The 72,089-nt window shown below is 48.5% G+C and overlaps 2 protein-coding genes across 2 annotated transcripts; one reads left to right on the top strand and one right to left on the bottom strand.

Moving 5' to 3' along the window:
* The first annotated feature begins 10,234 nt into the window (after nt 1-10,234).
* LOC122372933 (heterogeneous nuclear ribonucleoprotein A1-like) lies at nt 10,235-11,879 on the top strand. The gene is made up of 3 exons (XM_043350615.1): nt 10,235-10,355; nt 10,984-11,188; nt 11,506-11,879. Exons 2-3 carry the CDS (start codon nt 10,994-10,996, stop codon nt 11,629-11,631), a joined length of 321 nt encoding a protein of 106 aa, XP_043206550.1. The 5' UTR covers nt 10,235-10,355; nt 10,984-10,993; the 3' UTR covers nt 11,632-11,879.
* A 3,270-nt stretch (nt 11,880-15,149) lies between these two features.
* Nucleotides 15,150-68,812, bottom strand: LOC122372931. The gene is made up of 19 exons (XM_043350613.1): nt 67,037-68,812; nt 62,242-62,346; nt 59,514-59,592; nt 50,835-50,938; nt 43,232-43,417; nt 39,868-39,981; nt 38,255-38,446; nt 34,054-34,273; nt 32,885-33,017; nt 31,840-31,953; nt 31,327-31,421; nt 27,194-27,311; nt 26,619-26,785; nt 25,273-25,464; nt 24,449-24,587; nt 23,560-23,673; nt 23,063-23,200; nt 16,755-16,888; nt 15,150-16,363 (listed from the first exon to the last, which is right to left on the bottom strand). The coding sequence occupies exons 1-19, from the start codon at nt 68,001-68,003 to the stop codon at nt 15,508-15,510; spliced, it is 4,167 nt and encodes a 1,388-aa protein (XP_043206548.1). The 5' UTR covers nt 68,004-68,812; the 3' UTR covers nt 15,150-15,507.
* Nucleotides 68,813-72,089: the final 3,277 nt, after the last annotated feature.

Genomic DNA, 72,089 nt, shown 5'->3' with positions numbered 1-72,089 from the left:
CAACGCCATGCATATTAAGCAACGGCAATTGACCACTAAATGCTTGGGCTGTGACACTTGCATGCTTATACTAGAGGCGTACCCGGGTTTCTCCCTCCAAGTCCCACAATTTACGCCTGTAAGTCCACAAAGATGTAAACAGACCATCAGCAACTTTGTTTTCGTCTATCGAGGCCAGCCACAACCGCAACGCCGACTTACATGCCCAAAATAGAACAGACTCTCGTGACCGCACCTGCCACCGGCATGGTTGCTGCTCAACGCCGGATCACTTTTGCAAGAATCGCTTTATATTTTTTATTGTATTCCGTGCTGGCACATCAGGGGTCGATCGATCAAGAATTTCCTGTTACAGACTGCCCGACATGTTCTGTTTTTGTTTTGACGGTATTTTCTCAGACGAAACCATGTTCAGCAGAGATCATATTGATATTTCATGACTTCGTCCGGGATTTCCAAAGGGGTGCTGAAACAGGTCTCCAGTTGCCAGTGGATATTTTTCAGAATCGATACACGTTTCTCCAAGCGGCTGGATGATTTGCGGGTAGCTTGCACAACACAGATGTGCACAGAGGGGAAGCTGTCGATGTTGCAACTAGTTACTGTCAAAAAATAACAGCTTGGTGTAGGACTATTGAGATAGGTAGCAACAAGTTTGAAGTTTCCTAGTTAACCCGCGCCCTGCTGGGGGTGTTTGGACACCCCCCTTGTGGTTTTTCGCAAATATCTCAAAAACGGCGGCGCTGCGCGCCGCCGTTTTTGGTACACCTTATCATACATCAATTCTACACAAGTTGTAAAAATCTCAGACCAAGGTCATTCAAGGTCAGGTCACCAGGTCACTTGAAGTGACCTCACCTCATAAAAACTTTCAATGTCTGTCATAGCTACACCGAGTGACCGATCGCTTTGAAACTTTCAGCGATTGCTACGAGCATTAGCATGTACAAAATGTTTATCTCAGAATTTTGATATCGATGACCTAAGGTCAGGTCAATTTTGCGACCTCCCCATTATAAGTCAATGGGAGAAAATTGAAATGCGCTTCTTTTGGACGAAAGACATTATAAACACTCCCAAACACTGAATTACAAGTGGTTTAGACACACTGAACATGAAAATGGTGTCTGTGACCCTTGTTTATGCCCTGAGGTCATCTTAGGTCACGAATGGTGTCTAACAGTTTTTTCGCAAATAACTTTTGATAGAGGCATGCTAGAGCAATGAAAACGCCTTAGATGTGTTCAGCTCAACGATACGGATCGACTGATTTGCAACATGACCCTTTCCGGTCAGGTCATGACCTTGACCTGAGGTCAAATTTTCAAGTTGACCTTTAAAGGTCAACTTATAGTTCATTCGATGCATCTTGACGAGAGGAACACAATGCCGGTAAAAGTAAGCTCGTACAAGGCTTGGGTCAAAAGCTATTGCAGAAAAACTGTTTCCGAAAAAAATCGGCTATTTTTGCAGTTTTTGCCCCCTGCAGGCAAAACCGTTGACGTTAAGTTAAATCTGAGGAATTATTCAGAAAGGGCTTTAATAGGGCTATCGAATGCGCTTTTCCGCGGCGCTGTAGCTCTATTGGTTCTCGAGTTATGCGTTGGCTTCTTGGAAATTTTCGACATTCGACCTGGAAATCGGCGAAATTTTGCCTTCAATGACCTCTGGAGTCTGGTGACCTAACCTTTGACCTCACCAAAAAATTGACTAAAGTGATTTCCTCATTATTTTTTACGCTCTTTCGAACGCCACCTTCCGCGTATCGCTACGTGGCCCAGGAGCCGAGTTACAGGGGGGGGGGGGTGTTCAAACACCCCCCCCCCCCAGCAGGGCGTGGAAATCCAGGACCCCCAGCCGGGCGCGGGTTAATTAAACGCCACGTGACACTTCCAATAGTACTGAACTGAATCTAGCACTTACAGTGCACTGAAAACAATTTAACCCAAGGCCGGCGAGTAAACCGGTGTTTCGCGGGTACCCCTATCCGCAACCATTTTTAACCACCCTCCCAGGAGTAGTGCTAGATCCCATTGCGGTGTAGTCGTCCCTGCTCTAAGCGGACATGTTCGCTGAGAGCGGTTAAATCCGCTCAGAGCACGTACGACTACACCGCAATGGGATCTAGCACTACTCCTGGGAGGGTGGTTAAAAATGGTTGCGGATAGGGGTACCCGTGAAACACCGGTTTATTCGCCGGCCTTGGGTTAAATTGTTTTCAGTGTGGGAGTGGCGACGAATCACTATTCCCTCCATGCTCTTGGCTAACAATTTTACGTCTTTGCTAGAAATGCATCACTGAGCTTAGTGTACGGTTGAAAATGTTCAAATCACATACACTTTTCAAATGTCATCCGAAAACATATTTTGAGCGTGTTCACATTTTATTACGCATTACAGCCTAGATTTCAGGCAAGGATGACAATATAGGGACAACAAGAAGACAAAACACACTCCGCTCACTGGCACCCGATCTGAAGTGACACATGACATTCGGAAATGAATAAAGTAGCCAAAGAAATGGCCCAGTTAGCGTCCGAACTGGTTGCTGGTGGCCCGGTTGTTGGCGAACTGATTGCTTCCAAAGAGCCCTGTGCTCTGTCCCACGTTGCTGCCAGCGCTGTTCAAAGAAACGCCACCTCCAAACGCCGAGCCCTGAGTGGAAACATAGGAAGAACGCGGTAATATCAGCTCATTGACATTGATACTTGTACGTTCTGATGTCGTACAAAACAAACGATTAAATAAATAGTTAGGCAGTGACTAAAAACATTATCACAAAGCATGTTTACTCATGCTAGAAACAAGTAATCTCTGCAAGAAACAAATAGCATTGAAAGGGTTTGACCAGGATACAACAAAACTTTACTGTAAAATTGACAAACACTCAGCTTACCCCAGCATTCGCAAAGCTGTTCTGGATCTGGCTGGTACCGAAGAGGCCAGAGGTCTGTCCCTGAGTGGAGCCCGCGTTGCCGAACCCGGTGGCTCCTCCGACCGGACGCCGCCGCAGGAACCGGCGGTTTCCGAAGCTCTGAGCGCTGGCGGTGGCTACCAGAGCCAGACAGAGGAGAACCACGGCGACCTTCATGACTGCGGACCTGGGAAACCACAGAGGAACTTAGTGGTGGATTTAAATGTACGGTTACAAAGTGAAAACACAAAGTTATAATGAGGGAACATACAAATGAAAAAGTTAAATTAATTCTTATTTCATTTGTAAAGTCATCGTATTGTTGACTGTGCCAGTGTGCCTATAAAGTTACTTTTTGTATTACACCTAAATCTGTGCATTTTGGTATCCAAAACTTATTATAATTACAATATATTTTTATTGTAAAAAACGCTTGATACTCTGTTCAGCCCAAACAAGACAAACTTAGATTTCACGAGCTGTGGTAGTCACTCTTTTTCCACCGTTGGATTTTCAATCATTTAGGCTAAACCTGGATGAGATGTTTTACCTTTTAGTTCATTTACCTTGGTTGGGAGGCTCCTGAACTCTGCTGATGTTACTTCCTGAATGATGCCTGACCGAGTGCCAGCTTGCGTTATATACATGAAGCCTCACTACTCCCACTAGTGACAATGCAAAACCGGTTTTCGGCTCGCGTCTATTAGACTGCCGTCATGCACAATGCGTAAGCTGAAACGGTTCCGTATTTCCCCATGCAGTCGTACTGAGAGGTAGTCGGGAAACTGTTCCGAGTACGGGCATCGACCGCAGCGCGTATTTTAGCTGTGCTACGCGGAAGGTCTTTATATGGAATTTCGGTGGAATTTCGGTTGTCATAGGAAGACACTGCCTGGAGCTTAGTGCCTTTGCCCCAAACGCGAACTACTATTTTTTTAAGAACTACACCGCCACCCAGTAGAAGGTGACCAGGAGTGCCCCCGCCCTCAACCCAGCGACTCACAGAACCGCACATACCGTAACACAAGATACAATAAAGAGAAAAAGTCGCGGCGCTCCCAGCTAAGAGACCGAAATGAAAAAAAGCAAAAGGAGGCTGGAGTGATTGTTAATGCTACATAAGAGAAGGCAAAAGTAGTCTCTGCTGAATTCAATAGATGACTGTCCCCCATCTACACCCAAGAAAGAACTCATCCCTGCCATTGCATACAGGTGCTGCCGTTTTTTTTTTTTTAGATATCTAAAAAAACAGCAGTGGTGTTCGACTCATCCCCAGTCCGGCGCGGGTTGAGAATAGGTTACAAAACACAAAATATTCGTATTTAACAAAGGAAGTGCTGTAGCAAATTTTGACCTTCAGAGAAGTCGGGTATATCTCATCAAGATGCGAGCTTACCTGGCATAATCTTGCACCTCAGCATGCTTCCAATGAAGAGAAGTTTTAAAACGTACATTCAATGGACCCATAGTTATACTGAACCACCATTTTTGAGTGACACGATGACATCTGACAACCAGAAAGAGGTCACAGGTTACAGACTATTGGGGTCAGAATCGTTGTCCTGCTTCCTAGATGGTGCTTCTTTAAATAAAAACATGACAGCTTTTGTTAACCCGCGCCCAGATGGGGTCTGCCGAGCAACGCGGTCTGATGGGGGGGGGGGGCATTTTGCCCCCCCCCCGCAGATCTCGAGAACCACGCAACATAGCGACAAGCGGTAAACGGTGTTGGATAGCCCCAACGGGGAACTACCTTGTGACCCAATTTCATTGACCTCGGTCAAACCGATGACGTCACAGGTCAGGTCAAAGGTCGAATTTTCACCGTTTACAGGCATTTCAAGAAATGCGTTGTAAAATCGAGTAAAATGCATTTCATTGAAAATCATCGATGGGGAAATGTTCTTCAAACACATATTTTGCTATTTGAGGTCACTGATACCAGGTCAGGTCACAGAGGTCAGGTCACTGGGGGGTCACAATATGAAGGTGTCGTGTGATACATGTTTTATGGTCCATTTTACATGACAAATGCGATTATGTGGATCAGACAGACTTTAGGGCCAGCTAAGGTCACGTTTTGGTCAAGGTCAGGTCAAGGTCAGGTCAAGGTCAGGGCAAATTAGGTCAAATTTCAAAGTTGATATTTTTGCATAAAATGAGTATCGATTCGATGCAGCTCGTCACAGGGAGTTCAATGGTGGTCTCCGTTTTGCGCTACGAGGTCTAGAACTGCTAAACATTGAGTTCAAAAATTTGACGTCATCAATTTTTAACAGTTTTTTCACTATAACTTTGCCAAAAAAGGAGGTATCGATCTAAAATTTGGTATGTATATCGAAGAGCGCAGGGACTATCACATATATACCGTTTTTTTGAAATTCGAAAAAAATTGGAAATTTTTTGAGTTTTTCTAAAAAAATCAATTTGTTTGATTTTTGGGGGTCAAAATCCCAAAATTTCGAAAATCCGAGATAGCAGTTTTGTAGCACCGTCTTTTCTCTACACAACAACATAAAGAACTTTAAATTGCTTGTTAACTGTAGAATTGGTGAGCGTTTCAAGATGTCATGTTTGTTTGCTCATTTTTACTCAAACATGACCTCAGTTTGACCTCAATAACTCCTGACCTGAGGTGACCTGTGACTTGCAATTCTGTGTGAAGGTGTCAAATTGATGCCCGGTAAGGTACCCAAAATTTGGCGGCGCTGCGCGCCGCCGTTTTCTCGCTATTTAAGAAAAACCACAGGGGGGAGCCAAAATGGCCCCCCCATCAGGGCGCGGGTTCCACTGGCTTACCGAAATTATTCGTGCAAATCTTTGAGGGTCAATTTCATCGGAGCAACAACAACGATACTTAACAGTAATTAAACCATCTAAAAGTTCCCCAAACAGATACGTGTACCTACTTATCAAATCAGTAATAACTAAAATCTGGATTGAACAACAAAAAAAGGTATCAAAACGATATCCTTTCCATAAAATAAACCTAACATCAAATTGTTGTTGCTCGTTTCTTTGCTTCCTTTTTGCATGCATAAGATATTGGTATGCGGATGATATCATCAATTAGTACGGCGTAGTTTATTTCTGTATTTCCACCCTCATGACGAATGTGTCATAATCGCACGCAACTCAGCAGAGAACAAACTAATAACATTGTGTAGACATTTATGTACGATACGTCAACTGACTGTTGAGGCCTGGGATTTCCACCCAAGATCGTCAGCGTGATGCCTCAGCTGTTGTGGCTGTCGCACAATGCGTAATTTGTCGTGCTACTTGAGGAAAACTGTATCTGTGAGCACGGACGACGAGTATCGATATATGACAAGCGTTTCGTCGGATTAGATACAGCTAAGCACTGCGTGCTAAACTGTGCACGGAATTCCCTGCGGAATAGACACGGTGGCGTTTTCTTGCAGCTGTCGCACTGGACGAAGACCTGAATGCAACGCATGCTGTTATCGCGTGTGCTAGGCACGGATCAATCACTCATTCTCAAACTAGGAAGTATATTATATAAGCTTCATTCTATGTAGTTAAGCCTTTGTGTAGGTACGATTATGAATGAAACAGGTTTCTGCCGGTAATCAATATCAAATTAACCCTCGCCGGACCTATTGGTTTTCTACATACGCGCCGGCCGAGGGGGGGGGGGCGGGTACGACCCCCCCCTCGCCGTTTCGCCCCTGGTGGAGCTAGCGCGTCGCGGAAAAAACGAGCGTGTGCGCCGTTACGAGACGCAGAGATTGGTACCCGATTTTAAGGTCCTAGGTCAACCGGTGACCTCTGAGGTCAGGTCAAGTGCCCCAAGGTACGGTTCAGGTTTTGGTGAATAACTTCGCAAAAAACGGCCGCAGAGCGCCGATATTGGCAGCATCGTGTTCGTCTCGCTCAGGCGCGTCGAATGATATACTTTTTGTTCGGGTCAGGTCAACTTGGGGTGTTGACCTCAGGTCAAGGTCAGGTCAGCACCCCCAGGTCACGAAGTTGGTCGAAAGAGGTCATGTCGCATATCATTCGATTCGGCAGGTCTTCCTGAGTCCATTGGTGGCTTTCTCGACTCGCTAGCTCAATTTGATCAAGAGTTATTGACGAAAAACTAATATGACCTTGATGACGTCATAAATGACGTCACGCAAGGTCAACATTGCAAAAGTGACGCATCTAACCTTGCAAGGAGTGCATCAAATCACGATTCTGTGTGCTTGAGATAGTTGGAGATCGTTCCCGGCGCCAGAATAGCAGTTTTCATTTTTCCCCATTGACTTATAATGGTGAGGTCACGAAAATGACCTGACCTCATATGACCTTTAGGGAAAAATCCGAGATATACAAGTTGTGCGACTCATAATGGATACTAGATCCTGCAAGTTTCATTTCCCTGTGACATCTCCTCTGGCAGTGAGGGCGTCGCGAAGTTGCGACATCTGAAGACCGTGCAGAGGTTCACTTATGACGTCATAGGTCAGTGACCTGACCTGACCCAAAAATGCGGTTGGTGTCAAAAGATGCGGCTTGGATCAAAGGTCAGGTATGCCAAGTTTCAGCTCTCTATCGCCAGCGTGTTCGGAGCTATCGCGAAAAAAACCCCTATGGGGGGGCGGCACCCGTCCCCCCCTCGGCCGGCGAGGGTTAAAGGAATCCTGCCAAATGCTCAGAAACAGCTGCCAGATCGAATGATATGTATCATGACGTGACCAAAGGTTAGCCTCCCGTGATCTGACCGGCATTGGCTTGATCTTAACCCTCGCCCATGTAGGGGGGGTTGGTGCAACCCCCCCCCCCCTGAGGTTTTTCGGAAATAGTGCAAAAACGGCGGCGCGCAGCGCCGCCAAATTTTGGGTACCTTATGGGGCAAACCTTGCGCATCTTTTGATAAAAAAAAAATTGACCGGGTCATGTCAGGTCACGGAGTTATGACGTCACAAAGGGAACAGCCTCCGGCCGGATTTTCACAAACTGAGTGCCAACGCCCGAGGTTTCCTGCCGGTGGTACGGACATCGGTTGATGGATCGTGATGAAACTTCCCATGCATGTTGGGGCAAGTATTGGCTATCATATGGTATAAGAAACTTGACCGGGTCAGGTCAGGTCACAGAGCTATGACGTCACAAGAGGAACAGCGTCCGGTACTATTTTTGAAAAGCGCCCGAACCACTATTTTGCTAATTCTTGTCACCTCAATGGGAATATGCAGCAATATTAGCTTCTATAGGGAGCAAATGGACCTCCCAAATCCAAAAATACAATCAGATTTCAAAAATTTAAATTTTGATTTTTAGAATTTCTGCCGCCGACTGTGACCATGCCGACTTCCGGCGCTCCCAACGCGCCATTTTTAGAGCTAAGGAAACGAAATACATACCAAACGATAGAGAATTGATCAAGGAACACGATAGTGAAGGTTTCAAGTCGATATCTCCCACCGTGTTGCCGCAATCGCCGCGGAAAGTTGAAAAAAGTCTATTTTTCCGAAAATTTGACCTTTGACCGGTCAAAAGTAGGTCAAATGTTGACCTAGGACCAAAAAATATACCACCAATCGCGAGATCTCGGCGAGAGCAATCCGTTGGTCTTTTCCGCTAAGCTCTACGACGCTCCGTTTTCAAACGCCAAGGGGGGGTCGCACCAACCCCCCCCCCCCCCTGCATGGGCGAAGGTGGCAGATCGCCGTTTACGGGCGAGGGTTAACCTGAGGCTAAGACCCACTTAAGGCTGAATTCTAACCGTTGGGTTTTTGGCCTGACTTTTGAGAATTGGGTGACCCTTGAGTCACAATTGTGTTCACCGCCCACCGGTGGACTTGACTTTGAAATTGACCAAATCGCTGCGGTTTAGAACAGTCCTTTTTCCCGAAAGTCAGGCTGAATTAAGGACCAAACAGCGAGAATCTAACGCGTCCCAAACGACCGGGATATAGAGGATTCTTCATGGCTCCGAGTGGAAGATAAGGATATCTTTTCCAAGCGGGTTACTGAAAAACCGAGCGACGAAGGAGCGAGGTTTTTCAGGCATCTTATCGCGTTACTGAAAAACCGAGCGACGAAGGAGCGAGGTTTTCTGTAACACGCGAGGAAAAGATATCCGAACTTCCACGAATGAGCCATGAGGAGTCCTATATTTTTCTATGTTGAGATTTATTCTTAATTGATAAAATATTATATTTAAATGTATTCATCTATGTAAAAATAGATTCAGAGTAGTTTGTTTTTATTTCATAAGTTTCATCCATAAACAACCGAAATGTCGTTCGGTTATTGACCCATAATCACATGAACTCTTGATTTTTCGCACCCTCGATACCTTATCTTTGCATCTCAGAGGGATGCTGATATAACAAATTCTTATCTTTGCATCTCAGAGAAGCGCGAGATAGAAATATCCCTGCACTGTAGACCCAATGGCAAATAAACCTCAACTAGAAAGATAATGTAATATTTAATAGGTTTGTCGAAGTAGTTAGAAGTTAGAAGTAGTAGTACGAAGTTGTTTTGGTGCCTTTGTAGCATGTTACGAAGCTGTCAGAGGCGGTTGACACCTACTACGAATACCTGGCAGGACCCCTACTGGTTGACCTAACCTGACCTGACCTGACCCGGCCTAAATGCATGAAGACATCATCTGTGATCAAAACTAACATGATATTCGTGATCAGCACCCCGAAAAAAGCCATAACAGTCCCACTTCACGACGTTCTAACAGGTCCCGATTTTCCCGAGTTTTGGGTCATTGACCTAATCTGGAAGGTCAACCAATGACCTAGGACCTTAAAATTGGGTACAATCGGCTTCCTCTCGTCACTGGCAACACGCTCTTTTTTTCCGCGAAGCTCTAGCTCAATCAGGGGCGAAACGGCAAGGGTCCAACGGACCCCTCCCACCCCTTTTATACGTTCGCGGCTGGAAAAACACCAATACGGGCGAGGGTTAAGCATGTGGCTGTTTTTATGTCTACGAGTATGTTCAATGTAAACCATTGCAGTACCAATAGGCTGCTTACCAGTGGGTTCGTTGTTTATGGCAGTTGAAGGAAATCTCGGGAATTTGAGACGAGTAACATATCGCTTACAATTTATGACTGACAATCCCTAGCCAGAAATGTTGTCATCTACCCGTTCACCCCACAAGCTTACCGCGCTCAGTGTTTGTCAAAGCTGCGAACCGCATTCTATCGGTATTTCCATGTGAAAATAATCAAAATCATTACCCTTAGCCGACTCTGCGAAACTGATTTGCACCGAGTGCCCTCGGGGTGGCTGGGAAATACGACGCCTGCAGCCCACGCATATGTGACCGTTCCCGGGCATGGGGTACAGGGAAATACTAAACCGGTTCCCTCGGACTACCACAGACGCTGATATATAATACCAGCCGCGAGTGAGACGGGCATCATTAGCACAGTCATTCGACATCAGCAAGGAGCTTCCAGTCACAGGTAATTGTGAATGTGTAATAGTACAGGTGTTCCAGTGAGGGTGAGGGTAACAAAGGCCGACAGCCGTCTGGGAATGTATGACTCACAGCAAAGGGATGTACTGTGAGCTATTTTTAGATGCGGTGGGGAGAGATACGGCATTGTAAACGGTGATAATCCCCAGCTTTCAGCCATGGAATTTGCTTGTGCCCTTACCATGAATGAATTTTGGTTATTTGCATAGTTGAGTGTTTGGGGAAGGGGGGGGGCTGCATTTCTTGATCGTATATATTCTGATCATTCGACATAGCTGATGCTTTTGAGCTACCATCTGTTTGATTTTCATTTTGTTTTATTTGTTGTTTCTGTTCATCGAGAAAACTTGGCTCAAGCCTCTGGCTGATGCATTGTATGGAAGTAGCTATCCGTTTTACCAATTTCCCTTTCTTCTTATTACCCGTATTTATCTACAATATTATGGATACACTTGGCGTCGAAATAATATTTTACCCACCTTTTCCAGCCACCAAACACTTTAGGCCTTAGGGTCAGAAGAATATTCAATGTAAGCCACTACAAAGCGGATAGATATAGAAGGTGGTAAGTTTTATTTTTGTATTCACCACTAAGCTCCTCTGTGGTTTCCCAGGTCCGCAGTCATGAAGGTCGCCGTGGTTCTCCTCTGTCTGGCTCTGGTAGCCACCGCTAGCGCTCAGCGCTTCGGTAACCGCCGGTTCCAGCGGCGGCGTCCGGTCGGAGGAGCCAACGGGTTCGGCAACGCGGGCTCCACTCAGGGACAGACCTCTGGCCTCTTCGGTACCAGCCAGATCCAGAACAGCTTTGCGAATGCTGGGGTGAGTTGAAGGATTTTGACAGCAATTCGATTGCGCTCGTGGTTTTTGCTCATTAGTATCTTCGTTGAACCGCATTATCTCGGCTCACATAAAAAGCATAACAAGCGTGCCTTCTGTGTGACGTGGTAGCGCTCCTTTGCTTTCCCCTTCACGCTAATGAAAACTGCTATAGGTATCATTCAGACGGAATTTCATCGACTTAGCATACGCTGTTAAATGTTCCTAAAGCACACTTACGCACGCCAATGAAAGAAAATAGTCAATAGAACTGAGGTGTATTGTGTGATGCAGATTCGTAACGTTTGCCTTTGTTTCAGGGTTCTGCTTTTGGTGGTGGCGCTTCCTTCAACCGTGCCAACAGCAACGTGGGCCAGAGCACAGGGCTGTTCGGAAACCGCCAGTTCGCCAACAACCAGGCCACCAGCAACCAGTTCGGAGGCTAACAAGCCATGTCATGTCATGCCAAGTCAAGTCAAGTCATCGTATGGCATGATCGGCGCTGCATGAGAACACGTGCATCGTCTCAGCAACTTTAGTTCATAATGAACATTGCAATATGTAGCACAGTAAAGTCAAACAAGCGGAAGGTCAACCGTCAGTCATTTTATACTTTGTCTTTAGCACGGATAAATGTGATGTGACACATGCATGTATATTGTATGCAATATGCAAAAATACATTAGAAACATTATGGAAAGGCATTTTGGCGTTAACCTAAACCAGAAGAGTTGAATGTAGGTACACTCGTGGGCAGGTTGATGTTCGAGTACTCATCCACCGTGCTCCTATGGCTCAGCATTGGCAGCAGCCGCCTGGTACCGGTAGACTGTGCCGCTTCACTTACTTGTCAAGCGGCACAGCCTACCCACACTGTATGACACCGGTCTGGGTCGGTGGCTGGAAGGCGATGTGGGCCGCCTGTGACGTCAGCGCAGCGGTGAGGGCCGAGCCCGGAGGCATGGCTCGGGTCGGCGCGGCGCGGCGGCTGGCGAGGGCTGGGGAGTGAGGTGGGGTGGGAGCACGGACCATCGCGTGGCTGGGCGAGTGTGGTTAAGTTTCGCGTCTCCAGGTGCCAATTGTTCCACCTAACAATGGCGCTAAAGCATTTGTTAAAATACCCTAGCCCAAGACAGCGCCTATCATCACACTTGCTATGCGTATTACGACGCACTTAAGCGTGGCATTGTGACAGCCGACAGAACTAATGTCACACGTGCATCGAGGTGCGGAGCTACATTATTTATAACAAATAAGCGAAGGCCTTGATTGAGCTGCTTTGTGTCTATTGTTTCGCACAGCAATCGTCCAGAGACGTGGGAACTGGGGTTTTTGGATAGCGCGGCAGCTAACGCCCCAACTTAAAGCAAATCTTACTGTTCCTCTAATATGTGGTCGCATCCACCAATAGCAAACCATTCCAACAAGGGGCAAATAAGTCGCGCACCCAGGACGGTCCGAACCGGGCTTCACCAACCGGTCACCCTACGACGCCAGCGTTCATTCACTGAGCTACCGAGACCAGTGACCACCCTCCGCGGTCAAATGCGATCAAATGTCACACAACTGTCATTGGCGGTCAACGGGCGAATGTCATTTTGTTTTGTGCTGTTAGGGATCATTCTCGGTAGCTCAGTGGATGAACGCTCGTGTCGTAAAATGTCCGGTGGGAGGTGCCCGGTTCGAACTCTCCTGAGTGCCCGAATTATTTGCTCCTAGTTGAAACGGTTAGCTATTGGTGGCTGCGACCACATATTAGAGCAACAGTAATATTCACTTTAAATTGACCCATAATCCCCAGTTCCCACGTCTCTGGACGTTTGCTGTGCGAAACAATAGACACAAATCAGCTCAATCAAGGCATTAACACTTATATTTTATAAACAATGTAGCTCCGCACCTCGATGCACCTGTGACATAAGTTCTATCGGCTGTCCCAAGGTCATGCTTGTGACAATGTCATGTCATGTGTGTTCACACACATGACCCACGTGAAAATGTCATGCTTGTGCGTCGTAATGCGCATAGCAAGTAAATGATATAGGTGCTGTCTTGGGCATAGGGTATTTTAACAAATGCTTTAGCGCAATTGTTAGACCTGGAACAATTTGCGCCTGGAGACACGAAAGTTAACCACACTCGCCCAGCCGCGCGATGGTCCATGCTCCCACCCCACCTCACTCCCCAGCCCTCACCAGCCGCCGCGCCGCGCCGACCCGAGCCATGCCTCCGGGCTCGGCCCTCACCGCTGCGCTGACGTCACAGGCGGCCCACATTGCCTTCCAGCCACCGACCCAGACCGGTGTCATACGGTGTGGGTAGGCTGTGCCGCTTGACAAGTAAGTGAAGCGGCACAGTCTACCGGTACCAGGCGGCTGCTGCCAATGCTGAGCCATAGGAGCCCGGTGGATAAAAAGTAGGTACTCGAACATCAACCTGCCCACGAGTGTACCACTAACTAGGAGCTTAGCCCAGCGGCAGAGGACTGCATGCTGGCACCGTAATCGACAGCGTGATCGCCGTTTTTAGCACTTGTACTGATTCCATGACCAAACATCATTTGATGACATTACATTTTCGACAATATTGGACGCTACGGGAGAGAAGAATGCTCCAAATCGAGGTGCACTCCAGAAGTTTTAAGACTTTTTCACTAGGAGCATTCATTTATTTCAGAGAAGCATGGAACTTCAGTCACCCTCGAAATAGGACCTCCCGAGTTCCATGCACTTGTTGTAGCGCTTCAACCACATCCTGAAGGCCCGCTGGTTGGTAGTCCTTCAAAGTGAAGGTGTCCAGTGCCTTTGTCACAGCCTCTTTCATCTCCTTCTCATCCTCAAAACGGTGAGCCCTCAGCCCTGAGCTTTTCTTTCAGTGTGGGGGACATCCAGAAGCCACATGGGGCCTGATCTGGACTGTATGGGAGGATGAGGGACAGTTTTGATGCCCATCTGTGTCGGGTAGTCCGTCGCCATGATGGTCTTGTGGGCGGGTGCGTTGTCCTGGTGCAGCTTCCACTGGCCAGATTTGAATAGGTCTGGCCTCTTACGGCGAAATATCCTTATGAACTCCCTCAGAACCTCCACGTGTTTTTTATGTAATACTCATGTTTATTTTATACTGATTGATTAAGAGAGGTGCTTTAATTTAAGAATTTTTATTCTTTTGCACCAATCTTATAATATTTTTTTGTATGTTTTGCTCATTTGTAATGTTGAAAATAAATGTGTATGTGTATGTATGTATGTACGTAGTATTTCTTGTTGACTATTTAGCCGTGGGGGACACAGTTGATGAAGATGATGCCTTAGCCGTCAAAGAACGGGATCATTATGAGCTCCCCAGTGCACCTTCTCTGTCTGGGTTTCCTGGGTCTTGGGGAGTCAGTGCGCTTCCATTGAACACACTGTCTCTTGGTCTCTGGACCGTAAAAAATAAATCTAGCTTTCGTCACAGGTCACTAAAGAGTTAATTTGAAATGTTTCTGGGACATTTTTACCAAGCTAAACACAAAATTGTATTGCATAGCGACCCTCCAAGTTGTCTACACAATATCAGCCTGACTATGCTGCACACTGATCACTGTGACAAGCCGCGTGCGACTTGCGGTGTTCAGAGTGATGCCCTAGCCGTCTCTTGCAACGTAGAAAAACAAAATTAGGCAGGTACGTTTATGACAACTACGGTTATATCATATGAGAACGATAGTAATTTATTACTGTTTATATGGGTTCTAACTTCTGGAGTGGACGACGTACCCCTTCCCCGCCACCCCCGGGATCCGTCGGTGGAGTCAACTAGGCTACACCGCTAAGAAGTCGGATATTGTGCAGTCGGATATCGCGACTCTGTTACTCTAAGCCTGGCAACAAAGTTTGAAACATTATCCGAAGACTTTCAAAATCGTCTGAAACCATTTTCACTATCTCTTTGCCTGACTAGGTCTTTAAAATTCTTCCAAAGCTCTGTTGGTGGGCTCCGTTTTATTTCATCCTCACCTACCCTCCGACAGTCGTCTGAACTCTGAAGCCGCGGCGCCACCGCCGCAACAAGATACAAGTAACAAAGCATCTACATAGTTCGGCATAAATTAACAGCCCATCTCTGTTCCCGATCGTAAGTATAGCTTCACGCCGCGCTCAACAGATGGCAGCTCTCTCGCGCGCCACCACAATAAATATCCATTACAACCGCGCGTGGAATGCTGATAAAACGCACCTCTCACATTCAACACCGCACAGAACGCGCGCACAATAAACACACGCAAAGCAGTCACATTCCATAATCAATCACAGCGAAGTTGAGTACACGGCCTCCTGCTCCTAGACCGCTTCCTTATCTCGGACAGAGTTCTGCTGAATCGCCGCTAAAATCTCTGTGCGACGTCGCACGAACAGCTTGCCCCTCTTCCAGGGGTTCTGAAGCTGCAGCGGCCGAAAGTCATCCCTCAGACATCTCTCCCTCGCGCCAATCACTGCCACGAGGCAGAAGGTACGCAGCTGGTCGGCCGAGTACACAGGACCTTGACGACCCTTCAGTACCACAGCCATGTTCAGCTGCTTCACCACCAGATCCACCACCTCACGTGCGCACGTGCGAGGCGTTACGTGCAGTCGTACCGACGTTCCGGCCGCCAGTCCGGTCTCGTATGCCGCGAAAACCTGCAACACGCCCGGCGCCGCCGCCGACGCGTCGTCAGCCTCGTCGGCACTGACTGTGTCCGTTTCTGTGTCATTCGACGACAGACTCCTCGCGGAGGAGGCCAAACTGCTCGCGTCGCTGGGTGAGCGGTCTCCGCCACCACGCATGCGAAGCTGGCGAGTGGGTGGCGCCAGGCGCTCGCCAAAGCTGGGCGTTGAGCGACTGAGTGCCGCGTTCCACTGTCGCTCCACGTCCGCGTGGACGTACACATCGGGCGCAGAACTCTTCCGAAGGTCCGAGGCCACCGAAAGCAGTTGCGTCCCTCCAGTGCCTTCACCACCACTACCACCCACTCCCCCAACAATGCGGGCCGAGTTGGGAGGTCGGGGGCGAGACAGAGAGTCCTCGCTACTCGAGTCTTGGTAACCGAGCAGTGCGCGTCCCTCGTCACCAGCGCCTCGAGACTTGAGCAGGCACTCGGATGTGCGCGACTTTTGGAACTCTGGACGGGGTTTTAGCAGACGCTGAGAGCTGGATCTGTCGAAAGGGAGGGCCAATGGTCAGAAGATGGCAATAGCAACACCCGTTTTCTATGAAGTTATGCGGACTATACGGAGATTGAAGACAAGTTCAGTGGACACTGGGCAATGTCACTACTCACTTTATGATGTCACACAATTTTTGCTCAGTTTACAGAAGGATGAGAGGCAACATTACCCACATTACCCGCATTCATCCACTAGCCATGAAACTTGAAAGTGAAACTCCAAAAAAAGAGAATAATTGCCATGAAAGTAAAAATCAAATTCCAGCGCTATTTCAAGCGTTATCATTCCGCTATTCAAATCGCCACCTTTATTGTATCTGTCCCACAACCAGCGCCACCTTTATCAACTCCGTCATATCAACAGCGCCACCTATATCGCACCTGCGGAACTCGGCCGGGCTGGGCGCCGGCGGGGCCTCCTCCTTTCGCAGCCGTTTGGCGTCTCGAACGGGTGAGACGCTGACATCTCGGCCGTCCCAGGAGCGGAGCGCTGCCACCGAGAGAGGGCAACCCTCCTGCAGAAAGGAAATGAAGTCAGACGGGTCAGAACTAGAGTTGACAGAAACATGTCACTGACTAGCTTGTAATTCTACGGACGGCCTGCTGATCTGTGCAATCTACTGAATCTGTGTCAGCAATCTAAAGAAGGGCCGTCCGTGAATACAACAGCGGGCAGAGCCTGGCGGCGCGGACTGGTGTGACTCCCGTTACGCTCGCCTGGAGCGCCCGAATCGCTGCGGCACTTGCGGTGCGGCGAGCGGTATCGGCGGGTGTCAGCAGAACGCTGTTGGGCCCGGCAGACTGGCGGTAGCCGAGCACTCGCTCTTAGGAGAGCGTCTGGACTGGCAGGCGTGTCCGCTAAGACAGCCTGAGCCAGAGCCAGTGGCAAGGTCCGTGTCAGTATACCGGGTCCGACCAGGGGTACCGGCGTGGCTACAATCAGAGGCGTCTTTAAGGGCGTGTTGCCCACCTCGCTCGACCGTAGCTCGGTGCGACCTTGAAGGTCGGTTGTGCGTGTGTCTCTCCGTCGTCAGCCTTCAGCCCCCTCCGTCTTCCTTCGCCTCTCTTCTTCAAAGTCCTGCTCCGGTTAGAAGTCGAATGTATTTGCACACAATTGGGCGACCGTTGTACTAACAGAACCAAGTGGTAACGAATAGTGCGCATGCGCTATCATGTAGAACGGCGCACAGTTCCTGGAGGTCCACACGCGCAGTGGCGGACACATTAGGTACAGAGAATATATACACGATACAAACATATGACAACAAACATAAACCAACAAACATAACATATGTACACTACGCGATCGGGCACAGCTCGTCACTACACTGCCCCCTCCCTAGACGCGTCGCCGATGAAGGTGACGTGTCGAAATCGATCCGGTGGTCGTGACTCGCGTCCAGAGCGAGTGCGGAGAATCGATCTGGGCTGTGCTGCCGTGGTGATGTCCGTGGTCGATGCTGGCCGCGATGACGCTGCTGGTCGCGGTGTTGTCGGTCGTGTTGTTGGTGCTTCCGTTGGCGCCGGGCGTGGTGTTGGCGCTGCTGGCGGTGCAGGACGTGCGGCCGCCGGAGTGTCGTCATAGAGCAGGAGCTCCGGGCCGCCTGTCTGGGCGGCCGATGACTGCACGTCAGGTGCGCGCTGTGGCTGCTCCTGAGGTTGATCCGGCACCTCGTCCATGAAGGCGGGCTTGCAACGGTCGATGGTGATGACGTCGCGTCGCTGTCGCCGTTGGATGGTGATGGTCTTGTCTGTCCTGTTGATGACTGGGAACGGGCCGTCGTACGGTGCGTCCAGAGGGTAACGGTGGTCGTCCCGCCGAACGAAAACGTACTTTGCCGTCTTCAGCGCCTCCGGGACGTACGTGGCGCGCTTGGTTGTCCGTGGCAGAGTGGGTCGAAGCTGAGCCATGGCGCGTCGCAGGTCCTTGACGAAGGAGGCTGGTGATGCGTCTGCTGTGCGGCTGTTGTCGAAGAACTCGGCTGGGAGTCGCAGTGGAGAGCCGTATACCAGTTCAGCTGGGGACGCCTGCAGGTCGGTTTTGATGGTGGCGCGGATGCCCAGCATGACCAGCGGCAGCACGTCTGTCCACGAGGCAGCTTGGTGGGCACGGAGGCTGGCCTTCAGCTGACGGTGGAACCGCTCGACCATGCCGTTGCAGGCCGGGTGGTAGCTGGTTGTCCGAGTCCGCTGGCAGCCGAGGAACCGCTGAAGCTCCGACCAGAGGGCAGACTCGAACTGAGCGCCGCGGTCGGTGGTGATGATAGATGGAACACCGAACCTGGCGATCCAGTGCTCGAGGAAGGCTCGAGCCACCGTGGTGGTGCGAATGTCTGGCAGCGGGATGGCTTCTGGCCACCGAGTGAACCGGTCGACGCACGTCAGAAGGTACGAGTGGCCTCTTGATGGAGGCATCGGACCGACGAGGTCTACATGGACGTGGTCGAAGCGTTGCTGAGGCGGCTGGAAGGTGCCGACGTCGGACTTGGTGTGCCGGCCGATCTTGCAGCGCTGGCAGGCGAGGCAGGTTCGGGTCCAGCGGCGCACGTCACGATCCATACCGGGCCAGACGAACCGCTTGGAGACGATCTTGACGGTGGCCTCGACGCCAGGGTGCGACAGGTCGTGCAGAGCCTTGGCGAAGGGCCGGCGCAGCGCCTCTGGGAGGACCGGCCGAGGCGATCCGGTGGACTCGTCGCAGAGCAGACGGAGTCCATCGCCGACCGGGATGTGGCGCAGGCGCAGTGAGGTGTCTGAGGCCTCGAGTTCTTCCAGCGAGCCGTCTTCGGACTGGGCCTTGGCGATGGCAGTGAAGTCGGCGAGCGGGGGGCGCGGCTGGGCCACCATCGAGACCGTGCGCGACAGCGTGTCGGCGACCACGTTGTCTTTGCCAGGCACATGGCGGATGTCCGACACGAACTGGCCGATATAGTCAAGGTGGCGGACCTCTCGTGGTGAGTAGCGGTCGGACGAGGAGCCGACGGCCGTTACCAGCGGGCGGTGGTCCGTAAAGACAATTGCCGACCGGCCTTCGATCGAGTGCTTGAAATGTCGGACGGCCAGGTAGATGGCGAGCAGCTCGCGCCCGAACGTACTGTACTTCTTCTCTGCAGGTTGAAGCGTCTTGGAGAAGAAGCTTAGCGGCTGCCACTCGCCAGCTACGTGCTGTTGGAGGACGGCGCCCACTCCGCAGTCTGAGGCGTCGACGAAGAGGGCGAGCGGCGCGTCCGGGACCTGGTGCGCGAGGTGCGTCGCCGCGGCCAGGGCGTCCTTGATGTGTCGGAAGCGCTGGCGTGTCGCGTCCGTCCACGCGACGGGCGCTTTGGAGTTCTTGCCCTTGTTAGTGAGCAGGGCGTGCAGGGGCTGCAAGAGTTCGGCGGCCCGGTGGACGAAGCGGTGATAGTACGCCACCATCCCCAGGAACCTCCGCAGCTGGGACTGCGTGGTCGGCTCTGGAAAGTTCCTGATGGCTTCGACTCGTCCAGGCAGCGGGCGGACGCCGTCGGCGTCCACCGAGTGGCCGAGGAACACCACCTGCTGCTGACCCAGGACGCACTTGTGCCTGTTGACGACGACGCCGTAGGTGTTGAGGCGCTGAAGTACGTGGTCCAGGAGCTGCAGGTGGTGTTCGGCAGTCGGGCTGGCAAGCAGGATGTCGTCGAGGTAAACGAAGCAGCCCGGTATGCCGCGGAGGACCTCATCCATGAAACGCTGGAAGGTCTGTCCAGCGTTCCTGAGGCCGAATGGCATCCGGACGCATTCGTAGAGGCCGAACGGTGTAGTTATGGCGGTCTTGGCGACGTCGGCAGGTTCCACGGGTATCTGGTGAAACGCCTTCACCAAGTCGATCGTGCTGAAGACGGCACACCCGTGCAGGTCGGCCGAGAAGTCTCGCAGGTAGGGAAGCGGGTACCGGTCCGGCAGAGTGCGGGCGTTCAGCGCCCTGTAGTCCCCACAGGGGCGCCACTCGCCGGGAGACTTCTTGGGCGCCATGTGGAGAGGCGAGGCCCAGCTGCTGCTGGACGGGCGGATGGTGCCCTGCCGTAGCATCTTGTCGAATTCTGTTTTGGCGATGTGTGTCCGGTCTGGTCGCAGTCGCCGTGGCCGCTGGTGCACTGGCGGCCCGGTGGTGACGATATGGTGTGTCACACTGTGCTTGACTGGTGCCGGGCCGGGCGCTGGCGATGTTACGTCCGGGTAGCGGGCGAGGACGGCGGCATAGCGAGCAGCAGCCTGCTCGTGGATGAGGCGCACGCCGATGGAGCACAGTCGTGACCGCTGGGCGCTGGCGCACACGGTGCCGTCTCGCAGGAGGCGTTGGCTGGCGACGTCGACGACGAGCTGGTGTGCGGCCAAGAAGTCGGTGCCCAGGATCGGTGTGGTGACATCGGTGATAAAAAATCGGTGCTTCAGGCTGTGATGGCGGCTTAACGTGACGTCCAGCAGACAGGTGCCGTAGACGGCGATTGGCGAGCCGTTTGCCGCGACGAGCTGCTGGCCGGCAGGAGCAGGGGTCAGCGTGGACTTCTTGGGTAGGCAGCGGCGTGGCAGCACGCTGACCTGCGCTCCGGTGTCAATCAGAAATTGATGATTGGTCTTCGTGTCACGCACGAAGAGGAGCGGCGCGGCGGTGGGAAGTGCGCCCGCGCATTGCGCCAAGAGCGCGGGGCCGCCTAGTTTTCCGCCCAACTGCATGGCGATTCGCAGCGGCGTGCCCTGTTGCCGAACCGCTGATGGTACCAGCAGAGGTCGTCTTCGTTCGTCGGCGTCGGAGAGCGCGCTGGTGTCGGCGGCCGTGATGAGCTAGGCGCCCGTCGTCGGCGGGATTGGCTCCGGCCACGATCCCGTCGGAGCGCGTCTTGTAGGCGCCGGTTGCTGGCCTCGAGGCCTCGGTGGCTGGCCTGGAGGCTGTCCATCTTGGCGACTAAGGTCGCTACGACGGCCTCTAGTCCGGCTGAAGGTTGAGCCGGTGCCGGTGTCGCAGGCTGCGGCGGCGGGGCGGTGACGACCGCTACCCTCTGGTCCGGTCCGCTGGCGTCCAGGTAGCGGTCTGCCGCTTCTGCCAGCGCGTCCAGTGCGCTGTCGGCCGGCAGTAGGGCCAGGGCAGCGCGGACGGGCTGCGGCAGACGTTGTTTGAAGAGTGTCCGGAACAGCTCCGTGTCCACGGGAGCGTCCCCGGCGGCGGCCAGCTCGTTCCTCATGGAACGGAGGAGCGCCGTCGGCTTTTGGTCGCCGAGCTGCTGTCGGCTGAGTAGCGACTGCAGCCTGTCGGCCCGGGATTGCGCAAGGCGAGACTTCAGCGCGTCGCACAGGGCGGTGAATGACCTTGATGTCCTTATCACGTCCTTGACCTGGACGGCGATAGTCGCTGGCAGGTTGGCGACTAGAAGTTTGTACCGGAGCTCGTCGGAGCTTACGCCGCTGATGTCGAACGCGCATTCGACCTGTAGGAGCCATAGATCGGGCTCTTCTGGCGTATATGGCGGCAGGCGGAACGAAGCTAGCGGCCGTTGAGCGGTCTCAGCTGGAGGCCCGTTGGACACAGTCGCGGGAGGGGCGCCCCGCGGTGCTGCGTTGTCCAACTCCGTGGCGTCCGGCATGACTGGGTTGGAGTATCACGTCGGGGTCACCAGTGTAATTCTACGGACGGCCTGCTGATCTGTGCAATCTACTGAATCTGTGTCAGCAATCTAAAGAAGGGCCGTCCGTGAATACAACAGCGGGCAGAGCCTGGCGGCGCGGACTGGTGTGACTCCCGTTACGCTCGCCTGGAGCGCCCGAATCGCTGCGGCACTTGCGGTGCGGCGAGCGGTATCGGCGGGTGTCAGCAGAACGCTGTTGGGCCCGGCAGACTGGCGGTAGCCGAGCACTCGCTCTTAGGAGAGCGTCTGGACTGGCAGGCGTGTCCGCTAAGACAGCCTGAGCCAGAGCCAGTGGCAAGGTCCGTGTCAGTATACCGGGTCCGACCAGGGGTACCGGCGTGGCTACAATCAGAGGCGTCTTTAAGGGCGTGTTGCCCACCTCGCTCGACCGTAGCTCGGTGCGACCTTGAAGGTCGGTTGTGCGTGTGTCTCTCCGTCGTCAGCCTTCAGCCCCCTCCGTCTTCCTTCGCCTCTCTTCTTCAAAGTCCTGCTCCGGTTAGAAGTCGAATGTATTTGCACACAATTGGGCGACCGTTGTACTAACAGAACCAAGTGGTAACGAATAGTGCGCATGCGCTATCATGTAGAACGGCGCACAGTTCCTGGAGGTCCACACGCGCAGTGGCGGACACATTAGGTACAGAGAATATATACACGATACAAACATATGACAACAAACATAAACCAACAAACATAACATATGTACACTACGCGATCGGGCACAGCTCGTCACTACAAGCTTGTGGTTAAAAATGGGCACGCCTGTTTGAGCAAAATAGCATTGCGAACTTTTTTAAAAACGTGATCAATATAAAACTAATAACAAAAAAATGATGCATATCAAACCATTTCCTCGGTCTTATCTGTTTTAGGGGCATTGGAAGCTTCCTTGTTAAACATAAGGGATTTTTTTGTTACAAAAAATACAAATACTATGAAGTTTTCCCAAAAGCGCAGTTCGCCAAATAATTTTCCCATCTTTCTTCTCTATGCCAGGAGGCAGCAGCCCATAGCCATCATCCCATGCCATCCCCCCGCGATCCGTACCTGCGTCTTATCCCTGGCCCAGGCGATGGCGTCTGTGAGCCAGCGAGAGGTCCTCCACACACCCTCCAGTTCCGTCTGGAAGGTCTGCAGCTGCGAGAGACGGCCCCGCGCCTCGCTGATCTCGGCGTCACTGAATGCCTGGTGGAGAAGAGGGGATACTGTCACTGTCCCGACAATCCTCTTGGATAGTTCCATGGCGATGTTTTTTTTTTTTATTGACAGCGATCACAAGAAAATGAGGCATGTAAAACATGACACGTCGGATATAAATATAAAAACTACACTTCAGGTCAAGTTAGCCTCCAATATCCCACGTGGAACGATGTACGTAACTCCAGTGTAACTAGAAGATAAATGCAACCGAGAGAAAGGTTGAGACTGAGATTATTGGAGGATGACACAATACCAAATTACTAAGGCAGAACCCTCCAAATGCCCCACATCTCAGTCATCTTTAGAACCCTTCCCGAGCCGACAATTACGGCGCTTGTTCGTACCTCTCTGTGAGCGTGCTGCGCCATGATGGTATCCGTCTCCAGGATGGAGCTGATGCGACTGTAGCGGCTCACGAAAGAGCGCTGGTAGGTCATCATGTGTACCATCTCGAAAATCTGCAAACACCGGAGTCTATGTGAGCGACAGCGCAGTGAGAAAAGTGAACAAACGAATGACACTGTCCGAATAGCAGCATCGTAGTGAGGAGATCGACAGCGTAGGCGATGCCAGCTGCCAATCATGTCTACCGATAGGCGTTATCACAAGTGTATTCGCGGCCATTGGGGCGACATAAGAAAAGAAGAAACCAACTGGCCCCAAGAAATTTAAATTATCAGTTAGCATGCATTTTTCCTTGATGTGTAGAGAATTTACCATTACATATTTGTTACAGAAAATTGCATTTAAAATCTTCCATTTATGCTTTTTTCATCGTTTGCACAATATGTTCTTTTACTAAGCTAGAAACACTAATTAGAAGTAGTTCCCGCATCATCAAGAACAATAAGGAAGGCTTGAAGTGAATAAAATAATTTAAACGGTTTTGTAATCTATGTGAAGGCACTTCTAAAATTGCCTGTAGAAATATTGAAGGCAAAAGTTCAACTTTTTCACAAGACGGATGTCTATAAACCTATTTAACTTGTGACAACTCAGCCGGTATTTCGTCGCCTACAGCCCAGCTTTCCCTAGTGACCGATAGAGGCGCTGCTATCGATGTCCGCCCGTGCCGCCTAACGCGTGGGAGAAGCGCCTCTGTCTAGCGCTACGACGTAATGGCGCAGAAAACACCCAACACTGCCAAATCTCAACATGATAAACAGTACCTAAATTATACCTTATTTTATGCACATCACCATCACTATCCCAACAAATCCATTCACCACATACCTGGACGGGCAGGCGGAGGCAGTCGTTGGGCGCCGTCAGCTCCTCCGTCTGTTTGATCGAGCACACCTGATCAGCAGCCGGTACCAGCAGCAGGAAACTGGTGGTGCCGTTCAGCTCCAGCACCTCGGCGTTGTACAGCCTGTTCAGAAAGAATGGAGTTGTTAGGACAGCACCTCGGCGTTATACAGCCTGCCCAGAAAGAATGGAGTTGTTAGGACAGCACCTCGGCGTTGTGTAGCCTGCCCAGAAAGAATGGAGTTGTTAGGACAGCACCTCGGCGTTATACAGCCTGCCCAGAAAGAATGGAGTTGTTAGGACAGCACCTCGGCGTTGTACAGCCTGTCCAGAAAGAACTCCGGAGTTGTTAGGACTTTAGTATTGGATAGTGGGCGCATGCATGGACTACAAAACCTTCACTTTGTGCATATATTGTCGGCTGGAGAGGCGGTGAGAGTGGCAGAAGACCTACTGGTGCAGCCTACCGGGAGAATCCTATGGAAAGTTTAGCAGTTCAGCGTTCTATAATCCACAATGGCACAAGCCTGACCCGGGGAACGGAGTAGGAGCTATAGCAATGCCGTACTGTACAGCCTGTCCGGAAGAAGGGAGCAAAATCTTAAGGACCTCCACATTTGACAGGTTTTCGGGGAAAAGAGGGGAAAATGATTAAATTGATTGTGTCTCACTTCCTCAACTGTGATTTGCCGCTCCTTCATTCTCCCCTCCCCTGATTGACTGCCCAGTACCCACCCTCCTTCCTCACTTGAAATTGGTCACTCCCCATCCTCCTCTCCCCTAATTGGTCGCCACCCCGCCTTTCTAACCTGTGATTGGCCGCCTGTTCCGCGGGAACGTCCATCAGTTTGAGCAGCCGCCGTACCGCTGTCTCCACCTGGGTCCTGAACCGTGACGTCACACTCAAGCTGGATGACGTCACGCCGGGTGTGACGTCACCGTCCTCCTCGGAGGTCGGCGGCCGGTAGGAGGAGCTCTCCTGGAGCCACTCCCACTCCTCACTGAAAAGACACCACAGAAACGCTGGGTTACCACTGTGCCATAGACAGCAAATGCTAGAGTCAATTGAGAGGGATACAATGCGAGAGTCAAACATGCGAGAGATATCTGCATGACGACCAAGTAAGATGAGTTGAGCGATTAGGTTAATAGCAGTAGATGTCAATCAAATTTTAAGATTAACGTTTATTACGGAGCGAGCGAAGCGAGCGTAGTCTTTCCTTAGATTAACGGAAATTTCTGAGTATGAGCGGCCGGCCGGCCGGCCGGCCGGCCGTAGTCACGCTTTTGCGAGGCTTATATCTCAGCAACCACTTGACCGATTTACATGCGGTAATTTTTGTAGGGTAGCTTCATCTCTTCTACCAAGTATTGCACTATTCCCGATGCATGTGGGTGACCCCTTATGCACGTGCCACGTGCAAAACCAAGAGGTGTCACTTTTGTAATTGTTACAATATCTCGGTAACTACTGGGCCGATTGCGCTGAGAGTTGGCATGTAGGTAGGCACCCACTAGGCAATGCATATCCATGTGCCAGAGTTGGGGTGCTGCTGCACGTGCGCACGTGCAGGGGTCGTTTCCAGATCTCGAGAACGGCTGGACCGATTGCGCTCAAATTTGGTACACGGTTACGGAGCAGTTAGTAGGGTGCCGTGCACAAGTCAGTTGGGACCCATTTTGCACGTGCGCACGTGCAGGGTGCCGCTTCCAGATCTCGAGAACGGCTTGGCCGATTGTGCTCAAATTTGGCACATCGCTAGAGACCGGTTAGTAAGGTGCCGTGCACAAGTCAGTTGGAGGTACCCCCTCGCAATTTCGCACGTGCAAGGCCCACCCTCTCGCTCGCTCCGTTAGTCGCCACAAAAGGCGTTATACTGGTACTTGCACAACAAGTGTGGGAAAGTTATCACAATACATTCACTCACTGGATGTAGTGACTAGTGAGCCTTTGCAAAAATAATACAAAGACCCTTCAATAAGTACACCACTTATTTATACTTCTATCATCGATCTGTTTGGCGTTCATATTTATCAGTAACCACCAGACTGAGCTCCCGTACAAACAAGCCTCTTCACCTTCCACTAACTCTTCCACTAACTCAACACTAAATCTCCCCACGTATTCCAGCGACCAGCACATCCACCGTCTCACCTGCTGACGTGCGGGTTGTCTCTGACGCGCACGTGCGGCAGGACATTCGGCTTGTCCTTGGACACGCTGACCCGTATGATGTCGACTGACGTCTGACATTGCAGGTAGCCGAGGTAGAGTCCCCGGGACACGCCGACCGAGGAGACCATGTGGTACGTGATGATGTCCTGGTGGAGGGAGAGGTTGCTGTCAGTGTGCTGCAAGTTTGAGGTTATAGAGATGACGAGAAGAGAGAGCGATGTTATCTGTATTTTTCGAGGTTCGCTATTTTGAATGAATTTGGAGCTTAGACCAAAATGAGCGAGCGACTTTGGAAGGTAGCTCATCCTGCAATTATAGCGCTACTTACACGGTACATCAGCTATTGATCAGGCTCAAAAAGACAAAAACAGCAGCGATGAATTCGCGCAGACACATTGCCTAAATTATTTGTGTTAACTATGTGCCGGATGCCAAATTGGTATTTCCAAGCATGACATTTCTCACAGCTAATCGCTTGCGATAAGACCCCACTAGCTTTCCCTACCTATCCCCGACACCAAATGTCTCACCACCAGATGTCTCTGTCGCCTCACCTTGATCTCAGAGATGAGACTCTCGCCGACAGTCGGCTCTTCCTCCGACGTGGAGACCTTCCTTTGCAGCTTGTTCACCTGCTGCCACCTAACAGAGGCCGACGGAAGCTTGCCCGACCTGGCGACGAGAAGTGACAATGTGAATGGTTAGCGATAAGGGCTACAGTGAATACCTACACTATGGGGGCGATGAAGCAGAGCCAGTGAGAACACTTTTCAGATTGAGTGTGACGACTGATGATGTTATATGCAATTTAAATGTGGAATGACGTGAAAACAAAAATTACGATACGCTGTTTTGATTGGTAAATTCATGCTATCTGACCCTAATAATCCACCGGTGCACTTAATTATTTTGACATGCTTCTAAAGCGTCACCTAAAACAATCCTACTACTGATAATCTTTCCTTGTTTGTTGTGTCTAATGGGTACCAGTGCGTAAAAGCAACAATGATACGACTATCAGCGACGCTTCAAAGCGATAGTGGCTCGCCGCTCAACGATTTGGTTTATTTAACCACGGATATTGAGTCTAGCTTATTCTGCTACGATAGCTATGCAAACACCGCTACCTTTAGTGCGGTACCGTTGAAGCATACCAGACTCATACGTCCTATACTTTGTTATGTTTATTCACATACATGATACAAACGTCCTCAGCATTCGTCGCGTCTACTATGCTTTTCAGACCCCATGAGACCCTAATTTTCGGCGATAATTTATTTACTATTTGTCCAATTTGCTTCAAATTTTCACAGTGCACATTTCAGCTCAAGCGCCAATTTTCGCCAATATGATCTCTTAACAAAATATCAAATTTTAGGGTACTTGTCGTTGCCTCGTAATGTTAAAATCGGCTTCGTAAATCCGTCAGTGGAGTAGAGGCTATCCAAGCGTAGGTGTGACGTCACAAACACGTGACCATTAAGCTCCGCCCTCCCGGCGGACGGGGTAGTGACCTTGGCCGGTCAGTCGGCTGCGTGGAGCGGGCGGGGCAGTAGCTGTCGCACCGGGGCGGCTCGCATGGACCGTAGCTGCCGTGCAGTTGTCGTTGCAGCCGTAATTTCATCGAATGAGCTAAATAGCGCGCATGTAACGCACCAGCTGAAGCCCTCGACTAATTGTATCTATCACAAATGTACGTACACCTTGTTCAGTCACAAAAAATATATATTTCCACACAAGATTCGGGGCTTGTGAAAAAAACGCGCATAAAAGACGCGTTGATTTCAAATGATTGCGTAAGATTATGTATCGCGTCAGACTACGTCAAAATTGCAAAACAGCATCTTAACATGATGCAATTTATGTGTTTGATATATGAAATTTGATTAGGAATGTATGCCGGCGTGATCGATTTATATCATCCCGGTGCAACTAAGCATTGAACACCTTCAGGACTAATCCATTTGATCATCGACTTAGGTTGAGGAGGTCGCCAGACTAACTTTGCCCCCAGAGCTTGTGTGTTGAAATGCAAACATGAAAAGTAAAGCCTAGAGATAGTTTCCTCACCATTGAGGACATACCTACTGTTACTTAAGTTTTACAAAAAAGATACGAGTTTATTGATGACCGTTCTCGTGTAGTGCCCAACGTCCGCCTGCTGCACATTGCTATTTCTTTTTGTGCACGTCTTAACAAATAACACACACATGACACCGCGATAATGGGACCGTATTAGCGCCGGCGAAAATCACGGGACATTAGTGAAAGGGCAGACTGCGGCGACCCCTAGGTTGATGAACAGCTAGGGAGAACAACATTCGACAGATGGCAGCACTAGACGAGATAATCAGGCAATACTTTAATATTAATGGGAAAGGAAATAATGCCAATGTTTGCCCTCACCAAGCATGTTACAACGACAATGGAATTATTAGGTATAATAAATATGTGAGTAGCAAATCCAACAAAAAACAAAATCCGTGAAAGAAAGGCAACGCTGGAAAACATCACCATAGTTTTCCGACGCCGAAAGAGTTCCTGCACACCGGCATCAGCGAGAGAAAAAAACCTAGGATCCAACAGACCCGCCCACCACCCCACCATCACCACATTCCTTCCCCAGTCTCCTTCCCCTCCGCTCGGTGTCTTTCAGCTACACAAGAAGGAATCGGCAGACACAGACACCTGGGCGAGCGAGGAGGGGAAGTCGAGACCGTGTTGCCGCCAAAAAAAGAGAAAACAACCAAGGTAGGTGGTAGGTAGGGGAAAGTGGGGTAAGACGGTCAGGGTAGGTAAGACGGGCACCCCTTCTGCAGACCAAACCAATAGCGCTACGAGCAAGAAAAGTTAGGACCAGAATTGCCTTTCCCACTACACACCACCATTCAAGTCTGGTGAATTTGTGTTCAGTCGATAATCTTTTATTTTGATTTCTTTAAAACACTCATTTCATTGAAAACATCCATAATGTATTGTGCAAGCTTTTGTGTACAGCACTATAGAGTTAAAAACTCGCAATCACTTGTGGTACACTCATATGCCAACAGTGTTCATTTACGGCGGATTTGCTTTGTCTGCATCAAATTGTCCACAGCGAAAAATCGTGCTGAACTTCTGACATTGAGTTTGGGGTAAGACGGGCAACTATGAACCCAATGGGTCTGTAATGGTGAAAATATTTTTGTTGCTGTAGGAAAAAAGAAGCATTTCTAATAAGAATATGTTCGATTCCGATACTCACAGACATGTTAGCAATATTCCTTCGGCACAGTTTATTCTCGAATAATGAATGTGAAAAACGGTTCTACATGGCTTCTGAACTAGGGCCTATATAGGAGCATACGCCTTCTGCACGAATCTCGTATACTGCCATTTCCGAAGCACTTGAGACCAACGAGCGACTGTATAAATGCGGCTAATCTCGGGCATTTGTTGCGAGCTGCGCTGATCGGTGAAAGAAGCTGGCCGTCTTGCCCTACCCATGTGACCGTCTTACCCCATGGGGTGGGGTAAGACGGGTTTTTGCAAGGTTTTGCAAAAATAGCTGCAGTTTATTTGTTGAATCAGGTCTAAGTCTCATCTTCTGGCAAATGAAAGTAAAATGTCTGAAAAAGGTTTTCACCCAGTTTCCCGTTTCTATGATGTTTCTAACCGGCCGAAAAATGGCTCCAAAGTTAAGGTGCCCGTCTTACCCCACTTTCCCCTAACTACACCTGCGCTATCTACATCAGCTGCCCGCATGACACTAAAGGCCATTTCTACCATACGACACATTATGCTTCTGCCCCACCCGGCGCCCCGCACCGCTTCACGAATCACGAATACGGTCGTTTCGCTGGAGCGATGCCCCAGGCAATCGGCCGTGCCCGAGACTCTTCATCCTACTTTGTTGCTTTCTGCGCCTTCCTCAGAAACATTTATTGGCACTGCCAAATATATCAATATTTTTGGGTTAAGCACAGGCTTACACATGATCTTATAGGTAATCGGGTAGTGACCTGACCCAACCTGACGATGAGATAGGTGCAACTCCAGCTTAAATAAATGTTCAGAGTCCAAGAGTCTATCCACCTTTCCTTCTACGGCCGGTCCCGTTCCAATAGATCCTACCTTGATTCTGATCCTTCTGAATATTCTGAGCTGGTTCGACGTTTAAGTACCAAAATAAGGTGAAGAGGATACCAAATGCCCTCAAACGGATAATTTTTTGGCTTTCGTCCCGAAACAACTTTGCCAGCTTCACTTGTCTCCAGTATGTGGTCCCGCTCCGACCTCTCCGCGGTGCTGACACCGACTGAAGCGGCATAGACCCATCGCGGTCACGGCCAGTGGGCGGAGTTTAGTTGGGCCCGGCGCAACGTGATTGGCCAGCGCTCCTATCCAATCCGGTGCGGTAGCGAGCGAGCCTCTATCCGAGTGCAAAAACTGATTAACATTACGAGCCAACGACAAGTGCTCTAAATTTTGATATTTTGTTAAGAGACCATATTGACAAAAATTGGCGCTTGAGCTGAAATATCGTCTGCCAAAATTTCAAGCTAATTGGACAAAAATTGAAGAAATTATCGCCGAAAAGCAGGGTCTCATGGGGTCTGAAATGCATAGTAGTGTCTACTGTCTACTCCACACGACATACACAGTGGGGTACTTCGTCTCCCTCCAACCCTCCATCTCCTTCACTGACCTCATGTGGTAGATGACGACGAACACCAGGGTGCCATGGCTGTCCCGCAGCGGTTTGAAGTACAGCTGACCCAGGTCCTGAACACCCAGAGCCGACTGTAGAGAGGTAGAGACGGGGTGTTAAGGCTTAGGACGGTGTGATGTAGGTATTGCAGTTACAGTTGGATAAAAATTAACTTTATTTGTAAATGCTAAGAAAATATGGTTTGAATTGAAACCATATACATGCATCATTTCAAGGCTCTAAATATTCTAATTCCATACATTATAGCGGGTGTTTGCTTGAAAACATAAAACCTGGCAAATGACAACCACTAAAATAATCATGGTATAATTCAAATGCGCATTACGATCCTCCCAGTCCAGTTAATCAACAAACTCACAACTATTCGTCGCCTCCCAAGCCAATTGCCATCAAAATTACATCCAATCCTCCCAGCCTTGCCAATCATTACCGTCCTTACAGCTAGCTTACAGTCAAACATATCGTCCATCTCAGCCAGACATCACCAACCTGCAGCTGCTCGGCGGCGGCCAGCAGTTTGATACGGAAGTGGACAGACGAGGAGCTCAGAGATCTCTCCATGTCCTGGCGCAGTGACCGGACGTCGTCCCACGTGCAGGCCACCTGACCGGTCACAGGTTAACGGTCAATGATTGCATGAGTCAAGTTTGAGTTATCGACGAGACACGATGAGCCATGGATCACGGCTAAGTATGGGATGAGTCGCTTTCAGGTCAGATACCAGTCACTGGTCAGTGGTCACAGTAAACATCCACAATTAGTTGGAGGATGGGAGCTAAGGACACGTTCGAGCAGTCTAAATAAGCAGGCAATTCGTTCGAATTCAGGCCAGTTCCCAAGCACACGGTCCAGCGTCGGCTTCTAGCATCGAATGTCATACGAGCAATAATGCTGGATAATAGGAGCAGGGACCTTTCACGCCCGGCCGTTAAGCTTGGTCACTAGACACGAACAAGAGGTGTTCCTACAGTTATCCCATTTTATGCAGCCGGCTTTGGAAGTTAGTATGTGCTAGTGCCCTTTGAAAGTGTCTACTATACCATCTGTGATTAGAAAAAGATACGCATATATCTCCAAACAAACACAAGTCTAGGGTCAGCCCCTCTGACTCATGTCAGCTCAATGAAAGCCGCTACGACAGGTCAGCGACCCATGATATCATCCTGTAGCGCCCTCCGTTTACTCTGTGCCTACTCGACTGGTTAAAAACCATAACACGTCCAAAGTAAACAGCATTTAGCGGTGACCCGTCTCTTAAAAGATGCCGCGTCTAGATAAGGAACGTACGATTTAGAGAGGAGCTTTTAAACGTTGAAGCTAATCGTCTGTCAGCAGATGATCGTTTATGATGATTATGTTTCATAAACGTCATTACGTCATTGAATTAGAATATCACGGTACGAGGGTCTATCATAATCAAGTTTAGTTGTGACGTTATGGTTGAGCTGAGAAGCATAGAAGATAAGAAGAGAAATTTTGAATGATATTCTCGAACGGTGATAAGATTCTACCGTCTTCGCTTTTATTTTCTCACCTTCATTAGCCAATGAAAGTCGGCGTGAATGGAGCTCGGGTAGGACTCATCCACTTCCAGGACCGGTAGAAAGTCCTCGGTTGTCATGGCAACACGGTCCTCGTGGTAGATGACGCTAGCCAGGTACACGCCGCTGCAAGATAAGAAAGCCAGTCAAAATCACGCTCGCAACCAGGGCATGTTGAATGAGGCTGCATCATTGAAAAGCAATCTGAAACTTGTGATGAAAGAAATTATGGCAAACCTAGTGCAACTGAGTAAGAGATTGTCCTCATTCGACATAGCCAAATAAAGCTTGAAATCTAGCATGCCATCAGTCACTCAGAAATCATAGCGAAAAGACGACCGATGTCCCCAACCTAAAAAATAGCCCATGCCTGTGACAAATTAGACAAAAATGTGCTTGGTTCGTTCAGCTTTTCCCTTCACAAACGGGGCGGCTCGGTCGCCCCTAGCAGCCATTTGCTAGGGCGTATTCCCCGCGGTCCTGTTCGGGCCATGTCGTCTCTGCAATGAGCGCTATAAAACCATGTCGTTGAGTGAAACTGGTCCCAGAGGACGACCCTGCAAACCCTCCAAGACGCGAGTGTTTTCAGGAGACTGCAGGGTCATGCCAGTGGGGCAGGGGTCAAAATGCGTCCCCGTGTTTCATCAGCAACTGTTGATTCGGAGAATACGATTCATTTCCGTTCTAGGATTGTCCTGAATGAATTGCGCCACGTTTAGAGAAGCTATAAATTTTATTTCGTCAGCTAAGTCGAAGGAGATGAATAGCACGTGTTTGATTGTCGCGCTGGTAACATTTAGAGTGGGAAATGCATCAGTCACTTGACAGACTGAGATTACTTTGGAGTACGCAGTCCGCAAAGCTGTCACAATAAACCGAAAGCGTTCCCGCACATTTTGACAAATAATTCTTCTTCCATTTTCATGATAGTGTGATTATTATTCGGTTATTTATATCAAAGAGCATTGGACGACAAAACTTAAGAATGCTTAGGAAACTTGGGATAAAAACTTAGGAACGTTGAGGAGAGAGCAAATGAATGCGAAAAATGCTCGGAAATAATTCATGCTAATCAATAGATGTCTAGCCATTTACTTTCATTATAATCTTTTATTAGATTTTCAAGAAATAGCGTTCCTAAATGGTACATGCTGATTCTCACCTTCTGAGATGTTTCTGGAACTTGATGGCCGTCTGGAAGAGGTTCTTGATACTCTTCTTCTTGATGTTCTTCCGCGCCATAGGTGACTCGCTCTGGCCGTCCAGATTTCTGAGGTCACTGGCGTACTGAGGCCGGGAGTCACGGATCTGGGTAAAGAGCCGGTCTAGAGCTGCCACTTTTCCGCTCAGACGGGACATACGCTGGTCGGCGTCCCTCCATACTGAAAAGGAGAGAGAAACCACTGTTAGAAGATGGTAGACATGTGTGTTTCGGCTTTCAGAAGATCTACCAGAGAAATGCCACTGTTCAACATTTGATTCGGCTTGTTTGTTCTTTACAAGAAGCTAAGCTCATGGCTCCAAAACTAAAATAACTAATTCATTTTTCTTAAAAAAAAATGGCTTCGTTCCAAACCCCACTTGTGCCCATTCGAAGTATGAAACTTACTACATCATCACCTTCAGCTAAAATCCCCTACGAATGGCTGTCATAATAGATCACCGTTCCCTGCTTCTATCCTCAGGATACAGAAATCCTTCTCCTCCACGCCGCAACCCCCCTCCGGGCTGGACAGGCAACTTTATCTCATGCGGGCTGCTCCCTTGGAGCGGCACCGCTGCTCCCGAGGGAGCCCACCCCGTAGCCGGGTGCAGTGAGTGCCTTGGGGCTGGGTGGCCTGTCCTCTGGACGGGCTCAGCCCCGGCGACTCACTAGGGTGCCTGCCCAGACCAATGTCTCCCCCTATATCCTATCATCCTCCCGGCCCTGAAATGGTCCCATTGGACCGAAAGGGCCTAACCCAACAAAACAAAAACAAAAAACAAAAAACATAATAGATAAAAACATGGACAAGTGGCCTAAATCAATCTTCCCTCTACCAGTACCAACAACGTTTTTTCTTCGTCCAGTCACGCTGCAACCCTGATGCAACTCGACGCTCCCAAGAACCCGCTCAGCCCACCCCATCCACCTCTGCACCAGCACGAGCCACAGCACAAACAACATGTCGATACATCAGCGGGGAACAGCTGATGCAAGAGACCAACCAGGCCCGTTCCGCCCCCTACCCAATGCTGAGGTCGCTCACGCTCATGTCATAGAATACTTGCGTGATACGACAGGAGTGTGATCATAGCTGGGGCGCCTGATTGACGCGATTGTTGACAGAGCTTTGTGATTGCTATTCGATGAGTTTACCACGCCAGAGTTGTAGCAAAAGTGTCAAAAAGTGGACAGATCAAGGTAGATGAATCTATAGCGAGCCTGAGAACGGTTTTCTGGATTTATGAACGAGGGCAGGCAGCAGGGGTTACACTTCTTATTAGAGCTCTGAGCTATTGATCCATCGAAGCTAAGATAAGTGGTCTGTTTAGCAATACCACCTATGCTTCTCAGTTCTCACGAATAACATGGAATTTGGTCCTGGAATGGTTCACATCAAACATAAAAGAGTTTAGACTCATAAACTGAGACTTCTGACTCATTAAAACCCACTGTGTCTAGAACACAACCAAGTTATTCTATTCCTGTGCCCGATAAAACTTTGATAGGTCATCGAATCCAGATACTAAGCAGTGAGTCAAATTTAGGCACATTTACCCTTCAGAGCTGAGCAATATCCGTTCAGCAGACATACAACAGCTTGAAGGGCGCGTGGGCCTCAAACACCCACTCAACAATGCTTATCGTGTTCAATGCGCTGCAATAACCCGGTTACTTGATACCCATGCGGGCGGTATACCAACGAAATGGGCTATTTTACTGACCACATCAGCCCATGGTCGACCTCTTCTGTCCATATCGATGGATACGCTATGCATCCGACTCCGCTGTTCCAAGAAAGCTTTTCAGTTGGCCTGGCTTGATGGATTGAAAGTCGAGCACAAAAGAGCACACACTCAACGCCAGTCTAGCATGCTCGTCTTGGGGAATTTTTGGTGGAATAAATGTCTGGCTGGAGTGGCTCTGCTGAACTTCATGTTGGAATGTTGAAAGCATGACGTTTTTGCGACTGTTTTGGAATACAAGCGTCAATCTAATGTCAAAAGAAAATAAAACACATTTCTGCTTCAAAGACGTCATGGTAAAAGAGTTTGTTTAATCTGACTGTAGCATACATTGGGCATAATCCGCCTTCTCTGTTTGAGAAAATCGACCACAGTAACGGGGTGCCATGGCAGCAGACCGAAGCATATCGAGATTCATGAGTTTCTGTCACAGAACTCCAGTGGTAAGGATAACAGCGGGCAATGGGAGTTCGCAGAGAACCTCAATTTAGCGGTCTACACCAGAACGAGGAGCATGTTCAGTGTTTGTCGTTCCCTAGTGAGCTAAAACCACCAAAGATGCAAAGGTGTTTGCACGGCATTGACTTAAATTTCCATCTTATAACACCCTGCGGCCTGCACAAGCACACTTTGGCGAAACATTTCGTGTCGCATTCAACAAATTATCTCTTTTTTTTTGTGTGTGACAGAATACCGGTCAAGGGCGTCCCTCGGTTTTGTAGCATCAAATTATAACGAAAAGAAATGAATACAATGATCACGAACAAAACGCGAATGACTTTTATGCGGGGTAAAAAAGTCTGGCAGTATCAAGATGAATCTGACCATCGACACATCGCGATATTTATGCCGCTAATTTGTTTTTAAGAAAATAGCGTAGGTTCAAGACGTAGCGCTGATATATCGTAAACGCTGGCCGAAGGGCACCTGAATCTCTCAAACGCAACCCACAGACCTTCGTCATGCTCAGTTACATCAGCGTCACCGTCAATGAACGAGATTCACACCTCCCGGCAAATTTACCAGCTCATTGGCGATTACGCGGCGGGTAAAGAAGTGTAACGGCTCGTGTTAAAATTACTGCACTTGTGGCCAGTGCGAAACTGTAATGGCGGTGAATTTTCACGAACCAGAGGACGTGTGTAGCGTGATGGTTCGTTACACTTCCGGTACGCTTATGACAGGCGTGAAAGAACGAACACTACGTAAGAATCACAAGCGAACGCACGGGTCTTAAACACGCACAACAAAGGCAACTTAGGATCGACCAAGGGAAAGGGACACCTAGATGTCTCATCTCCCGACGTCTCCTCAAAGAAAAAGATGCTTAATAAAATGATGTCCACTGACCCTAAATTACCCACCGTTTATTTGTGCTGTAAAACTAAGACATGAGCAGAGCAAGTAATGCGATAAATTGACAACAACGTGGGGCATCTGCAACCATAAAGCAAAGCGGTTGAATCGCAGTTTGCGGCATAACCGGATACCCCATTGGAGCCACGGAATGTAATCTAATATTCGCCTCTAAACATTATTGCTTCACAGCAGCCGGCAAATTTCACATGTTTCCATAGAGTTGTAAGCTATTAAATGTCCTAGCTCTGTTAGGAAGTGGTCAAATAACTTTTATGGATAAGATAAATCCACATTTTGCCATGGCAATAACTTCGAAACCGCAGCTCCTCTAAACGAGTTAGTGAACAAGCAATAACAAAACTACGAGGCAAAATTAGATTCAGTTCGGCGTACTGTCTTTCGCCGCGACTCTTCAGGAAGGCTGGCATTATCGAGCACACAAAGGTCAACAGTCGTGTCCTAGAAAACCTTCACCGGATATCACAAACCGAAGAACAGACAGCTCTGGCGAGCACTTCCTGCCGTAGGTCTTATCGTGTAACTGAACCGCAAGAAAACGCAGAAGCAAATTGCGGAAACCCGGGGACAAATCTCGTGCAATCCTTCGTTTCGAGACGTCCCGTTTTTACAAAACCTTTACCAGGAGATATCGGGTCTGTTTATGAAAAATAAGTAATATATTGCGCTTGCCAGGATGCATTAGAACCTAGCCGCTTTACTAATATGTTAATAAGCACCCAGACACACAAAACGCGAGGAAGGAGAGCTCTCATCACTCATCCAAAGTAGCTTCCGCGTCCATTAGACGCCCATTTGAGAGTAAATGGAGTGTTTCTTCTCCATTCAAGCCATTTGACAGTACGACTTCCGCTAAAGAAGAGAACCCTAGTCCAAAATGTAGATATTCAGCAACATCAAAATAGCGACGGCATCACCATGAAATAGTATCATAGACACCAACACAATGCATTTGCAATCCGCATGATGGCAGCAGCCACTTTAAGCATCGTTCCCCAACGACCTGCGGACAACAACACCATGCATTTGCCACCTACCTGATGGCAGGACGCCGGCCGGACTCGAGCTGACGAAGCGGCTCCAGCCACAGAAGTTGCCGGCCGCCGCGCGGAAGAAGTAGCGCCTCCCCTGGGTCAGTTGTCTCACGGGTAGCTCGGGTGGTGGAACCAGGTCAGTGACATCACGCTCACCGGCGACGCTACTGAAGTCGGCAGATGTCGACCATTGGACTGTGGGGGAGGGGAGGCGTTAGTAAGTGGGGGAGGCGGTAAAGGGGTAGAAAGGTTAGTGGGGGCGCAAACAAAATCAGGATATTCTAAAAAATAACTATACACGTGACTAATTGAAACAGTGCCTAAGTTGCAAATCGGGAAGTTTAACCTATCATGTATTACTTATTTCTGGATATATGCATACCATTCATGTGAATTTCGTTTCTGCTTTCACAACAGGAGCGTAGCATTTTTGGTGATCATTTAAATGATAAAGTGTAGGACGCCAAGAACAACACTGTAATTGCTGAACGCCAGGCTATGACGTTCTTTTTAAACGTCAGTTCCATAAAAAAACATATTTATGCAACAAAGCAGTAAAAACATCATCGACGATTCGAGCAAATAGCTTCAACATTTCACAGCCGATATGGAAAATTGCTGTAATAGAACGTGAAACCACACATTCAGAAGTGAACGAACCAAGTGAATTTATTCTGTTTAATCGATAACGTTAACAGCACATTTCGGGAGTCTGTACCTAAAACCCACCAATTTGATTCGTTCAGTCGATGTTTATGGTTTCGACACGCATGATCATAGCGGTAATAGCTCGAATGCTTGCGTAGCGAAACCCATTCATTTCGAACGCGTTGTGCGTTCTAATTGCGAGTCAGCTTGAGAAAGGAAGCCCACATTTTAACACCAATATAACTAAAAATGCGTCATATGCCTACTTGTCTATTTTGTGTTGTCGTCCAAGCACTAGGCCAAAATCGAGGGCAGTGAAGTCAAAACGACATGCTTTACGTCCCTGGGGCGTATGCTATTCCTCACCGCTGCCTAAACATTACGCCTGCTTGAGCTCTGAGACAACCTGATGACGAACAAGAGTGTGCTGTCGAAGGGAATAACATGGGTCTGATAACACCAGCTACATCAACAACTACTTTCTCATTTTTATGTTCCCAAAATTGTTTTCTTCCAGGGTAAGCATGATTGAAGCTTTGGTAAAAAATTGCCTAGAAGTTGCGCGGGAATCATCTATAAACTATGATCTTTGAATATACCTTTACCTTTAGTTTATGTGCTGTTACGAGCGAGCGCGAAGCAAGTCTTTTCAATATAACAGAAAACTCTCAGTATGAGTAGCCCGGCCCGGCCCGAACTGACCCGACCCGGCCCCGCCCAGAAGCATCTAAACTGGGTTGCCGATCTGACCCTTCGTCCAACGAACGCTCGCTATTTATTTTCACAGTATCTGTCTCCTGACATCGCGGCCCGAAGCGCTGCCGTCTGGACCATTTCAGTACCACCTCATTTGCCCGTCACTAAAATGTGTACTTCTGGCGGCGTCTGCCCACCACTAACCTTTGTACTTGGTGCCGCCTGCCCACCACTAAACTGTGTATTCCTGGCGGCGTCTGCCCACCACTAACCTTTGTACTTGGTGCAGATGGCCTGATGCTGACAATCGGGTTCATCCAGGCGCAGTCTGACCTCTTGGGGACCAGTGACCTCGACTGTGACCCGAGCTGGGGGGTCAGGCGGGCCTGCAGACAGAATAGGGAGGTCAGGTCACCAGGGGTCACTTCATGTCGCGCAGGTCATGACGCGTCATGTCACACAATGGCTTGTTCGGTGCACTGAAATACAGATGTCTTTGCAAGCTGCACAAAGCTCTGCCCTGAAAAAGGTACGAGGTACACTCCAGAAGGTTTGAGACTTTTTCAGTAGAGACAGTTAGTTGTTTCAGAAAAGCATGAAACTCCAGTGGCTATCGAAATGAGACCTCCCGAGTTCAATACACTTCTTGTAGCGCTCCAATCACTGCCTATAGGTCCGCTGGTAGCCCTTCAAAGTGAAGGTGCCCAGGGCCTCTGTCACAGCCTCATTCATCTCCTCCACATCCTCCAGCCGGCGTCCCCTGAACTTCTCGCTCAGTCTGGGGAACATCCAGAAGCCACAGATGGCCAGATCTGGACTGTGGGGAGGATGAGGCACAGTTTTGATGCCCATCTGTGTTAGTTAGCTCGTCACCATGATGGACTTGTGGGTGGGTGTGTTGTCCTGGTGCAGGTGCCTCTGGCCAAATTTGAAGAGTTCCGGCCTCTTGCGGCGAACTGTCTTTCTCAACTCCCTTAGAACTTTCAGGGAATTATTCCTTGTCCCGTGCACGGGACCCAGCTAATGAATATAATGCCTTTTTGTCAAAGTATGAGGTTATAATGAACTTCCCAGTGGACCTGCTCTGTCTGGCTTTCTTGGGTCTGGGGGAGTCAGGGTGCTTTCATTGAACACTTTGTCTCTTGGTGTCTGGGTCGTTAAAAGTACATCCAGCGTTCGTCTCAAGTCACTGAAGAGTCAATTTTCAATGTTTCTGGGGGTATTTTCATCAGGCTAATCACAAAACTTTATTGCTTAGCGACCCTCAAAGTTGTCCTCACATTAACAGCCTGACCATGTTGTACACTGGCCGCTGTGACAAGGCGCGTGTGACTTGCCGTGTTCAGGGTGATGCCCTAGCCGTCTCTTGCAACATAGAAAAACAAAATTACGCAAGTACGCTTATGACAACTGTGGGAAGGACATATGAAAACGACAATAATCTAGCACTGTTAATAGGGTTTGTACGAGGGCAGTCTCAAAACTTCTGGAGTGGACGACGTATTTTGAGGGTGATATACCATGCATGACCAAGGTTGACAACCCATACAGGCTGCATTTCTAGATGTCAATGGAAGTTCAAAGTCAATTCACATTTCACAATAAGCTATACGTCGATATTCGATGAATCAAGCTTCTGCGCTGTGCACAACGTACAGAAGCACTTCAACCAAATAGCATCATGCAAGCAAACCCATCATACAATCAATGTCGAATGGTCTAAAGACAGACTGCAATAACTCCGCGAATGAAAAAGAAAAACAACCGCCGATAAAATGACCATCCATTATCACCCAAAGACGATGTAGTGTCGCATCTATCTACGTTACGACGCAGTACGAGGGGGTACCCAAAAGTAACGGGAATCGTTCTCTGTAGGCCAAGCCAGTGGTAGCTCGGCATTGCCCTGCTAGGGGCAAACCAGTCTGGCCCCTGGGACTTAGTCTGCACCGTGAGGTGACGAAATAAAGAGGCGCGGCCGCGTGGCGCACGTATTTATTGAAGCACTCCCGCCCGATCCGTCGTTTTTTTATGCATAGCGGAACTGAGCAACAACGCGCATCAGTGAAATTTTGTTTCCTGCTGGGGAAGTCCGCGACTGAAACGGTTCCAATGCTTCAAGTAACATACAAATATGCTGCTGTGAGCAAGACGCGGGTTTATGAATGATATTCGCACTTCAAAAGTGGTCAAATGTTATCCCAAAAGCGCCCCAAAAAAGCTTGCCAAGTGAAGTCAAATGTCAAGACAATGCTGATTTGTTTTTTTCGATGCAAAGGGAAGTGTGCAAAAGGAAATTGTTCCTTCCTGGTCAAATTCTGCCAATCAGACGTTTTACTTGGACGTTCTGCGTTGTGTGTGAAACACGGTGAGACGAAAACTCCCCGACAGGTGGCGAAGCGGGGAGTGGTGATTTCATCGCGACAGTGTGCCAGCGCACACCGCCTTGAGTGTAAGACAATTTTGGACAAAAAATGCATGACCCCACGGATCCACCCTCCCTATTCACCGGATTTGGCACCCTGTGACCTTTTCCTGGTCCCCAGAATGAAAAGGACCTCAAGGGATACCCTTTCGACGACTTTGATAAGGTAAAAGCAAAAACGACGATGGCTCTGCAAGGCATCACCTTGCAAGAGTTCCAGAGCTGCTTTGAGAGCTGGAAAACGCGTCTGCATAGGTGCATTGTCTCGCAGGGAGAGTACTTTAAGAATGACATGAATGGCGATATGTAGGGATCAGTGAATAAACAGATATGAAACAATTCCCGTTTCTTTTGGGTACCCCCTCGTATCTCAGACCAACCTCGATCAAAACATTTCCTTCCTTGGTATTCTTTTCTGCCGTCGCGCCGGCTATCCAGAGAAAATTTAAACAGCCATTCGAGTGGCTACCTCTCTCGACTCCATCACTGGACGGTTTCTCCCGAACAAAAACATCGGCAGCCGACTCAATTGGGGTAATTTAGAAGAGGACAGCAAACAGTACGTCCACTCCCGGTCAACACACCTCGGGGTAACGACTCCCCTGAGGAAATTCCCCATTCACCCGGTGTCTCAACAGAGCGGCCTCGTGGGTCTCCGCTGACGACCTGAGCCGTTCGATACGAAACGCCCTGGGCGGTTAGCGCAGCGGCTGAGACGAACTCCGACAAATTGAACTCGCCTGCGGCCGACTGAATGGAAACGTTTCGCCGAGTGGCTGCCTGCCGCTTGCCTAGGCTGGACAGATGAGCGCATGGGCGCTAGTCTACGTGAACGCACCCAGGTTCGAGTCAACTCTAGCTCTACTACGAAAAGCTGCACATTGAAATGCGGTGCGGCATGCGTCTGATTCAAGTGGCAGGCCGGGAAACGAATGCCAATTGAGCGCAATCAGTCAAGGTTGAGTTTGCTTCAAATGAGAGCATCTCCAAGAAGCTCGTTAGTCTACTAGGTTCTTCCAGGTGAATTCGTTCGTCAGAGAATGTCGGAAAAATACCATCTAGCCGCCAGCGCTCAACACTCATCACAAGCTCCAGCCCAACCTCAAACTTTAACTGACGAGAACTTGCTAGTATTTAGTATTTGCCACCACTTAACTCCTTATCAACTCCCTAACCCTCACTCTAACTCCCACCACCGAGTGTACACTCACGCGTCTGGTCGAAGCCGACTTTCATCCTGTTGAGGAGCTTGAGTCGCCTCTGCCACAGGGTCCTCTGCTTCTCCGACTCCTTGCCGCCGTTGGTGCTGGAGACGTAGCTGGTAAGCATGTCGACCCTCCGCTGCGCCTTCCGCACCAGCTCCTGCAGGTGGGAGCACCTGCTGTCCGTGGACAGAACTGAAATGGCAGGAGGGAGGACCGGTTAGGGCGTGGAGTCCGAGCAAACACCGGTTTTCCGTCGACAGAACTGAGATGGCAAGAGGGAGGGACAGTTAGGGCGTTTAGGTCTGGCTACATGCATGATGACGCGAATGCGCTGCAAAGGTGACCACAGAACATTATGAATGCAGTTCAGTGCTATAGCTGAGAAATGAAAATAAATAAATTTAGATAACGTGACTCAAATAAGTGAGATAAGTGTCAAGGAAACAATAAGAGTAGGCACAGCTGCACAGCGCACAGCTGCTCAAGTGACATCAAACTGTCTCGTACGACGCACAGGAGTCATGCGTGGCACGCCGAACTTCGAGCGCCTGATGAACCATTCGGAGCGACCTACACCCAGGAGTTCAAATTTGAAACACAGACCAGAGGTAACGTCCACTCAACACGCAGTCCACACCACCATTCCCCAAGAGACAACTGAAAAAGACGACTGAAAGGACGCCGACGAAAGGACGCCGACGAAAAGACGTCGACCAAACGACGCCGATCAAACGACGCCAGTCCGAAAAAAACGCCCCTCGGGGAGTAGCGGGTCGCAGGGCGTCTATATAGGTGACGACAGACAAAGTCCAGACGAGGTGTAAACAAAACGCTAAGAGGATGGGCATGCCTGAAGCCAGGAGGAGTTGGGCGGCGAGATATCCAGCTAGAGCTGGATGAAAATGGTTCTGGGGGGATTTGGGGAACTTTGAAGTGATGAGGCTTCGCAGCAGAATATCGTGATGGGAGCTTTTATGGAAGCTCTCTCAGTTTTCGAACCTCAGCTTTTTTGTCCAAGTTCAGCGATTTCTTGTGAATCTTTCATAATCAAAGTGGGAAAAATAGCAGGGATTTAGTGATGCATCAGACACCTCAGCGTGAAATAGGAACATACTTTTTGCAAAGTTGCTGCATAATTTCTAGAACACTTTGCCAACAATGCGTTATTCACCAGCCAACTTCAAATTAAGTTCATAAAACACCTGAACCATAACAGCAGTGAAAGTTGAAGTAAACAAATAACACCTTGCGTTACCAGCGAAAATTCGATATACAACATCAATTTGGTACGATACTTTTGGAAGCTACCCATGTAGCTGCCAACAGTGTCTGTCGTTTTTGGCAGACACAATAATTCCTAGCGGGCAGCAAGTAAATGGGCAGAAGTTTACAAACCTCTCCACAGGGCTTGTCAAGTGGGAGGCATTCAAGAACTCAACACACTACACTCTACAGTTAACAGTGACGGCTACCTCACAGAAAAATGGCTGAAGACAGCGACGTTATTCACGTTGGGACGTACCTACTCGCAGTGAAAAAAAACTAACCATTCTTGGTCCAACTAAGTTTTTCCGCGGCCGTAGGCAGGGTCAACGAGGCAAATGCTTTATCATGCATTTGAACTTCATCCAATTTATCTACAAGTTCAGGAATCACCAAGATCAGTGTCCAACCTTGTAATGACCATTCCTCCAGGTCACATAATGTATTTGAAAATTATCACACACAATGCTTCTCTCATATGGTCCCTTTACCCCTCAGTGTCACAGATGAAACCAGTACGCCATATTTTGTTCCAATTCGCCCCCGTGCCCCAATCAGACCCAGCGCGCCACAATCCGTCCAAGAGCGCCACAATACGCCACGATGCGCCACAATGCGGCCCAGTGCGCCGTGATTTGTTCCGGTGTGGTCAGCATTCTGGAGGCGTGTGCTGGTTCCGCGGCCACGCCATTTGTCGATTCGTTCAATGACATTACCATATCTCATCGGAAGAACGGGGGATGAGACAGGACCAATCGGAGGGAGCCGACGAAAGAGGAAGAGGGGAAACGGACGAGAGGAGAGGAAGGAGACGGAGACAAGAGAAGAAGAGAACGAAGGGATACACAAACAGGATATGAGTGGATAAAAAGGAATAGAAGGAAATAAAATACTATACTGGGATGGCAAAAACCCCAGGACGGCACGTGAAATGGCGATACCGGTAACAATCATGGGCCGAAAGGCCAAGGTAGCTAGAGAAACGATCAATATTCATCTGCCAATAAATGTCTGGCTCGATGACAGTCTGTGACAGCCATGTCAGGCTTGGCTGTCATGAACAGTGACAGGTGGAATGAGCATGCGTCAATGGCGAGCATATTGTCTCCGAGACTCGTAATGGTTATGAAAATTGTCCATCATTCAGCCGAATTTTGCTTGGCTTGTACGCACTCAAATGTAATCGACTGATTCAGCGTAGTGGAATCACATAAATAAGCAATCAAAATAAAAAAAGATATCGACATCGGAGCAATATTTCCTGGTAAAATCGAGTAACAACTTCAGTAGCGACAGCCTATAAATTACTGCTGTCATAACAGAAAGGCGCAAGACGCATGCCGTACTTAAAACGATCAATTTTGACCAATTACCGAGCACGTGTTTTCCCAATGCTTAAATATTTACCGATGTAATACTGTTAAGCTTTCCCTAATGAATCTAATTCGACATGTAACGAGTAGGATGATGTTCATACATCATTTTGTTAGTGCTTGCAATCGGTTGCAATCAACGAATATCCTGCTCCCAAATAAAACACATCGCACTGGCCACGCAGTCAACCTGTAGCTTTCCAGACCACCACAAATATTATTGCACTAATTTAAACACAATTACCATGCGACAGAACACAGAGAACCTCATGTCCTGACCAAACCTCAACGAAGTCTTCTGGCCGTCATTTGAAATCAACCATGCGATCGCAGGCGTCTGGTTTTTCAGTAGGAGGTGGCGTCCCATTCGCGTCACAAATGCCCCCACGCGCGTCACCAATGTACCCCGGCATCTGGTTGCAAAGTTGACAAGACGCAGGCCACGCCATTGAAGACAGACAGCATTGCAAAAAGGCAGAGTGGCAGGCAAGGACGGCATTCAATTAGATCGGAAGACGTGCATCAATCGACTCGACTTGTGTCGTGTTTTTCGATATCAGTTTCCCTGCTGAGCTGATGAAAAGACCAATATCAGGCCAGATTAGACAGATCTTGCAATGAAAGTTAGCTGAAGTGCAGTCACAAGCGATGTGCTTCGAATGCCATTTCGATTTCATCGTGCCATAAATGTTGATAATTAAATAGTTCAAGTCCGCGAAGCTATTTGAAACTTTGAAACGACGACCTCTTCATCGAGTTCACGCTGAAAAATATAAATCACACATCTCATATAAGACATATTTCTGCCGTATCCTCAAAATCCGTCACGACTGAAAGATCCCATTTAACTTCCACCACTAATTCAGCCAAACTTTACAGTCGAGAAATCACCATGTTCAGCCCGCCACAACATGACCAAACCCATCTTATATCTCCCTCAGATAACCATTGAGACCGCCCCTGTCGCTCGTTTCAACGACCTTGACCTTTACCGCGCTTAGTAACGCTGTCTACAGGGAGCATGGCAACCCCCAACCGCTCCCCTAACCTGCCTCAGGCTTCGTCTAACCAGAGTTGACAGAATCGGACGCGGCGCCGGGCGCTGTTTTCAGTTTGTGCAGCGGTGACAGTAAACGTAAAGCAGGGTTAGTTCGCTGTACTGGTGCGGGGGATTGTTTTGGGAACGACCAACGACCTGACGAACTAAGGTCAGCCTCCGCTATGTTGTGCCTTTGGAATGTGAGAAACGTTGGGAAATCAATGGTTTCGTTACAGGACATATTCGTATAAATATTTCATTTCTATGGCGTTTGTATTAGTATTACATCACCTTTTCCAGATAGTGTTTAACAGAAAGAAAATAAACAGCATTTGACTTACACAGATAAGCAAAAATTAAAACAAACAAATAGCCTGACAACCGCACTATCGCTGCCAAAACCAATCCCTGTCCTCCTCCCCCCCCCCCCGCGACTTGATGACTCGTCTTGCCGGCTATCTCCAAGGAGGGACAGCCCAGCGCTCACCCGATGTGTTTATAGCACGTGCCGCCCGCCTGCAGGGCAACTACCCCTCCCCTTCCCCGCCCCGCCGCGCCGCGCGGCCCCCTCCCCACGTCTGCCGAGGCGGGGGGTATAGCAAACAGCTGATCATGAGTTCAGCCGACAGCCATCTTCAAGGGGAGGGGGAGTGGTCATCGCTAGGCCAATGAAAGTGCGCCATCAACACTCAATATCGCTGAATGGGTCCCAAATCAGCAGGATTCGCTGCAATCGATAGAAGACATGTACTATAGATGCGACGTCTATCGCAAGCGCTTGCAGGCAAACTAATGAAACTGATACTGGCACTTAAGTGGCGACCATTAGTGTTAAGCTCCTCCGATATACAAGGCAGCTGGGATAATTAATCAGCCTGGCAAGAAATGGCGCTCAATGAGAATTGTGAAGACAGAAAGCTTTCAGGGCGTCATCGCACGTCAAAGATGTCCAAATTAAAATGATTCGTGTTTTGAAATCGACTAAAAAGAAAGAAAGAAAGAAAGAAAGAAAGAAAGAAAGAAAGAAAGAAAGAAAGAAAGAGCGAAAGAAAGAAAGAGCGAAAGAAAGAAAGAAAGAAAGAAAGACAGAAAGAAAGACAGAAAGAAAGAAAGAAGGAAAAGAAGGAAACGCATGTGAAAAAAGAGACTAACACGGTTGTTGGTCAAGCTGCAAGCGCCGAATCATTCGATGCGTGGACCACAATGGTTGCTTCTATGGTTGTGGATGCTTCTATGGTTTACTAGCTTCTTTTAAAAAAATTGCCTATCGAAGGAAGAAGACCATGGCCAGGATCAAACAAAACATAAACAATGACTAGTACCAGCTCATGACGGCTAGCTGATGCTATAACTCATTTCGGGGTCACATTAGGTCATCGCATCGTACCCGAGGTCATCAAAGGTCATCACTATCAAAACCATCACTTTCTATCTCCGAACCAAGCCACCAAGCAACATCTGAGGGTCTCTCTAGCTTCATTGTTTTGTTTTGTTGTGTTTTTCTTGGCCCCGCTATACATACAGTAGACCACTCCCAAACCGCGGGCACCGTAACTCTGACCCACCCTCGTCCTGATGTCACCCTCACAGTCCGGTGACTCGCGCCGAGACGTCTGTTGATGTTTTCGCTAGCCGCTGCCTTCTGAGAAGGCCCCTCCCTCGGCTCTCTGCCTGGTGAGCCCCCCATGCCGCGCTAGATGAGGCTGTCCCCCTCCGGCATCGTATGCGGCTCGTATAATCATGCTGACTAATAATTCGATGACCATGATGATATATTGGTTTTAGAGGCGCCTGGAATGCATTGGTCATTAGCAACCAGCCGAAAATTCATGATCATAACGATCAAATAAAAGGCTATGAGTGGTTAGTGCTGAAGGATCCACGCACTTGCATTGCCACACTATGATCTCGAGATAATTTCAACCGTATTCACTACGCACTATCGCTTCCTCCCAACGTCCCTGTCAATTGTTATATTGTACCTTTTGCCTCAGACTCCTCTGATCTCTCATATCAAACTCTCCTAAATTTCCCATCTCTTCTTCCTTCCATCCCTTCCAACTGACCTAATTTCTACACTTTTGCCGGCCAGCCACCTCATCGTTATTATCCAGTCTAGACAAACCCACATCCCTAGACTTTACGGCGGGCGGTAGCGAGGCATTGAGGGCAGCGGGGGCGGCGGGGGCGTAGTCGGGGGCGACGAATGGGGGGGGGGGGGAGGTCGACGAGAGGGGGCGAAGGCGGTAGACTAGGTCATCAAGCCGGGTTAAAGCCGGGTCGAAGCCCCGGGGTTATCTCTCTTTGGTCCAGCCATCGATCGTAATGAACAGCAGACGACCAGCCTTACTGGCCGAGATACGAGCCCGCTCCAGACTGCCCGCCGCGAGATAGGGGTCGGGGTAGTGGGAAAGCCGCATCAGGATTTAGACGATGGAAATCCACAGCAAGAAATCCACGGCAGAATTGACGGTCAGAACTCGACAAATGAATTTTGCATCCCGGTTGCACTGAGGCATACCGGGAGACCAGAACTCAGAAAAGACTGATAAACTCCGTCTCACAACCGTTTCATTTTGAGATCAGATGTCTGCTAAACTTTGTCCTAACGGTAAATAAGTTTATTGACATCCAAGTACAGCTAGAAGCCAAGATAAAAGCTATCAGTTCACTAGAAGCCATTGAATGACATTCCATAAGCCTTTCCGCTGCCACATCAACAAAACTCTCCGTTTATAACGGTTTGTCAGGCGAAACCGCACACCGCTATGTCGTGCAGGTTGAAGAAGGAGCTGGTATAAATAGCACTCCCTACACCACACCCACTGGTGAATAAGGTGACCTCAGACGCCCGTGGGTGTTTTATTTGCGTCTTTGTGGACAGTGATAGTTTATTCTATGAGCTGGCCACCGCTTACACTGTCGTCTGATACTGCTTTCCGCCAGTATGAATACTAGTGCTGATGTTGGTGGAGAGAATATGATCGGCATATCAAAACGACATTATGGCATTATTATGACATTATGAAAACGATTAATTGTTCGCATCACTTTGCTTCCGAGACTCAAACTAGTTGTAGACCTCCACACGCGAACTTTTTCAGTAGATTGCTGAGAAGGTGCGCTACAATTTAGCAAATTAACCTGGTTAAGCGCTTAGCAATTACTGTTCAACCTAACCTACCGGCCACACTATCTCACAGCTTCACTTTGGGTCGGTCTGCGGACACTCAGCTGACTGCGACGCCATTTATGACGTAGTTGGGGTCTTAACCTCGGCCTAGTTACTGTTAATGGCATATCTCACGGAACTGGGCTCAGAAGGACGATAAACACTGGATTTATCCCGAGCGCGTCTCTCTCTCTCTCTCTCTCTCTCTCTCTCTCTCTCTCTCTCTCTCTCTCTCTCTCTCTCTCTCTCTCTCTCGCTCTCTCTCCCTGTCCTGTGGATAATGCGGAGCAGTATGAGGTATTATTTTTCCGCGCAGGAGGCATGATGTGGAGATACCCAGGACGACTTTATCGGACGATGGCAATTGGGGCGAAAATGGTTTGTAAGAGTACGAAGAATGGACTTTATCCATGGGAGTGATTTGGAACACAATGTCGGGTATATCCGTCGAACTATCTTATGTCCAGTGACGGAACCTATCGGAAATATAAGTTAATAGAGCATCGATGAAAAAATCAAAACCACGTGCATGTACGCATCAGCAAAGCCGGGAAACTTATACCTTCCAAATTTAGACAATTGGCCAGAAACAGCTGGATCAGACAAGCAAAGGAAAATAGTCTCTACGACCCATTTTTCAGGACATTAAGTGCAGGAAATATGACACGATGTTCAATTTGAAGACAAATCAGACTGATTCCATGATCCAGTCCTCCACTGCGATGTAATGACTACAATGCCCCGGGGCGTTCAGATACTTACATTGGGAGCTTTCCCTGGCTCCGCAGGTGAGCAGAAGTCGCGCCATCTGCTGATTGTTGGTCATCACAGCAATGTCCAGCAGTGAAAAGCCATCCCCATTCACGCTGAAACAAAAGATGGAAAAAATCAACAAGAGTTAAAAATGATGATGCAGCTGGACATCGTGAGCATCAAGATCACAAAGTATCTGGATGCACCAGGTGTCATACAACTCACGGTGGGAGAAAAACGATACAGCCATATCCTCAGCTGAAGCTTTTGTTTGGGTTTGGTTAAGTATTCATTTCCAAAGCAATATTTCTATGTGTAGCTTTTTTGATTTGATACCTTGACACTCGTCCGACAAACAAAGTCATAAAGAACAGACGATATTATGTCCGGTTTTGATGCGAAATTGAAATTAGGTGATATAAATTTGCTAAGCTAGGAAATTATTCGCTGTTATTGGTGTTTCCATCAGACCACAAACTCATGCAATCTCAAATGAGCCTGCATATATTTCTGAGGCTGCCTGGGCTTAACAGAGCGTAATTACGTAACGTTTGATGACATTCATGTGATGGAGTCCATTTAATCAGCTAGAAAATACACACAAGAGTAATGTTGAACAGGATCGTCTGGTCTGCATGCGGCTAAAATAGTCATAAGAAAATATTTGCCTTCCTTCTGAGTCTTATAATCTGCAAAAAATCAAAGGAAAGAGCAGAATTGTTACCTACTTATGATCTTCTTATCATCTTTACAGCATACTAGATCAGTTGTCCCCCATCGTCCATCAGTATGCCTTATGCCAGCCCAAGCATTCATCCATTTTTAAAACGTGTCTTTGAGCTAGATTGCCAGCTACCGGAGTTCTGATGCTGGATGGCTGTCGTCAAATCAGGATAAATCGCCGGGGGCCTGCTGTGCCTTCTTTATTCAACGTTCTTCGCCCAGTCGCTTCTCCATTTATCTTTGCTGAATTGCTTTTTAGTGTGGTGCAAAATATCAGCCCTGCCAGACAAAATATCAGCCCTGCCAGAGCATTTGGAAGATTTAGAGAAACGTTGGACTTTATAAGATTCAAATGTTCATTCTTAAATGCGCTGAAACTCTGAGTCCTACATGAATAAATAGCATGTTGGCTATCGTCACATTGCTTGCAGATGAAATAAGAGAACCTGACGATGTGAGCTGAATTCGGTCCAATTTAATAGCTACATGAATCCCTAAGTTTCATATTACACTACATATACATCGCGCTATGTCACAGAAAGTCGCGAAGACATTGAACAAAACCATTTTTCCCTCATTCGCACGATTGCGTGCTTTCTTCGGCCTTCTGCCGACGGCGAATTCAAGAACGTCAAGGTCAGATAACTCAATACAGCTGAAATATCTCCTTTCACTAGACAAAGGCCAGCAAACAATAACACTTCAACTGCTCTTGAATCCCTCCGCCAGCACTGTAAGCCACCTCTAAGAGCTGGATCTCCATATCTTGATTCACAAAGTCACGCTGACTGCTAAATCCCTATGGTTACTGACTGCTGTGCTCAGCACAAAGACATTCTGCGTGTACCTCGTGGAGTACTTTCAGAGAGCATCTTTGGGGAGCACCTTAGGAGAGTACACGGGGAACACCTGGGGAGTACCTTCTCCCAAAAGGCCTTGCAGTGCAGAGCAATAATCATCACATAATCACGCAGTTCGGCGTACACTCAAACACGCACCAGTTGAGATTTAACTGGAGTTCCGAGAAACAGCCAAAGCGCGCCGCTGCAAATCAGTGGAGCTAAGTGGGTCCCGGTTAAATCCGAGTTGATGATGATTTTAGCTTATGAATGCCGAGCCAGCTAGGGTTGCGCAGTTGTGCCGCTAGGGATTTACGCACAGCTAAGGTGCTCATAATTCGAGCATGAAATGGCTGAACGATCGCCTCTGAAATTCAATGAAACGTGTAATCACTAAAGCTGAATTTGATCGGGAACAGTGTTGTTGCGTCAATACATCCCAATTAGTAAGCAGAAGGTCACACAGGTAAGCGGACGATGGTACGGAAACAGTTGTCCATCGATTGTTACTGTGCTGTTAGTGTTGAGGAGCTGGGGCATTCCACGATAGATCGACCAAAGCCGTACACCCTCATATTTTATTTTTTGCTTAAAATTGGTCTAATGGGTCATGTGATGGGCGGGGAAGCCAGCTGTGCCAAGGATTTTTTTCTTCGAACAACGTTTTCCGAGATATAGCCTCAGGCAATCCCTGAAGGTCACGCTGCAACCCTATGTTTGGCGGCTTATAACTCAGAAACTATTGGTTTTCTATAGTAAAAACTTTATATGGTTCAACTCGCAATCAACCAACAAACGTTTTGGCTATCTCGGATTTTCGATTTTTGAAAATTTTGATCACGTGACATCTTGACCTTTTTTCGAAGAGTGACCTTGATATTTTCCCAACTGAAAGTCGCAATTATGTCTGATGACGATTAAAGCCTTATCAATTGTCATTCATATGCGCAAATAAAAAAGTGGCTTTCGGCCTGCGTTGACCTCAGGTTAGGTCATTTTTATGACCTGTCCATTTTATTACGAGCGGGAGCGACGCGAGATCTCGAGAATAAAGCAAGATAGCGACAAGCGGTAAACGGTACAGGATTCACACGGATAAGGTCTACAATTTTATTTTCAGGTCAGGTCAAAGATGACGTCACAGGGGTAAAAAGGAAGTCAAAATAGTTTTGGCTGTACCTTTTGATCTAATAAAGAAAGAGACTGTGTGATTCTTATCCGTGGGTCATAGTTCGTGCAATACTAAAGCGTCATGGAATAAACGTCATTTATATTGAGCTACATTACAATGCGTCCAACACTCGACAGATCGACCCCGATCAAACCAACCGCTGAACAATGTCACACTCGCGTTGCCATGGTGACGACCAATAACTGGGGGTCGCCCATGGTGGCAATACAACTCTCCGAACCTCACACCTCCCCCCAGGTCGGTCCGTATGTCTTCAGCCTCGGATCGACCTGGAGTCTCTCTGGGGGCTGACGTCGTCGGCTGCTCCGTCGTGGGGAGAGCTCAGACTCGCCCAGAGAAAACCGCACCGTCTTGCGGCTTACCGGAGCCGGGGTCGGTGACAGCGTCTCGCCTCTTCTCTGGCTCGGATCTGCTCGGCTTGGATCTGGATCTGCTCGCTGGGTCGCGACGATCCCACGGAATGGCCGGACATGCCTGCGGTTACGCCATAGGGTGCGGCCACTAGGCGTCTTGATCAAGTAGCTTCTGTGGCTCCCGATCCCCACTACCTGGCCGGTCCTGTCCCATAGGCCTGTGTCCGGATCTTGCAGCGATACGTATGCTCCTATACGTAGAGGTCTCAGCGGCTTGGCGCTGGTGTTGTATGATTCCCTGGCTGCTGCTTTCATCTCCCGGGTCCTACCGACCGCGCCATGTGTGATTCTTATCCGTGGGTCATAGTTCGTGCAATACTAAAGCGTCATGGAATAAACGTCATTTATATTGAGCTACATTACAATGCGTCCAACACTCGACAGATCGACCCCGATCAAACCAACCGCTGAACAATGTCACACTCGCGTTGCCATGGTGACGACCAATAACTGGGGGTCGCCCATGGTGGCAATACAACTCTCCGAACCTCACAGAGACGTGGAACAGGCACCATTGTGTTTGCTTTCGCCTAGCGCCAGTTCGTTTTGAATTTCAATACCGATGACCTAAGATCAGGTCAATTTCTTGACCACCCCATTATAAGTCAATTGGGGAAAAATCAGCTCCCTTGTTTTTACACTAAAACGCGTCGGAATTGCCTAATATACCATGAGTGACTTCATATACGACTAACTTTGACTACCTTGAGACCTTTTTTGCTCTTGGTCAACTGTGACGTTGCTCTTGGGCCATGTGACGTCATTAAAGGTCACCAAATGTTTTTTTGCTACTAACTCCTTACAGGTTTGAGATACAGCCGCGCGGATAGGCTCATTGTGTTCAGCTCGTCAAGACCCATCGAATGATATATATGATGACCTTAAGGTCACGTGACCTAAGGTCAACTTTTGACTTTGACCTTTCGATGTCAACATACACATGTTTCGATGCGGATCGACGAGAGGATCACGATGGTGCTATTAGCTTGTTCCTAGCTGGAATACTTTGAAAGTTATTCGAGAAAAACTTCATATATATGTAGTGCCGCCATTTATACTTTCTTTTTACCCCTGTGACGTCAGCTTTAACCTGACCTGAAAATGACCTGAGTAAAAATTGTAGACCTTATCCATGTGTACTTTGTGCCGTTTACCACTTGTCGCTATCTTGCTTTGTTCACGAGATCTCGCTGTCGCTCCCGCTCGTAATAATGGGAAGGTCATAAAAATGACCTGACCTGAGGTCAACGCAGGCCGAAAGCCACTTTTTTATTATCGCATATTAATGACAATTGATAAGGCTTTAATCGTCATCAGACAAAATTGCGACTTTCAGTTGGGATAATATCAAGGTCACTCTTCGAAAAAAAGGTCAAGATGTCACGTGATCAAAATTTTCAAAAATCGAAAATCCGAGATAGCCAAAACGTTTGTTGGTTGATTGCGAGTTGAATCATATCAAGTTTTTACCATAGAAAACCAATAGTTTCTGAGTTATAAGCCGCCAAACATAGGGTTAGAGTGTGACCTCCAGGAACTGCCCGAGGCTATATCTCGGAAACCGTTGTTCGAAGAAAAAAATCCTTGCCACAGCTGGGTTCCCCGCCCATCACAACCCATTAGACCAATTTTAAGCAAAAAATAAAATATGAGGGTGTAAATTTTATTCATTTTTGGTCGATCTATCGTGGAATGCCCCAGCTCGTATTTCAAATCGAGGTAAGGCAAACTTTATTTTCTTCTTTTATGGTTTCAGTATAAAGTGGCATCCTATAGAAGACGTAGTGTTATCATTCGTTCTTATACCTCTGCTACCCATTTGCTGTCAGTCAAAAGAACGAAAAAAAACTTCTGTTCAGCAAGTCGCATAAGTCTGACCTCTGATCAAAGTGTCATCGCCCACCGTACCTATAGAGTTGACATACGGGTACGCCCGCTGACAGTCTGACACGCCATCTGACAGCCTGCCACGCCCCTCCACTCCACCTGACAACCCGACACGCCCACCAAACTCACACCCTGTCAGTCCCCATCCGTCACATCCGACACTTCCACCATCCATGGCGATGACAAACGGACTTGCGTGGTACGCTATCACCAACACAGCAACTGAAGCGTCCATGGACCCTCGAAGGTGCACGAAGGGCCACCTAGACCTCCCGCTGAGCTCCCGACGCTTGTCATGCCACTGGCGAGCAGCGATCACTCACCGAGCCTTACACGGTGGTCCTTTGTGACGTGTCCACACCACGCAATACACATCCACGCCAGTGCGGTGGCGTTGTGTTGTTTGATAGCAGTAGTGGACAAAGGGCATGCGGTGTTACTGTATGGGTTTGAGTGTGTATAGTCTAGGTTCATTGGAAGCTGGTGTATATGCTGCATGGGTATGCGTGGGTTATCAGGAAAGCCCAGTTTCTTAGTTAGAAGTGAATCATAAACTTCGCTATGGTAGGGAGTAAAAGGAATTTCATACGCCAAAGTATATGGAATCCCTTGCATTGTGTGACTTCATGTTGTATGTTCTTAGATATCACAGACTCCTTTACTTTTGGGCTGGCATTTTGAGCAATGTGTTGGACGTTTCAACGCTATCAACTAATTAGAAACCTCCTTACTGAATTAAATAAAACATTCCTTGAAGACCTTAAGCAATACCCTCCGTCGTTTTCAACACTACCATTGCCTCCCACTACATCTACTCGTACCCGACGCTATCCATAGCCCCGCAGTGACCTGCACTTCCCAAGCGTCAGTGGCCCCTGACGCAACCCGCGTGGGATTGCATCAGTTGTGTCACTAGACGGACAGGCTTCCCTGCTCCCATCCCTCTCGTTTCGCTCTGCCCTTTCCCAGTGATTAACCTAAGGACACTCCCACGGGGCTACTCCTCCCTCCCCTTCCCCACCAGTCCCACTAAGCGTAACTGTGGCACGAGAAATACCAGGCCCCGCGACGCAACGCATGCTGGCCACTGGAAGCAGCGTGAAGTGCAGGGAAGAGTCTAATTCGAGGAAGCGCGGACGCTGCGCTGCATGTATCATAATTCTGACTGCTTGGCATGGTCACAAGAGGTGCAACTTCGAAGCACGAGTCTCGTGCATATGAATACGAAGTTATGCAGGGGCAATTTTAGTTCTTTTCATCTCAAAAGAAAACTCGGGACATATATTGAACAAGTTGAGTTAGCCCTGGCTGGAAGTTTCCCACAACCGGTGCTTATTGCACTCAGTATTTCATCTCTTATGACTCAGACCTCAGTGCACTTCCAACAACAAACCAGTGCTTCTCGTTTTGCGGTGCTGACCGTATCACCCCGTATCCATGGCAACGAAACGCCCGCTGTGTCACTGCTCGTCCGCACTTCCTCGTTGCAACTTAGAACGTGCAGAAACCGGATATCTGTGGCTGCAGCATGTAGTTGAACGGAACCGGTCCCCCGTTAGTGCGGCGTTGCCATTTGCGAAAACCGAACCGGGCGGCCAATAGATTGTCATCAGTATAGAGTTTCGGGCTGAAGTGATGTTTCTAGTGACAGAGTTCGACGGCATGTTTCGTGCAGTCGCTCAAAAGTGTGTCAGTTGCGGATTCTGAGGTTGGGAAATGAAATAGTTAACTGGGACCCGCGGCTCAAGAATCCTTTAGTGACAGTTATGATCAACAAGGCAAGGATAAAAGGTGCCTACTACCCACGCGCGAAAATCCTTACAAGTATTTAACAAAATAATTATCAACATGGATTTAGGTCAATGAATGTTGTCTACCCACCAGTTTACGGTAAGTTACATTAACCCGCGCCCCGTAGGGCTACCGGCGGACCCTACCACCCGTAGGGGGGGGGGGGCGTTTCGGCCCCCCCCTAAGATCTCGGAAAGTTACCGGCCGATTTTCAAAATTCAAACGGCGTTTGATAGCCCTACCCGGGAACTACCTTGTGACCAAATTTCATTGACCTAGGTCAAACCGATGACGTCACAGGTCAGGTCAAAGGTCAGATTTTCACCGTTCACAGGCAATTCAAGAAATGTGCTGTGAAATCGAGTAAATTGGTAATTTATTGAAAACCATCGATGGTATATTGTTCGTCAAACACATACTTTGCTATCTGAGGTCACTGATACCAGGTCAGGTCACAGCGAGGTCAGGTCACCGGGGGTCACAATATGAATGTGTCGTGTGATACATGTTTTATGGTCCATTTTACATGACAAATGCGATTATGTGGGTTAGGCAGCCTTTGGGGCCAGCCTAGGTCACGTTTTGGTGAAGGTCAGGTCAAGGTCAGGTCAAATTAGGTCAAATTTCAAAGTTGATATTTTTGCATAAAATGGGTATCCATTCGATGCAGCTCGTCACGGGGAGTCTAATGGTGGTCTTTGTTTTGCTCTACGAGTTCTAGAATTGCCAAAAATTGAGTTTGAAAATTTGACGTCATCATTTTTGAACAGTTTTTTCGCTATAACTTGGCCAAAAAACGAGGTATCGATCTCAAATTTGGTATGTAGATAGAAGACGGTAGGTACTATCACATATATTCCGTTTTTTTCGAAACTCAAAAAACTTTTTGGATTTTTTGGCTAATATATCTAAAAAAATGCTTTTTTGATTTTTGGGGATCAAAACTCAAAAATTTAAAAAATCCGAGATAGCAGTTTTGTAGCCCTGTCAATTATACACCTTTTATGTCTTGATCATTTTTCTGTATCTTCAAAGCTGTAGGCCTGACAGGTCTTCTCGCGAAGGTCTTTTTTCGGTCGAAAATGACAGAACATGATGTCACTCTGACGTCATTTGTAGCCAACCTATCACAGCCTCTGGAAAAATTTTTGGTCACAATGTGTAAAATTGATGCCCGGAGGGGTCCTGAAAGTTTGGTGGCGATATCTCCAGCCGTTTAGGAGATATCGACCGAAAAGGACAGGGGGGGCCGTTTCGGCCCCCCCTACGGGGCGCGGGTTAATTACGTCAGCCTAATTGTAGACCCCCTTGCATCAGTAGATGGCCAAACCCCTTCCTGACATCATGGTTTTAGCGGAGCAAACACAAACCAGAGGCACATCATACTTAACTAGCTAGCAAGACCCAATCCATTGCATCATATTTGGTTAGGAACACCGTTTAGCATGTTGAGTGTTGACCCAGCAACCATATCTATGCCACCGATTGACTGATATACGTCGTTAACGTTTCGAGGCTGGCCAATTTCTTGTGGCAAGGTTTCATACACAAGCACTTGTGTTTATCGTGGCGAATAACCAGTGTTTATAAAGCATCGGACATCCTCGAAGATACACAGAAACGAAGCTCCTGGGAGCTGACCTTATCGCTGCCATGGAAAATCCGAGAAGTCACTGACCATAAAGCAACATACATATTCTGTTGTTAGTATCAACAAACAGCAGCATATTGTGAGCACTATCAGTGCACCAAACTGACGTTATAATAAACACAACATTTTGACCATGATACGAACCAAAGATATGTTCCCGTTTGACCCCATCCTCGTGAAGACTGAACATACCTGTTGACATCCACATCAGTTGTCTTCAGGATGGCTCTGGCCTTCTCCAGTTGACCGTGTTCGACGGCAGCATACAGAGCTGTCAACGTAAGCAGCTGTCAGCAACAAGTCACCAATGCGGCGCACGGTAAGGTTACAATGCAAGGCTGTGAAGTGTGATCAAATAAGAACGTCGGATTGTGGGCCCAGTCCTTGGATGAGGAACATCAGCAGCGTAAGCTTTATTATTGTGTGGCAAGAGTACAGTCTAAACGGCGCAGATTCAGGATGCATGAACCACGTGTAACTTCGCAATTTCGCCATACCTGAAATAAAAAGTCGTCTAGAGATTTTGAGGTTTTACATGTAAGAATTGAACACCATTTTCCGCCCATTGTAAATGCACGGGTTCAGGAGTACGACTCTGTACGACTTCAGAAATAACAACATGCGACGTAGATTCGCATTTCTTTCGTCGCCGTATTTAAGAACAGTAGCAATGCAATAACATTGCATTCACTATTGCAGTCAAAATGTACACAATCTGTGCACGAAATCGGAGCTTTGTCATTCCTTTCTTCGGCACAAACAACAATGAATGAAAAAGATACGCTGTACCAAGGAATCTATGGCAAATAGGAATGTCCGCTACAGATGCTTTTGGTCACATACCATGGCATCATGAATGGCTGTGACGCAGTATGACTATAGTTGTGCGGAAATGAAAGCCTATGCTGAAGTCTTCATAAACATCATGACATTGTTATAGTAAGGATGGGAAGTGATAGCAAGAGCACCAAGAAGCATTACATCAGATTCTCACGCAATTCTGCTCGTGAGACAATTCAGCGCCGGTAGAATCCGAAAGCCTACCTATCATTACGTGAAAGACAACAGTGCAAATGCGGCAAAATAGCAAAGAGGATGCGACAAATACAACTTTATATTGTTTAAGCATTTACTCAAATGAGTTTTAAATAGTCTTTGCGGTCATTGTTGTGCCAAAATATCGAAATGGTTTTAGTGCTCGGTAACGAATAGCTGTGAAAACCTATTGAAATGTATGAGATGATGTTTTTCGTACTCCAGCGTAGATGGGTAGCCATTCGGCTTCCACGGTTGACAGTGATGACATCAGTCATCTTTTGCAAACTCGTTAAAGATTTGGGCTGTACGGGGACTCGAACCCCGGGCCCGGGGTTCGAGTCCCCGTACAGCCCAAATCTTTAACGAGTTTGCAAAAGATGACTGATGTCATCACTGTCAACCGTGGAAGCCGAATGGCTACCCATCTACGCTGGAGTACGAAAAACATCATCTCACGCTCTCAGTCCCAGCGGATAAAAACAACACCTAAGACTATTGAAATGTAAATAATTTTTCGTACTTTTTTCCAATTTCCTGCAAATCACGTGACGCCAGTTGGTCTTGGAGTTCCAGTAATCTCAACAAATCACGACACGACTCTGAATCAACCTCAAACCGACTGACACAAGCTGACTCCAGTAAAGCAGATAGCTGTGTTTATATCCCCAGCGCCTGTATCTGGGCTGAACGGGGCCAGATCTCATGACCTCCCCCCCCCTCCCTACGGCAGAGGGCAGGACCCCGCGACACTGTCACTTCGCTCAGGGGTCAGACCTTTGAACGACTGGAGGGCAGGCCTTGAGCAGGGGGCGGCAGCGTGATCGGGTTATTTATTGATGTTTGTTTGTGCAGGGCATCTGGTCGAGTTTGCTTTTCGATGGCCGCGTGATACTGCATTCTTTGTGCAGATAAAGGATTGTGTTTATCCTTGTATGTTTATCCGTAACAGTCAGAATGTCATTGGTGTATCTTTGCAGCTATAGTGGACTTGACTCAATAAGTTACCATTTCTTTCAAAACTCTGTATCATAAAAATACTATAAGCCTCCAAGTTATCATCCTACGAACAGTCCAAATTTAGCCAAACACCATTATTGTAATTCGCGACCAATTCGTCTCCAGCCAATTCACCATCACCATCTTCCAGATCAGAGGCAAAAGTACTTAAAAGATGCGCATCTTGAGAACCCAAGTAACACGACCCTCCCTACACTCCCTAGTAAGACCATTTTTCCACTTCCGCCAGGCGCATGCAGTTGGGATTATCTCCAAAAGGCGTGCCTGCTCTGCAGGCACAGAGCCTCAATCCAGCCAGCACAAAAAGCTACACCAGTGATTTGCTCCGATAACTCCACCAGACTGGTTCCCATCCCATAGCCACCGGATCAGACGCCGCAAAAACACTCCCGAGACGTGATCGGGTGCACAAAGGCTGTGACGTCAGAGTGACGTCATTGTTAGGATGTCTCCATACATGGAAGAACGGAGGCGAAGATATGGCCCGGTCCCACTGCCCCAGCCATGATCAGAGCTGCAAATTATAGACACGGGGCTGTGTTTTATGTCGGGAGGTAGAATGACAACGCAGGGAGGTTACATAACACACAAAAAGTGTCTGTCGAACGGATGTTTATCTGTAGTTACAAAACACAGGTTCACAGCTGAATCTGTGTGCTTTCTGGACACAACTGCGACCTTCAGTACGACGATATTTAGTAAAAAGTAAGGTTAATCTGCATATCGAATCCAGGAAATATCAGCTAAACGTACGACAAAGCGCGTCACTTAAAATCAAGGCCATTTCCGGATACCCTTGTTGATCTCAAAATCCGCTAAATTCTACCAAAGGCGAAAAATGCCAACAGTTGCTGAGACCACTCACCATGGAGGTGGATGTTGATCTTGCTGAGCTTCTCCAGTCTCTTCCTCTCCGCCTTCGTCATGTTCAGCCCGTCCACAAGAACCTCCATGCTGCCCTGGCGCCATCCTGCGGACAAAAAACGAACCGTCAATAAGAGGCTCCGAATAAATAAGCAGATGAAATAATAAAAAGGAGAGAGGGGGATAGAAGGGGGTGCAATTTTCTGCAAACGTGGCATTTTAGCCTGTTAGAAGGAAGGATTAATATACCATGCCTAAAAGTAAAAGCTGCGCACATGAAAACCTCATGCAACTTCATTGTGGCGTGAACACCGTGCCATTTCATGGTGGATTAATATCAGCATTGCACGCAGTGCACATTAGCACATTCAGTGAGTGGTATAGGGGTGATATAACGGATACGAGTGAAAACTGGTGCATGGCACCGCCAGCGAAGGCCAGGATCGCATGAGACCACAGTTTTATGACCTCGGGGGTGCATGATAACAAACATTTGCCGAGGGTGGAAAATGTACTTTGACTGTCCCGCGGCCGGTCAGCGAGCCAGAGGTCACAGATATTTGTTTGATCAGACGCCAGAAGGCTCCATTCTAGCGCTGGGTGTCAGGGTTCCATGGGATCGAAAAGCCTACTTACGGTGAAATATATAGCCATGTTCTTCACAACCATGACGAAATATAGACAAATGGTGATGCATACAGACAAAAATGAGATTGATTGATGAGCGATGCAAACAAACTGATGCGAAGAAATTGGTGCCTTTGATATTCGGAGCAGTGCATTCATAATCCAAGTGTTTCTCTATGGTAAAAATTTATTTCTATAGTAGCAGATTCAGAAAACCATCAATTAATTCCCATCCCATCTATTTATTGATCAATTAGTGGACAGAAATCAAGGGTCACCAAGTTCATTTTCTCTCCATTTCACCAGCACACCACGACTATTGAAGTCACGGGCCTGGGTCACACCGTCTCTTAGAAAGCAGCACGCACAGGCCTCCGACCCAGGCCTCGGCTCTAAACGGCCAATCAACAATTATGGCTGGCGTGTCGGAGGAGACCCGCACGGCACTGCACGCGCGCGGGACTGATCAGTATGTAAATGGCCGAGTGGAGTTAATTGCGGGTGACGACTGTATGGGACAACTCACGAGGCATGTGATTTCGTTACTCGTGCTGCAGTGGAGGTGGTGAGACCAACACCAGCGGGTGGCGAATGGGAATGGTGGTTCACGAGAGAGCGGTACAAATTGACGAATTTTCCGTCACCTTCGGGGACGGAAAATGGGCGTCTTGGAAAATGGGAAATGCGTTTGACGGAAAATGGGCGTCATAAATTTGGGAATAGAATACTTAGAAACTCAATTGCAATTTGCATGCCAACCACGCGGCATGGTAAAATGGACTTGATTTGACAAAACATCACGAAAATATTGTCTATGCGACAGAAAATGTCATGCATAGTAGAGGAGCAAAAGTTATTTTGAAGCATCACTTCAATCCGATGTAAGGCATTCTATCTATCCCGGCTGCGCCAGCTATCTTATTTCCCACCAGTCATCTATGATCGATTTGTCGACATTCGTTTCAAATCACAAGTTATTTATCCATATTGATCAAAGGACCGAAAGCACGCAGTTTACCATCGACCAAATCACACGGATGAACAATTCATCGCTCTTCTCAAATATCTGATTGATCAGTCGTGAGCTGCGGATTCCAGAATGATCGATACTCTTCTGAATTACAATTCAGCTTGATGCATTGACCGATAGTCCCAAAACCATAATCAATGAACCGTCACACGCTTCATTCGCCTGACAAAACAGGTGATTCCAGAAATACCCATCAAGTCATGTCATATCATTCACGTCTTCCAGCTTCAAAACAAGGCGACTCATTTCGTTCCCGAAATGAGACTGTCCCGATCCGTCGCCATTCCGTTTTGAAATCGTCATAAATTCATTGTCCCCAGCTGGGTACCCTGTCACTCCTTCGCTTCCAAATGCCCTATGTCCCTCACCGTCACTCAATAGAATCACCATAGTGACATCATCCCAAGCATATTCATATATTCAATTGATTCATTTTCTTTTCCCATAATGTCACTGCCCCGCCCGAGCTTCTTTCAATCAGTTGAACTGTCTCAGCAGAACCAAACCAACCGAAAAGCACACGTGGCATGACATGACCGCACGAACAGCACGGGATAGGTTGTGATAGGGCGGCCCCTCCGTCGTTTGAGTGCTCGTGGCGCCACGTGATCACCCATGGCGGATCGTGGCTGGTCATATCTCTACGCCACGTGACACCACGTTATTTCACGTGGCATCCATCACTCATTCCCAACCTTCCCCGATTCCCGCAGCGGCCACCCGGCAGTCCGGTCACGGCCGGTGCCGTCTCGACCCGACGGTTTAGCGTCACGTCAGGACGTCTTATTTACTGGAGCGTGTCACCACCCGCCCGTGTGGTCTCCCCAGGGATTGGACGTCGCTCAGAGGTGCGCCTTCAGACTTCACAGGAGGATCGGCGGATGATGTAATCGAGCGACAAGCGTCCAAACGTGGCGGGTCGGCGAGGCAGAAAGAGTGGAAAGGCGAAATCAAAGCAGAAATTTAGATCAAATCGTTAACGAGACTTTCATTTTAAATGAGGAGTTTAAGAATTCTAGTGGTCCCAGCTGGAGCTTACTGGATTTTGTAATTTCTTCCTCTTCCGAAATGCATGCATTCCGAAAGTTTAAGAAATCGTTCAAGAAATTCAATGGCGTCATCAGTGTGTTAGGCATCAGACAAGATTGCGGATGTCAAGTACATGCCAGAACTTTGCAAAAAGTTTCGTCAACAGAAAAGCAGACCCAAAACTCAACAGACCGGCATTTCATGACTAACAGCTCAGTTAAAAACCACCTTATCATTGCAGGGTGGGAATTCCGTAACAGTTGAAGCTTCTGCGGTAACTGACCACTACAAGTAACAGCATTTGAAGCCAACGGCATCCTCTCCCCCCCCTTGTGACAAAGACTGCTGCCCAGAGGCCAGACAAAGGCGACCCAGAAGCAAGCATAAGGTCACTTCTACGCACCAGCTGCAACCGGTTATGGGTATTTCGCCAGCTTGGGAATTGCCAACCTCATGGCCATGGGACATGTGAATTTCATGACTAAGAAACTGCATTTCTAGCTTGTGCCACTAAACAGTCAGCAAGTAATACCGATTGGTTCAAAGCACCTTTTGCGTTGACCATTCGTGCTTCGTTTCCTTTCTCTTGTGCCTTTCATCAACCCGTCTCATTATGCTCACGAAACTCGCGTGACCATTTAGCCGCCTTAGCACGTCAGAAAGATCATTTATTACGATCATGCGTGACGTATGCGTGCGCTCAGCTATATCCCACATCATTTACATCAATTTACAAGTCACTTGTCGACCCTGGAAGACGAACCGCGAGAAATGTGACGATTTGTCAAGTCGATTACGAATATATTATTACTAGCGACAGCAAGGATGAAAAAGGATAATGAGGATATTAGTCGAAATGACTTCCACTGATTGATTGCGGATGAAGGTCTGTCAGAGCGAATAAATTTAGGAGTTCAGCATGTTTCCATGTTATTATGGTTTTACTTAGCGTAAAGAGCTTTGTAACTGAAGCTTACGAAGAAAAGTGAGTTTAAAATCTAATATATGAGTCACGGACCCCCGGTCAGCGGCGCCTTTGATGGTGAAATTTCCCGGGCGATTACAAGATAGAAGGTAAACAACATTAATATCCAAGAAGCCTAATCCAATCAGATCAGTACCGCTCAGATTATTCATGAACGTCGCCTTGGCTACAGACGCGCACGTCGCTGACTGTAAAATTCACAGAACTTGTCCAGGCATCTCCTCCAGAACTCAGTCCTGAGCATGTAGTCACGTTTTCGTTTTCATTTATCATCTGCATGATGACCTGAACACGATCAATTCCCACAAACAAACGGGAAACGTGAACGTCAGCATTCTTCGCCAATCAGCCAATCAGGCGGTGCCGCGAGCTCCCGGAGGGTGACGCAATATGGCGCTCGAATTGCGGCGTGTCAGGGGGCGTATGGTCACCAGGCTGAAAGCTGGTTAGTCATAACAGACCGTGCGATGGCCTGCTCGTCAGGATGTCAATCATACAAGCCAATTATCGCAGACACTAACGACTGCAGAGTCGAACGTCCAAGGGGTATGCGCTATGTAAATAACACATGGCTATCTTCATAGGATAAGTGAGATAAATGATCGAGAGGTAAATATATCGTAACAGCAACAATTAACCCTTCCACCATGCCTTTCAGCTTTCACCAATAGTAGTTACTAGTGAAACACATTCATGCAGAGTTAGGTAAGCTATCAGCAAAAAGTACTCCTCACAGCACTTTTCTCGGATGTAGCAATCTGCAGTTTTACATAATTGGCCGTTTTACATTATAGTTTTACATTATTCAACAGTGGCCAATATAACCCGAATCAAATGTTCCACTGTTATTCAAAAATAGGCATTGGACCTTTTTAAGGGATCATTGGGAACATTGGGATATTTGAGCTAACTTAGCAGATCAGCAAAAATATAGGAACCAGAACAGGCCAGAACAAAATATCCCTGGATATTTCCTAGGCCCCTCACCCCCTTCCCTATCCCAGAGGCGCAAGCCCGCCTTCGCTAACATCTGCCCACATCCGTCAAATTCAAATCCTTCCCCCCAGAGTCCCTCCGCGCCCCACGGAGCCCCCGTCCCGCGCCCGAGGGCGGCAGGGGACCTACGTTTCCGTCCGGCGACTTCCGCCGTGGCGTCGCGCAGGGTATCCGAACTTCCGGAGCGACGACGACCAGTCCGCGATGGCGTCACATCCGCATAGAGCTGCGAGAGATCTGTGATGGTCTTTGGTCGGTCTGAGGAGCGATCCGAATCGTAGCTGGACGCTCCAGAGTCGCTTCCCGCCTCGCTCGCGCCGGCTGAATCGGCGCCGTCTGCTGAGAAGAGTCGTGAAGCGCGAGAAGCTCGGGCGACAGATGTGAAGGCGGCGTAGGAGACACGTTGGCGACGCCTAGCACGGGTTTCGCCAGCTTCGGGACTGGCAGGACTACTGGCGGAGGCCTGGGTATCCGTGACAAAACTACACATGTTCAGTTTCTCACTCTGCGTGTCGTAGGCTTCAAATGTCATCCTCGCTTCACGAATGGGTTTGACATCGCGCTTGGCGCTAGACTCGCAACCCTGACGATTCTCGCGAAGAACATCAGCAACATCCGCAAGATCATCGTCCGATTCTTCACACACGGGCTGTGGGACTCTTCGTCTCACGAACGGTCTTTCGAGCTTCCGCAGCCTCTCCTGGAAGCTGCTGCGCCGCTGTACCCCAGCAGCCGGGGTCAGGGTCACACTCTGCGTACGGGTCAGCCTCGAAGCAGGGCTTCTCTGGCGGCGAAGACGTATCTTGAACGGCTCAGCAAGCCTGGAGATGAGTCGTGATGAGTGCGTTTCCGGGAGACGCACCCGCAGACTCAGTCGCACATCTGAGAACCGGGAGCGATGCGCGAGGGCGTTGGCCTCCATGGGTCGAGCTCGACAAACCACGGGGCCATCAGAGGGACGGCTCAGCGGCACTCCTGACGTGCAGGGAAGGGGGATCGCCTGCAGTGCGTCTCGACCCTCGCAAGTGTCGCGAACATCGCGAGCAACCCAGGGAATACGCGGCATAGACCGGCGTGTTCTTGCCACGCCGTCCATGGTGTGATTTCTAAAACTTCTTCAACAGGTTCAACGGCAGAATCCGTTACGGTCCAGTTTCTTCAGAAGAGCGAGGTAACCTCGAATGAAAATGAAGGACAAAGGGCAAAGGTCACCCGGCTCAGTTGACAGATAACTCGCTCTCTGCAGTTGCGGTTCGTTGCTAAAATCTCCGGTTCACCGCCGGAGCGAAACGGTCACCCGAATCGGCACGTCCGTTTTCGCGGCACTCCCAGATCTGTTTCACATCAACAGGGCGGGATAAATCGCAGTTCCGTGGATAGAGGAGACCACGCCGCCTGCGCCTCGGCTGCTTCAGAGATGCCTGCGACCCAGTTCGGTTTGAATGACTCACTGGTTCGCAGGAGTATTGAGTTCACTAAATGGTGGGAATACAATGTTCACAAGTACGGCGTGAGAAAGGTCGCAGCGGCTAACGACACTGGCGACATTGAAATTGTTCGCTGAATGTCTCCGAAATCGAGCACCGCCGCCTCGACGACTGTTCGATTTTTTTTCAGAAAATCACACTGTCTGCATCATTAGAAACGTCCAAACATCGTTCCTTTTCCCACTATGTTCACCGTAACACTGACACTTTCGCGCTGTCCAAATCACAACACTCGCGGGGTTGACACCGTCCAGACCAGACTCACTCCAAACCTCAGTCCTCCCCTCACACTGTCCCTACACGTCACGTCCAACGTCCACTCGCGCCACGCTCGACGTCCTCTCGCTCCGACGTCTCTCGCGCGCAAATCGGTCGCGCCGGCGCGAGCTCCGTTCGCGCGCTGCTCCGCGGGTCCACTGGCGCCGCCGGCGCGGGCTCGCCGGCGCGCGAACGGCCCACACCCCTCATGACGTCACAAACAGCTGTGCCGCGACTCGGGCCGAGATTGACGGCTGACAACGGCAACACGGGCGGACCGTATGGAGCAAGGGAAACTTGACTAGAAGGCGTGATACTTTCCCAAGCTGTCCTGTTTTTGCTTTTTTCCTTCTTTCTCTTTTCTTTTTTAATTCCTTTTTCGAACGACACTGTTCCCAGCTGACTGACGGGCAATGGTCAAAAACAGCGCCACGGTTCATATTTCATAACCTTCTGCAAGAACATGACCCCTATACCCAAAAGACTAGCCTGGCAGGTTAGGGGTTGGGCGGTCTATGGTTAGGGGTCGGGCGGTACCATGACCCCCCTCGCACACCGATGGCTACAAAATTATCCACATGACAGCTTTGATGCCATGTTTCATTCAGCCAAGCTGGTCTTTGTGCTGCAAGTGCACGAACTGACTGAGCTGCTTCGCGTCTTACCACCCGTGGACCAGGGATTGATGGGGTTTGCAGTTTGTGAAACAGACACGCGCCTGCTTGCATGCCGCTTTTGCAGGGGTGCGAGCTAAGAGGGAAGCTAAGCTACGGGAAGCGAGACGAGGGTTGGAAGGGGAGGGGAAGGCAGAACGTGATGCAAAGCTGCAGAAACCTATTTCCTGCCTTAGGTATGTGGGAGGTATGTGCCGCGTGGTTCCTGCAAATACAGGTGGACTGAACGAAGGCACGAAAGTATGCGGTGGGGAGGTAAGGTCATTTTCCTAATGTCACGTCCACTGCCCAATTTATGGATTGACCCTGGCCTAGGTAGGCTTACAACAGCTTTCAAGATTAAATGTTTTGGGGAAACGTCGCATTGATCGGTGGCTTATAGTGCGTTGTGTTGTTTTTACTTTGGTTAATTAAACGTCTTGTAATTTACACAGCTAAGTGCGGTACTAAAGGTCAGTGTTCTTGTTCCGCATAAAACTAAGCAGTAAAACATGATCTAAAGTTTTAGTGAGTTGAATCAATAGTTCATAAATACTGAACAAAGTATTCCTACAGTTTGGTGAATGACCACAGTTTTACGGGCCAATCACAAATTTCAAACAGTTTATCTACGATCCGGGCCTGATCATTCCCAGGCCTGCACCGCCCCGGACAGTTGACATAAAGCCCTGGGTGGCCTGTCCGACAGTCTTTACGGCTCTATCAACGCTATAGTGAGCTCAACTCGCCCAAGTCCTAGGAGGCGTATCGACCAGCCAGGCTTTTCCAGTTAGGACGAATTCGACGCAGACCGTCTCGTTTCTGGGCATCATTACCGAAGATGGACGGTTCACCTGATGTCAGTTTTCTGCTGAGACACCGAATATCACCAGCCGTTAGTTTACTGCTCAGATACCCAATATCTTTCGACGTTAAAATGTGAGTGCGCACTGCACAGTGCACAGTAGTGCACACAGACAGAAACAGTTGCAAAAAAAAAACTGCACATGTCAAGAGCTTGCATCAAGACCTACTGTGCCGGTGTATACGAGAGAGCCAAGCAACATTTAACGTAATGACTGCTATCGGGCGAGTTCTTTTTAGGATAGCGTATCGCAATTTCAGACAGCTTTCAGCGGTTGACCTCGAATTCAAATCAGTTCCCTGCCGAAGTAACACATGTCATGACTTACATAAGGAAGACATCACCGTAATGGGTATCTTCAACACTTGTAGCCCTCTCATTTTGGGTAACGCCAGTCACCAAATGGGTCTTCGGCTGGGTCCTTGGCTGTGCATGGGAACGAGGCTACACTGAATGCACCGAGCATGCAGTACATGGCCGGGGTGACATGGGAGCAACATGCACTTTACTAGACTTGCCACTGCTTGCTCGACAATTGTCAGTAAATAGTTACACCTTTCATTTTTCACAGGCTACTAGTCAGGTCTTAATACTAAATGAAATCCTATCATGAATATGAAAATTTGTTGATGTTTTTTTTTGCTCTTCTAATTTGCGTTCATACTCATACGTGTTTCATAATTAACGAAAGATAGCTATGCAAGATGTACAATGTAACAACATACAAAGTGTCTGAAACAAAAAAGTCAGTGAGGTGCCTTTATGCTGTAAGCTAAATCAATATCATCCATAAACGCTACTCAGAGCTTCCATAAATCATACCCAAATTCCATCTACGTTTTATCCAAAACATGCATAACGCTGTTTAAAATGAGAAACGGAAACATGTACCGGACGCTATAATATTTATATTAGATCCGTGAACAAGACCCGCGCGGCGCTGTGGAAGCTTTTGCGGACACATTTCCAGCGTCTCATTCTGCAGCTATCGCTGACACGCCAGCACATCCACACCACAGCGGTGCCTGAGCTCAGCTTCCTCTGAAGACCGCAACAGCTGAATCATTGCACACAGTGACGTCAGAAGGCTCGATAGAAAGTAAAAGTGACGTTATAAAAACATGAGCCAGGACTTAGCTAATGAAATGAATAATACTTGATAATGACATTCGTCCACCATTCAACCTTAAAACGCCCTTTTCCGATGAGTAATTTGAGGTCATAAACCTGCAGAGTCACATTGTGTGTAAAAGCACACAAAAGATGATTGTTATGATGATTCCAGCATTCAAATTATCACTCAAAGCAGAGAAAAGAGGAGAGAGTGAGAGTGGTGGAAGAAGCAGGTAAAGAGAAGGCAGGGATAGAGAGAGAGAGAGAGAGAGAGAGAGAGAGAGAGAGAGAGAGAGAGAGAGAGAGAGAGAGAGAGAGAGAGAGAGAGAGAGGGGTGAAAGAGCGGAAGACAGGGAGGGAATAGGACGGACGGAAGCGACGGTGGCTGGGAGCCGTCCAGCTGTGGCATTGCCTGCATTGGGTCGGTAGCCGCCGAAGGCCGTGGAACTAATGATGAGTCCCCCCATAGCGCGGCCCCTGTCTGACCCAGAGTAGGAGAGTGAGAGCATAAGCAGGGATCAATACCAAAGCTTAAAGATCCAGGCGGGAAATGGCACATGCTGCGATAAATGAAGACATAATTTGTCGGTTAATATTTAGCTTGAATATAGGTGTGTTTGCAAAAAATATTATGGTGTATGTTTTGATTCCGATGACGACGTGAGTAAGAAAAAAAACACAGATGCAACGTACGGCCTGTCTGAAATAGCTTGCTTTCTATGAAGAAAGCTTTATCGCTTCTGAGAATACGACCAAGTGAACGTCAACAATGTTGCGCATGAACACCATCCACAATGGACAATAAT

The sequence above is a fragment of the Amphibalanus amphitrite genome, unplaced genomic scaffold (genome assembly GCF_019059575.1).
Source record: "Amphibalanus amphitrite isolate SeventyFive unplaced genomic scaffold, NRLGWU_Aamphi_draft 001420F_arrow, whole genome shotgun sequence".
Taxonomy (NCBI): domain Eukaryota; kingdom Metazoa; phylum Arthropoda; class Thecostraca; order Balanomorpha; family Balanidae; genus Amphibalanus; species Amphibalanus amphitrite.
This window is presented reverse-complemented; position numbering and strand designations above follow the sequence as displayed.

What these genes read in the sequence shown, in the direction of transcription:
- LOC122372931 (XM_043350613.1), bottom strand. Translation starts at nt 68,003, where the DNA reads ATGGACGGCGTGGCAAGAACACGCCGGTCTATGCCGCGTATTCCCTGG. An exon ending in AGCCAGGGAAAGCTCCCAAT is followed by an intron (nt 43,418 to 50,834) that starts GTAAGTATCTGA and finishes CTGCCATTTCAG; the next exon opens with TTCTGTCCACGGACAGCAGG. An exon ending in GGCCGGCGTCCTGCCATCAG is followed by an intron (nt 34,274 to 38,254) that starts GTAGGTGGCAAA and finishes TCTCCTTTTCAG; the next exon opens with TATGGAGGGACGCCGACCAG.
- LOC122372933 (XM_043350615.1), top strand. Translation starts at nt 10,994, where the DNA reads ATGAAGGTCGCCGTGGTTCTCCTCTGTCTGGCTCTGGTAGCCACCGCT. An exon ending in ACAGCTTTGCGAATGCTGGG is followed by an intron (nt 11,189 to 11,505) that starts GTGAGTTGAAGG and finishes CCTTTGTTTCAG; the next exon opens with GGTTCTGCTTTTGGTGGTGG.